At 40.0% G+C, this 62,362-nt stretch overlaps 2 protein-coding genes across 2 annotated transcripts; both read left to right on the top strand.

Moving 5' to 3' along the window:
• The first annotated feature begins 1,834 nt into the window (after positions 1–1,834).
• On the top strand, positions 1,835–11,711 carry GPR78 (G protein-coupled receptor 78). The gene is made up of 3 exons (XM_068679789.1): positions 1,835–5,111; positions 5,582–5,695; positions 9,737–11,711. The coding sequence occupies exons 1-3, from the start codon at positions 4,444–4,446 to the stop codon at positions 9,972–9,974; spliced, it is 1,020 nt and encodes a 339-aa protein (XP_068535890.1). The 5' UTR covers positions 1,835–4,443; the 3' UTR covers positions 9,975–11,711.
• A 14,728-nt stretch (positions 11,712–26,439) lies between these two features.
• Positions 26,440–59,783, top strand: CPZ (carboxypeptidase Z). Its single transcript, XM_068679788.1, has 11 exons — positions 26,440–26,719; positions 38,473–38,496; positions 39,755–40,129; positions 40,906–41,118; positions 43,166–43,362; positions 44,374–44,535; positions 49,522–49,680; positions 52,713–52,848; positions 53,902–54,041; positions 57,053–57,152; positions 59,002–59,783. Exons 1-11 carry the CDS (start codon positions 26,617–26,619, stop codon positions 59,355–59,357), a joined length of 1,965 nt encoding a protein of 654 aa, XP_068535889.1. The 5' UTR covers positions 26,440–26,616; the 3' UTR covers positions 59,358–59,783.
• Positions 59,784–62,362: the final 2,579 nt, after the last annotated feature.

Here is a 62,362-nt window from a genome sequence, read left to right as displayed (position 1 = left end):
ACATACCCATACATATCAATTTTTAGAATGATATCTCATCTGAAATTGATTTGAATTCTGTGAATATTTTGCTGTTTTTCTTTCATCCTTCAGGGCCTGTGTACTTCCATTTCCATTATGAAACATCAAGAATTGGTTATTCTTGTGGTATTTTTATGTTTTTCTTCAAATCTTGACTCCATCCTCAAAAATCAAATATTTTCTGCTTGAATTAGTTTGAGATCAGTTTTTGTAGACTCTAGGAATATGTCTGGAAGGTTTTTGCAAGCGTGTAGCTTTAATACAGCTGCAAGATTATCTGTTGAACTGTGAGATTCCTCGCTGTAATATTTAAGCAATTTTCAAGTAATTTCAGTCTGCAAAACTGCTTCATGGTTGAACCTCATATTTCTTTTGTTCTTCTCCCTTCCCAAGTAGTTATGATTTAAAAAAAAAAAAAAGGCTTTTTTATGCCTTTTTTTTTTTTTTTTTTTTTTTTTTTTCCTTTAGGAGGAATGTGAGGATCTTTCAGTTTGCTTTTATTCCATATTAGGAAGATCCTTATGACAAAGTTATTCCACAGGTAGTAAATGTGCCCACTGGAATTCTGCCATGGGAACAGAGTAACAGAATTGTATTAGAATGATGAGTCAGGCTTTGCATCTTTTCTGAAGAGACTAACAGCATGTCAGTTATTATATTACTACTATCTGCTTGCTTATATGTCTTATTGTTCCGTCAAGAATGAAAGCCGTGTTACTCGTGAAGATAATGATGCCCTCCCTGCTTGCTCAAAGACCCAATAGTTCAAATCATAATAATGCAAGACTCTGAAAACAAAGGAGGAATAAAAAAAAAAAAAAAAAAAAAAAAAAAAAAAAAAATGGAATAAGAAAGTAGAATATTAGTTTGCTGCTGTGTCTTGATAGATCAAAGGATGTTAGCATCACTAAAACTTCACTAACTAAAACTAACGTGGCAACAATGCTACTACTGTAACGATGAGAAGTATTTCCCTGTGCTTATTGGGAACTATGAATACCAAAACTGTTTACAGAACATATTGAAAAATCTCCTGGCTATTAACCAGTCTTGCTCACTTTTGAAATGGGTCACTTTTTAGTGAGTGGCCTACAAGGGAAAAGCCTTGGTCTTAAATCAGTTCTGTGAGTCGTTCCATTTCCCCCTGTATTGGTTAATATAATTTAATTTCCTTCTCTTCACCTGTCATAAGACAAGCGGGGGGAAGGAGTTGCTCCTCTCGGTACTTGCAAATTATTCAATGTAATTTTCTGAGATCTTCCATCATGGTGTTTTCTTAAAATTAGAACCAAATTAAATGTGTTCCTAGCCATTGCAGAATACATTGATTAGAACTGAATTATGCGCAGTTGTGATCTGCATTGGAATTTGCATGACACATCTCTCCTGGAGTGAAACTGAAAGGGAATTTGAATCATCCCCCATCCCTTTCCAATGAATACAGTCCATTAACCATTAAATCCAATAAGTTGTGGTCAATATTTAGAACAGATAAATGTGTAGATTTAATGAATGATGCAGCTATTAAAGTCTCAAGTACTCTACCTAATCTGTGCTAACTGAATAGACTATGTCTATTAAAGAATAATTAACTGCACAAAACTTATTTTTTTGTTTGTTTGTTTGCTTGTTTTTTTCCTTTTCTTATTTATATTATAACAGTCTCCAGAGTCCTCAGTTTCAATCAAGACAGCTTCCTTGATTATGTAAGTAAATACTGTAAGATCTTGGTTGGGAGAATATGTGTGTTCACATTGATCTACATGAGCATTTCCAGTGATTTAGGTTTACATATATCTGCTTATGTGCATAGAGGTAGCATGGATATATGTGTTTTCAGGGGCTAAGGTGGCAGATGCTTGCTTTCGCAAACCCACAGTGGGTTTGCAAACTTCTGGATTCACATGGTTGTCTATTTTCAGACTGAACGTTAGACTGAAAGGAAGCTCATGTGGTGTGTTTTTGGTTGCAAACACAGGCCCTGCATCCCACAAAAAGTCATGCATGTTTAACTATGCAGGTTGACAGAGGACCACTGGTAACAAAGGGAGAAATCTAACAGTGTAATCTCCTCTGGGTTATTTGAGCCCAGAATATTGTTAGAGGGGATTATACTACAAGCTGCTTCACTTTTATTTATTTATTTGTTTATTTATTTTCCTGGTTTTATGCTTCTTGGCACCATTATTTTTTTTTTCATATTTTGATGTGTTCTTTTTTCCATTTGTTTTCAGAAACAATTAACTCTAACTGAAAAGGATGCATTAGAGAAATTTTACATGTTTGTATATGTAGAAGGGAGAGAGAAAAAGAAAGAGAGAAGTTGCATTCTGTGGATCCAACAGGAAATAACTTCTCAGGTATCTATCACAGTAAGAGAACAACACATCTAGGTTGGCTCTGTGATGATATAAAATAACATCTACCCCACCTGACATCACTGCACAGGCAGCCTCTATTCCCATATGGCTAACATAAAAGCTCCATAACCTTATGATAGTATTAAATGAAAGGGGGGGCAGAGATGAGTTCTTACTAGTGGGACCCTTAAGAACTGCTGATATGGGAGAGGGATCGATTGCAAAACCACTGCATGGATATAGCCAGCTTCTACCATGATGGTTCAGTCCTTTCTTATCCTTTGTGTGGTGTTTGGCTCTGCAGTGTTGTTTCCCTGATGATAGAAATGAAACAGATGAACTCTGAGAGAACTATCGCGCTTTTATAGATTTTTTTCTGAAATGCTCACACAGATATATATTGGATTTTTGTTTGTCAAGCATAAGCACTCTCAATGTATCTGCTCTTTTGTAACTTTGGAAATGGTGGCTTTCTGATCAGAGAAAACATTCATTTTCTTTCCATCCTGAGGAATAATACAGTACTGGTTCTCTTCCAAATAACACATCTCATGTCTTGATGCTATGCTCTTTCATTAAGACATATAACTTACCATAGCAACCTTTTCAATTAGGGCCAGATCCAAAACTTATAACTGCTGTTGGAAAAAAGAACATACTGCCTGCAGGCTCTTTCAAGCAGTTTTGTGTACAGTTATTCACACAGTGGTCACACTTGCGTGACAAGATTACATTGTAGGGACAATATATACAATACAGCATTTCCTTAGGATATTAATAGTCATTTTGGATAGCGAGCGAGCTACCTTTTTTCATGCCAGTTCTGGCAATCAACTGTAAAATATGACAGTGATTGGATGTGGCAGCTTATATCTGCACCGGTGTTTTGATGCAACAAAACATTCTTTTGCTTTTATATGTAAGACAAAGACTTACAGTATCTGGGCATTAGCTATGCACCTTCCTGGCAGGTACAGAGGAAGAATTTCTAGACTCCTTCATGCCTCTCTTTTCAGCTTTTCCACAATCTGATAAAGCAGGTTTCTCACCATCTCACTGCCCTGTTAACATGTCATTGTAAATGGAAAACGGTAAGAGAAAGATGTTAGTTTTCCACAGGATGTGCCAGCACCACTCTAATGTAGGCACTTGTTCAGTCATTTGGGGCTTTAAGAGTGTGAGTTCGAGCTGCCAAAGGGAAGTCTCTAGCCAAGAAACTTCTTTCCTGGTGTTGCTGGCTGATGGGGAAAACGTGAATACCCGGAGGGTGACTGTAAATCCTCCAGACACTATGAAATAAAGGATAAAAAAGGACAGGGCAAGTAATCAGGTAGAAGGGGGGACGTTCCAAGGGGCACAGAGCCTAGCTTTGCCACAGGTTCCCGAACTGCCTGATCCAGCCGGTGCACCAGGGTGTGCTCGGCACAGCGCAGCGCTTCAACTCCTACCAACCCGTCTCCAGCTCCGACCCTTCCTGAGCTGCGCACTAGCGGAAAGTTGGGCTTCCTACTGCTCTCGCCTGCGGCCCGCGAGTGGCTCAGCCCGACTCCGCGATCCCTGGCTGAGCGCTCCTCCTCTGCGCATGAGTCGCGGCGGGAGGCTCCGCGCCTGGGCTATTTCAGGGGCTGGGCACCGGGGGAAGATGCTCAGTGCCTGAAGGGGGCCGGGCCGTGCCCAGGGGGGCTGCGGCGGCGGCTGGAAGCCAGGAGCCGTCGGGGCAGAGGCGGCTGCAGCACCGCGGACAGCGCACAGCGAGCTCCGCTCCGAGCCTCCGACTCCACCGCCCCGCCGCGCCCTGGCCCCGTTGCCCCGGCTCCGGCTCGACGCCGCCCCGGACCCCGGTGCCTCCCCTCCGGACCCCGGTGCCGCTGCCCCCGTGCCCCGGCCCCTTGCTAGCAGGGTCCCACCGGTTCTCTCCCCCTCTCCTCCGTCCCCGCTCGCTCCCCGTTTCCCCCCCGGCACCATGCGCGGACGGCTGCGGGCGGCGGCTTGCGAGGCTGCGGTGCCGGCTCGGATGCCCCCTTCCTCCTGCCCTCGCCCGCTGCAGGCGACCCGCTGAGAGATGGACTTGGCAGGCGTGCTGCTGGCGTTGCTCCTCGTGCTGGTGCTGGTCGTCTCCCTGCTCTCCAACCTCCTGGTGCTGCTATGCTTCGTCTACAGTACGGAGATCCGCAAGCAGGTCGCCGGGGTTTTCCTGGTGAACTTATCCTTTTGCAACCTGCTCCTCACCGTCCTGAACATGCCTTTCACCCTGCTGGGGATCCTGAGGAACCAGCAGCCCCTCGGGGGCTGCGTCTGCAAAGCGGTGGGTTTCCTGGAAACTTTCCTCACTTCCAACACGATGCTGAGCATGGCAGCGCTCAGCATCGACAAGTGGATTGCCGTGGTGTTCCCCTTGAGCTACACCAGCAAGATGCGGTATAAGGACGCTGTGATACTGATGGGCTACTCGTGGCTTCACTCCCTCACCTTCCCCTTGGTATCTTTGTTTTACTCGTGGGTAGATTACAGCAGCGTTTATGCCTCTTGCACCTTGCACCTGAAGGAAGAGACGGAGCGGAGACGCTTTACGGTGTTCACCATCGTCTTTCACTCCACCAGCTTCATGCTGTCGCTGGTGATCTTGTGTTTCACCTATTTAAAGGTGTTGAAAGTTGCTCGGTTCCATTGCAAGCGGATAGACATTATTACCATGCAGACTCTGGTTTTGCTGGTGGACATCCATCCCAGGTAAGGGGCGCGTGTTTGCATTCACAGCCTCGGGGCTCTTGTGGTGGGTACCCCAGGGCGGAGGGGATGCTCTGCCTCCCCGGCACCCCTTCGTGTTCTCCTGCCTACCTCGGCAGCCCGGTGAGACCCTCCTGCCTCCAGCTCCAGGCGCTGCTTACAGTGCCAGAAGTCGGTGCTTTGTGCCTTTGCAGCCTGCTTCCTTAAAACGCTAGTCCCAGCCTGCGGGTGGGCTCTCAGTGGCCTGAGGTCCCTGTACCAGGGAGCTGCTTTTGGGGTGAGGGCTGCGCTCCTCTCTCCCACGGGCTGCCCTCCTCCGGGGCTGGGGCCGGGGCTGCCCTGCCCTGCCCTGCACGGGACAGCGGCTCCCGGCCGGGGACGAGTCCCTTCCTCTCTCCATTGGCTAGGGAGATCTCCCCTCCTCGCCCCTTGCATTAACCCACCGACCTTCTTTTTCTTTTTTCCCTTTGCAGTGTGAAGCAGCGCTGTCTCAACGAGCAGAAACGGAGGAGACAGAGGGCTACCAAGAAAATCAGTATTTTTATAGGGTCGTTCGTGATCTGTTTTGGTCCTTACATTATCACCAGGTTAGTATCTCCTGCCTGATGGGGTGGGTTGGGGGACTTCCCGAGACACCCGTGTGCCCTCTGATGTGAGGATGCTGGTGCCGCGGAATGGGGGGGGGAGGGTTACGACTAATTTGGGGCTTGCAGAGCCCGACGGAGACTTGGGGCCGGTAGTGAGAGCACACACTCGCACGCTCTCACATGCACGCGCACACAGGCGCGCACACACAGGCGCGTACACGCGCGCACGCCCAGCCCGCTGAGCTGGGAGCCCCGGCGGGCTCTGGCTCTCCTCTCCTCCTTGCTGCCAGCTCTGGGAGCCTCTGCCAAGAGCAAGAGGCTTTTAGGACAAGTACCAGGAATTAATTACACGCCAGTGGGCGATGAAAGCAGTTTAAAACACTCGCCACCCCTCCTTATTAGCACAACCCAAGCAACAGAGGGGAAAGCAGACCGCTTTTTCTGATTAGCTTTTTTTTTTTTTTTTTTTTTTTCAAGGCATAAGGCCAAGCTTGCTGCTGTTGGAAGCTGAGGTGATATAATTTAAATTTATCCAGGCTGATAATTTGGCAGATAAGATTTGTGTCTGGAAACGTTAATGTCTGTGAATATATTGCTAATGGTGCAGCATGGACTTGTGATGAGGTGTGAGAGTTAGCTCCCAGCAAAACCAATAATTAGACTTTAAGAATGTATAACCGTGCTTCTAACCGTTCAGAATCATTTGCATCCACTCTGATGGTCTGTACCTTTTAAAAGAGTTATATATCATTCTTATTCTGTACTTGCATAGTCCTTATACAATATATGGTTATCATTTTTAAAGCTTGACTAAATCAGTGAGCCGGAAGCCAACATAACTATAGTGAATTGCAGCATTTCAGCCTTTTGTCTCTAAATTAAAATGGGCTAAAACTTTCACAAGTGATTTTTTTAATTTATTTTTTAATGGTCACCATTCAACAATGCTTTCAAATGCCTTTGGAGAGAACTGACTTCTGCTCAGGAAGGTGTACTAGTCTTTGTTATCTCTAAATTAAAATGGGCTACAGCTTTCACAAGTGATTTATTTAGTTATTTTTTTAGTGGTCACCGTTCAATAGTGCTTTCAAATGCCTTTGGAGAGAACCAACTTCTGCTCAGGAAGGTGTGCTAGTCTTTACAAAACCACCCTGGTGAAGGCTTTCCTGTTTGCTTCCAAGTTTGCCAGGGCCTGCAGCCACACCAGCTTATCAAAACTGGCCAGCTTTAGCCCAATGAACTTACACAGTCATATACACATAGGTCATTTACAACCATCATTATTACCCTTTTCTTACATGGGTAGTGGGACAGATTGAGGCCAGAGCACAAACATGACAATGTTTTTTAACCTTTAGGATGACATTTCTTTCAGTTCCCATTTAGATGTTAAGCAGGATTCCTGTCTGATTACCTGGATAACTGCATTTTTTTCTGCAGTTAAAAGGATTATTACAAATATTAACGTTATAGCACAGAGTTAAAAGGTTAATTGATCAGTGTTCAGTACATTCTGAGTCATTTTCTATTCACTTTAGCCATAATCAGGATATAATTGTATTGAACAAAGTGGATCTTGCCATCTTCTTTCTATTTGAATATTACCAGGCTCAGCAAATTCCAGCATCGTTTTTTTTGTTGTTTTTTTTTTTTTTTTTTTTTTTTAGGGTAGAGATATTTCTTACACACTTCTAAAATAATTTCTTATAAAGTTCTAAAATAAAAGTGTCTTCCTTCTTCAAACCTTGCATTTTGCAAAAGTGAGATGGTACATTTTCTATGTGTGACAAATGGGTACTGCATGTGTCAACAGGGAGAAGGCAGAGGATTGGTTTATATAAATGTGCATGGCAAGGTAAAGCTTCTGCCTCAGTCACAAGGACCAAGAGGGATCGGCGACTGCAAAATAGGAAGCATTTGGGGAGGACATCCTGGGGGCCCTTTGCCTCAAAGGCAAGACAGTGTCTAGGCAGCACTGAATAGAAGGTGGTAGAAGCAATAAAGTTGGAGGATTTGCTGTCTTTCCACTTCTCCATTCTTATTCCATTTTCAGTGCAGTTGTGTTGAAGCAATCTCTACGGAGGCCCTGCGAGAGATTTCATCCTCTCTTTTCTTGCTCTCTGGCCTGGTGACTCAGGTTGTGTTGTGAGCTCAGTGTTTTCTCCTCATTTCATAAATGTGAATGAGATTATGATCATTAGCAATATATTCATCTGTTCGCTAAAAGCCAACAGACGAATTTCATCTTTGCTGTAACATCACTGAAATCAAGAAAATTAAACTAAGATGCATCCAGGTGGATATTTATAAGGCTGAACCCTTCTGTCCAGGCCTTTTATCTTGTTAAAATCTGAGTGATTTTTATTTTTTTTTTCCCCTGTTGGCTTCAACGCAATTACATTTGGACCCATAATACATTAAAGTGGACACGTAGTAATACATCTATCTTCATAACTGAAAGATATCTTACTCTGCTTATTTAGTGTGTTTATAAAAATGTCAGTCATGTAAATATCAAGTGTATGTTTCCTGTATTATGATGATTTGCAGGAATGGATAAACTAAGAAACCATGTAGCAAATGTACTTTATTATACATTTATTTATTTCTTACATTCAGTGTCTGAAATATTCATTTATTCCTCATGTTTCCTTCATGTGCTCTCTGTTTTGAAATCACTGGAATTTTCCAAGCAGCTTCAAGCAGGAGTCATCTGATTCTTAAATGTACTTGCCATGGGAATTATTTTATTTTTATTAATTCAAATGAGAAATTTTCCTTATAAAGCTCAACTTCTTGTTGCAAAGTTCAGTTCTAGCATTGGTAAGTCAGCTTTTCTATGCAGAAAGATTGGAAGACTGGAACAGCTTCAAAATTCAACACCCTGCAAGTTGGGAGCTCTGCACATTGGAAAGAGGCCAAAAGTTTCTTCGAGCCTTGAGAAAGCTTCAGAGCTCACATTTTCAAACTGTGATGTTTTAGGGTACAGAAAAGGGATATTTTATCTCATGGTGATTTATTTTTTTTTCCCTTCTGGAATTAATATAACAAAATAACATATTCTTGCACTTGCAAAAGGTTTCACAAAAGGTGTAAAGATAATGAAAACTTCTTGCCCTGTTCCTCCCACCTTACTGTAGAGTTTGTCCAATCTAGATAAACTGCATGCCAGACACTTGCTGGAATAGTCTGAAGGATTTCTCTCACTTCTGTGGAAAAAACGTTTAACCTAGTTGCAGTTTCTCCACCCGTGATTAATGGACCAATCTCAATTGAGGTGCTGAGACCACTAATCATCCATGAAGCACAGGCCAGGAGACACAGGTCTGGAGACAGCTGGCTGGCCATATAATGATGATAAAAGTGTTGTCTCCTTGTTTTCTTTGGCCAAAATAGCAGCCAGCCAAATACACACAGAAACTTCCACAGGTAAGTCAATGCTGAAGCACATGCTACTTACCTAGTAGTATAAGTACTATACTGCTATAAGTAGTATAAGCACATGCTACTTACCTCTACATAGGTTGGTAGATATGACAGTATGTAAGGGAGACCCACAGCTTCCACAAGCAGCAAACTGATCCCACAGGTGTTATGTCCAATTGTTTCAAATGTCACTAGGCAGCTACATTTAGGCAACTGAGATGAGTGAGTCCAGATCCTCCAAGTTGCCTCAAGCTTGCTGAGGGAGAGGGGTAATGGATCACTTTGACCACTGTCACTTACCAGCACAACTCTATATATTCAGAAAATGTAGCAATAAACTGCAGTACTTTTTTTTCTCTAATGTATGGGAGCATTAACAATGAAAACACACTTTTTTCCCTCTTTCTATAGAGGTAATTATTATTGTTTCCTAGTGGCTTTGTTACAACAGTTCCCTTTATCTTTATTGAATTCAAGGAGGACCCTTCTCCTGCAGGGACCATGTACTGTATAAAAATAAGTGTTACTTTAATGTTTCATGAAGCATGAGTTGTGCACTGGACTCAGTGTGAACATAACACTCAAGTGTTTCCATCTCTCTTTAATGTTTAACAGGTTGATAGAGCTCCTTCCTTTTGTTACCATAAACTACTACTGGGGAATTATAAGCAAGTGCCTCACCTACAGTAAGGCTGCGTCAGATCCATTTGTTTACTCACTTTTACGTCAACAGTATAAAAAAGTTCTGATCAACATCGTCAATAGGATACTTAAGAGGGATCTGTATCCATCATCAGGGTACAACAGCTCTCTCGACACTGAAAATGATTACTGCTTGCACAGAACAAACTAACAACATGGTAAGCACTCCCCTTTGAGTGAGACAGGCCTTTGACACTGCTGGAAAGCTGCCTTTTCCCTCTCATGCTGACAGTGGTGACAGTGTCTACAGGGTATGGAAGCTGCATTAAAGAAACGTAATGTCTTTGTGGACTTTCCTGAAAGGCTCTTTCCTCATCTGCAGTCAGTGCGATATAAGGCAAGGCCTTGCTCCTGAGTGAATGGAGTAGGCTTGAGGGGTTTAAGAGAGCCTTTGGAGAAGCTTAGAGGGAGCTTTTAATATTTCGAGTCTGAAGACTTGGTATTTCTTGGAGCATCCTGCATCAGATGTAATAACCCACTGTCTTCTGGGACCACAGGAATCCCCAGCTTGGAAGAAGAGGTCCAGAGTCCTCCGTGCTGTGCATGTCCCTTGGCAGCCCTGGATCTGTCCTATTAGTTTTGAACATTAAAATTAAATCTCTTAATTGATTGATTAATTGTATTGGTGCCTCAAGTAAGTGATATGGGTCAGCACTTTGAATCTGAGATTGTTATTATTATTATTCTTTATTACTAGGCATCATGATTGTAACATAGCCTTTAGGAAGTGGTACATATATTTGATATGCCAGTATTCTATCAAGCATAACCAAAGTCCACATATCTGAGTTACTACTATTTAGCACTTCAATGGTATGTGATGATGATAACAATAATTGCAGCAACAGTAACAAAGGCATATATGGAGTTTAGTTAAATAGTACTGTAGTTCCATCACTGAGCTAGTCCTATTCAAATTAGCTTTTATTGAGGGAAAAGAACAGCAACAAAAACAACAAAAAGACCAGTTAGGCAGTAGAAGTAACAGACTCCACTGTGTTTAAGATATATTACTTCAGAAGCTATCTGGTTTCAAAACAGGCTAAAATATGTTAATTCTTTTTAAGGAATATACAATGTGTAAAATATTTCATGCATTGGCTATATTTGGTGGATTGTAATAATATTGTATTCTTTTATATTGATCAATTAATCTGATGATTTTAACAGATACCAAGAGATGTCTGAGAGATATTATAACAAACTTGCTGCCAAATGCCCAGAAACACAAAGCTGCTTTGTTATTATATGTATTTTTATTTATTTTTAAATTTAAAAAAGCTTTGGAAAAAAAAATGTAGGAATTATTTTTGAACAATGTTCTTTTGATTATATAAAACATGTTTCAAAATATTCTATGGCATTCAATAAGCTACTATTTTCTAATCTAGTATATAAAGGGAAAATTAAAGTAATTCTAAGATATATTTAAGAAAAGAGAAGACGTTAAAGAACAATTATTTTTTATGTAACAATGAATTTGACCCTATTAAGCACTAAGAAGACTCCTTCTGGTCAAACTAAGTATATAAGCATGTGATTAGGTACAAATATAATTTCCTTTGAAGTTAATAGTTCTGTTCCCATGCTGAAAATTAAGTAGATGCTTAACTGTTTTGTAAACTCAGTGTTTCAGTAGTCAGCACATGGAAAGAGGGTTGTTCCCACTATCCTCAACATAGAAAAAGGAGAGCACCTTATTGCAATCCCATTGAAGTCAAGGAAAGTTGATGCTGTGTAACAAATACTATGTTCTCTTATCTTCTGCTTTTAATCTCCGAGGCCTTTCTGAAGCTATTTATTTTTTATTTATTATTTAGCCTTGTGAGTACCTTAGGCTTCTGTGCTTTGCATCTATAGTTCTGCCTGTGTTTAAATTGAATGTATTATAATGGTTTTGTCTTCTTAGTAAAGTATTTGTACTCTCTCCAATTTTGTGTAAATACAATATTTCAGAAAAAAAAAATGTATATGGAATCTTTCCAGTTCTACTATCTTCCTGTCTGCCTCCACATGCCTCCCCACTCTGTCTTGCTGCAAGAAAAGCCTGATGCTCCTGTCTTTCACGTTAGCTTCAGCATAAGGACCAAACATCTCTGCAGGGGGCAAGGGGAATGCTAATTTTTCACTGAGAGTCAACTTTGATAATCTACAGCTCTGTGTGGAAACATGAGTTTGATGATACCCACAATTTTTTATCTGATCTTTAGTTTCCCAAAGAAAATGTTGCTCACTTTAAGAATGTTACATATAGTTAAATATATTAAACCATCACTTCCAACACACACAAATTAAACAAAAAAAAAATCTTTTTTAGTATCAACAAAATAGTAGATGAGAGAAAATATAATGATAATCTTCTGAAGCTATTACATCAATAAACCTCTAAAGCATAACCAAAGCCACATTTTAAAGGTATAAACCAGAACATAGTTAAACTGTAACATCTGCTGTTAAATTAATTAATGAAGCTGATTCATGCCAGTTGAGGGTGTTGCCATGCACACACTTCATAATACAACTCAATCTTGCAAAGCATTGAACATTTCTGGAGGTGCTTAGGTCTAGACAAAAAAAAAAAAATCTCAAGCCTGCTGCATGTTACAGAATGCCTTTTAGATTTAATTTCCATGAAAATTTAGGAAGCTGAAGTCTACAGTATGCTCCAAAAGAAGAGTAAAGACACCAGAAACTGTGGGAGGGTGAGGAGAGCTGTAATTCTTCTTTTTCTAATTTCCCCTCTCAATCTTGATTTGCAGTGAAGTTTAAGTGTATTGTTTTGCTGTAACAGAAGGTATCTTCTGCTAATTATGCAGAGCTAGCTCTGTAGGTAATCTTTTCTTTCTCCCTTCTTCTCACCATCCCCTCCTCACCCCATACCAGAGAAGTGCTTGTTCTACTTTCCTTACTGAGTAGGAAGTGTTCACTAAGAGGTCATGGTTTCATTCACCCAGTTTACTGATGCAGGAAAAACTCCTATTAGCTTGGTTCTTCATTCATTATGCCCTGGGTTATTCTGGGGTAGAAGGAGGTAGAGGGAAAATACACTCTGCCATCATCTTTTGAAATGCTGCAAAAAAGATCAGCGTATTTACTGCTGTAACAAAGATGAAAACATGCATCTTATGCAGTGGGAGCATTTACCAGAGGGGTCAATGTTGTGGATTCTCTTACCAATATTTTAGCTAAAATAATCATTGCATACACAATCCTGACAGTTGGATCTAGTATGGATCAGAAGATGTTCCAGAAAACCTGAAATGTGATATCCAAAACGGCATCTTGCCACTGACACACTTGCTAACATGAAGGTAGTGCTCCAGGAAAGTGGATCGGGATTTATCACCCAACAGCCTGGAGTGGGTTTTGCTAGAAAAGACAGGAGACTGGCAAATACTTGGCAGGTCTGCTCTTGAGCTGGAAATCATGATACTTGGTTCTGTAGTGGAGCTGTCATGCTTGCACTGACATCCTTGGTGTGAAGGAGCTGTGACCCAGCAATGGTTTGTTGTTAAAGAGTATGCAAGAGAAACATCGTTTTCTCACAGTAATAGTAGTAGGGCCCAAAATGTTTCTAGGCTGTGATTATTCAGCTTCTGATTGTAATCTATGTCAGCAAAAATAGTCCTCTTCCTTACTTCAAACTTTCATTTTGGCTGTAGACTGGAACTCAGAACTGTACCTTCCCTGAGTGACATCCTCATCCTAACGCAGTCAGAATAAAAACTCTACAGAACAATTTAATTAGTCTATGTAACTGAAGAGGCTTTCAACTTCAATTTGCTTTTCTTAACACACCTTCACCAAAGTATTTCCAAGCCTGAAGATTTGGAAATTTTCTGACAAGATTCAGGATGGAGTTTTGAATCTGCCATTATAGAAAAAGGAAGCCTTTTTACCTCATTCCCTAAGTTAGTGCTCTAACATTTATCAAAAAGAGTGGCCTCGTCCAAAGAAAATAGGATTTATTTTTATTATTATTATAATTGCTTAGCACCTATAACTGCAGGTAAACTCTGAGACTGTCAACCAGGCTGAGTTCCTGAGGCAAAAAACATGAGGCAGTACTTAGACTATGAATTCCCAAAAGGTTTAAGTATGACCTCTGTCCCAGCCTGCTCAGTCTTTGCAAGATGGAAGTACTTGAGTTCAAGTGTAAAATCAAAACTAGTACGCTTGGGTTGTGTGATCCTGAAAACTTATATGTCTCTCAGCTTAGATGGCAATGAAGACCTCAGGTCTTTAAATTTTCACTCCACAAATTCCTTATCCTCATTGAAGATCAGACGTGTCCTTCATCTGGATAAATTTACACCTATTATATATTTGCAAATAATCTACACTGCTCAAAAATTAATGAATACATGTTTACCCTATTTTAACATTAGTAATGGTGGTACCGAACTTAATTTTCAGAGCTATTTGCAATGTTAGGCTTATTGAGGTCATTAAGCATGTGGAAATCAGAGCTCTTTAACACAACTTCTAATGGACCAGCGAGTGTTTTAATTTTATTTATTTTTCTTACAATTTTGGATTAGAATTCAAACTCTGAGAAATTTATCTCTATTGAAAATTGTTGATGTTGAAACTCATCTAGATAAAACGCTTAAAAATACTGAAAAGAACAGTTCTACATGAGCTGGAAGGCTTGACTAGATCATATGGAAGGCATATTTTATGTTGTTTTTATTTTATGTTGTTTTTATTTTATTTTATTTTATTTTATTTTATTTTATTTTATTTTATTTTATTTTATTTTATTTTATTTTATTTTATTTTAATTTTATTTTATTTTATTTTATTTTATTTTATTTTTATTTTTTATTTTTCTCCAGAAGTAATTATGTGCAGTTGTGCATGCAAAATTGAACAAGTAACTGTGTGTCTGTGTCAAAAGCACATAGCATATTTCAGGATTGTGAATGGCTTTTTCGGTCTGGTTCAGGAGGACACCTGGTTTGTAGGAGGTGTTAATTACACAAGTAAATTAGAGATTCTGCTTTTTATTTTTGGAAAGCAGGTCCAATTAATATTTAATGGCTCAGTTGGAGACACAGCAGAGCTGACCTTAAGAAAGGTTGTAAATATATGAATACCTTTTTGGTGCCAGAAACTTTGAAGAGGAAAATGTCACCTGGCACGATGTATGCAAACAGCTCCTGCTTGGAGCTGGAGCTGCTTTTCTCTGTGGTTTACTGATGTCATGCAGGCCAAATAACTGGTCCCATTTATGTGTATCCTTGTTTCTTTTCTCTCTACAAGCCAGCTTGCCTTGCCAGGACATGTAGGTGCATGAAAGTATGAAAGGTCTCTAAGGATGCATGAGGGAAACTAGGTGCTTTCTGCTCTATTCTATCAGTGAGCAATGAATGAAACATGAGTCGCTCCCAGCCAGGTTTCTTGTACACTCTTTATGCAAATGAAACATATTGCAAAGCATGTATGTTAAATGTCACAGGGCCCATATGGTAAAGGGTATTTCTGAGTGATAAGAACTATGGATCTTTCCAGTCCATTCACTCAATGCCATTTTTTTTTAACCAGGTGCCTTCAGAAATACTATGAAGAATATCTGAAGTATCTTCACCTCTGAGTCCAATCTACTATCACATATTGCAAGCTGCTCAGCAGCCCAGTATGGACAGTAAGAGCTCTCCAAACAAAAAACAAAATACTCTTTGGGATATAACCTAAGGTTTTTGTTGTGAACTCTTCATCAGTTTCACCATGTCACATTTGCATGTGACATAAATAGATTTGTATCCAGCAAGTTTGGAGCAAACTGTTCAGCATGTTTATGTTTCCAATTTTCCTTCCTAAACCAAATAGATTGAAATCTTGTAACCCCTCCCAAGACCTCTGCTCCTCATGCCTAACCCTTTAGTAGCTTCAGTTAACACACTCTCAAATTTCATTTTTTTTCAACTCAAGGCTTAACACTCTAATTGTATTCCAACAAAGCCTGACCTTAAGTAGCAGATTCTTTACTATCTTCTTTTCACTTTTATAATTCCTGTCTTTACATATCCAACCACTCTGTTCTCCTTGCTTGCAGCTGTCAGCCCTGAGGCACATTTTCAGAGTATTTTACAGAAACCTAATAAATTGCTCAGTGCTCTTGCTCCATGGCATGGGACTAGAGATTGGGTTTGTGTGTTCATGTTCACAAGAATGTTTGAATGTGTTTTAGGTCTCATGTTTCACATTTGTCCTTATTCCAAGTAAAACAAAATATTGATTTACAATACATGACCTTCATTTTATGAATGGTTGCTGATCCCTAGGTCTATTGCTCAGAAAGACTTTCATCTCTAAATCTTACTTTTCAGGTAATCAAACTCTTTTTGTTGTTGCTGATGAAGACTGTGTTAGGCATTTAAAATAGCTCTTTGGGCTCCCCACAGTAGTCCAAATACTCCATTGCCTTTTTATTCTTACTACCTTGTTGAAAACCATAGAAGTACTAGAACTATATTTCTTAGGAGATCTGAAGCACAGACAGATGAACGACCAAGCAGCCAAAAAGTGCCTTGCTTTAAAGTACCTGAATCACATTTTAGAAGATATCTGTGAATATAGGATAAACACTTTCATCCTGAATTTGTTTGTTGGTACATTGAATTCTGAATCAGAGTTTCTCAGGCATTTAAAAACATGTTTCTCATTATGGACAGAGACATCTCAATGATGATAACAGAGATGAATTCACAGAATGCTCTTTAGAGTACAGGAAGAAGACAAGCCCCCTCCCTTCCTGAGGAGCTTGATCCACCAACACCACATAAAAATGGACTGACAGACAACCCTTTGTTGTAATACACAGCTGTAAGTGCTTAAACCTTTTCTGCTTTTCTAGGTGAAGCTTCAAGAATCTTCTTTGGGTGTGAGGGTTCAGGCTGAGATCTCTCATCTCCTTGGAGAATACCAGCTGGGCCAGGATGAAGGATGGGTAGAAAGGGGTTCTGAACTTCCTTTCTTGTGGAAGTGTTTTCAATGTACAAACAAGAATTTGAGACGATGTCTGTAAGACAGCATAGACTCTGTGTTTGATGCTGAAATTAAGTGGACGGGGCCTTTGATAGAAAGGGGGAGATGATATTCCTGCTCCTCTGGGGGCTGCTTAAATCCAATCTATGTACTATATCTGATGTCTTTTCTTACTGGGCAGGAGCATGATGGAAGGGGAAAACATGTTAAGGGTAAGATCCTTGTTTCACTGACTTCAAAGAGATGTAAACCAAAATTTTACTTGAAGTTCAGGTTTGAATTTGCATAAATCTTTGCAAAATACCATATAAGACCATGTCAGTAAAGACTAATTTAGTGAATAGACTCCTTAATTTAAAAATAAAAATATACGTTAAAAAAAATCCTTTGATTCTTGCATATCCTAACTAAATACATTAATGACACTGAATAGAAATACAATCTGTGAGGTATAGGTTTCTTTCAAACGATAAAATAAAGATATTAAACAGGCTCAAAATGCAGATAGCGTTGCTATAGGGCAATCAGCACTCCACAACTCTGATAGTTGCATGCACCTGTCTGGCTTTTTTTCCTAAGCTTTCTCACAGCTCCCTGGGTATCCTCTCTGATGAATACCTGGGCTTGTTGTTGAGAAGCCAGTCACTCCAGCCAACTGAATTTGACACTCATAAGCTCCCTTTTTTCTTTTTTTTTATTTTTATTTTTTATTTTCTAAGAACCAGAAGAGCACTGTGACAGTGGTGCTAAAAAGTAATTCAAACTCAGAAGTTTCTTTCCTTCCTTCTTAAAAATCTTGTTTATTTCTTGAAAGATATTTATCGCAAAGAACAAGGAATAAACTCTCTAACTGCACACTTTGCTCATATTTATTTTTTTTTTTTGTAAGTATTTATAAATTCCCTTCTGCTTAGTTACTTTCATCTCTGGGTTTAAAGAGATCTGAACAGACACAAGAACAGCAGCATTTTCTTTTTGTATCTCTGCTGGCCTGTGTTCCCTTTGCAAATGCTGAATGCTTGCTCAATCCCCACACTTCCTCCCCCTTTAACACATTTGAAAGTCTCTCTCTTCCTTCTGTTTTCTCATGACACCTGAAATGCAGACCACTTCTTTTCTTGATGTGTTCTCATGGACTATTATGTTGTTCTCACTGTTCTCACTTTTTTTTTTTTATTATTATTATTATGTTTATTTTCCCTGTGGTTTTAGTTTTCTGTGATCTTTTTGTTTGTTTGTTTGTTTGTTTTGTTTTGTTTTGTTTTGTTTTTAATTAGTTTTCCACTCACAGCCTTTTTTGTTTTAATTTTTTGCATCTGAGGAGGATTGTAACATGCAAATTGATTAAACTAGAAGGAAAGCTGTGGGGGGAAAAAAGGCAATCAAAGAAATCATACCAAAAGTCTTACCAAATCTATTTTGTCCTTTGGGTTTACAGTCTACAAATTGCTGTAGTCAGTAGCACACAACTGCTGTCATATCTAGCTGCATTTTCATTTTCACATAAAGTTACCAGATATTCATTTATGTCTGAATCAAGAAGCAAAAGGTGTTCAGCATGAATTCCTCAGAGAAATAATTTTATTTTTGGAGCTTCAAGAGAATTTTGAACCTACTGTCCCGATAAACCTTGTAAAGGGAAGGCTGGATTGAAATGCAACCTACCCAATGTGAGGACACACCCTGGTTTCCTCTGGACTTGTTCTGCAATGGTTAACTATCCGTTATTACACTGGCAGATTAATAGCCTCATTTCTAATGCTGATGCTCTCAGGTTCAGCCCTTAGTGTCAGTCACCTTTTGGTGTACAAGATATGAACCTGCAAAAAACAGAGAAATGGATCCCAGAACCTTTTGCTTTGTAACTTCACATACTGTTATTGCATTGTTTTGATGAATCTTGAGGGTAGCTGTTGCTTGGCAACTTGAAACTAAACAGGTCCAACTTAAATATATTATGTAAATGGCTTGTTCTTAGCTAGCAAGGTTTCTTGACATCTTGACATCTTGCTCATAGAGGAAAGCTGGAATTTGGACTTGCCTCCTGGTGAAAAGTAGTTTCTTTCAAGGAGACAGAAGTAGCTACTGAGAGCTGTGCTTAGCACAGTAATTTGTAGAAAAATCAAAAAACTTACTTCCTTCAGGTATTTATCTGGATATCTGTACTCCAAAAGTGTCCTGTTTATTAGTGATTTAAAGGAAGACCCTGACTAATCAAAGTTTTGATGAGTAAAATTAACTTTTTTGATGAATCAGTGGTTCTCTTTTGTTCCCTTATCACAGTAAAACACTACAGGATAACTTATTGAAATTAAAAATTTAGGAAAATCAGAAAAATACAGATTCTCAGCAGTCATAGAGAGCTCACTGTCAGAGTAATTCAGGGAGCTGATAGTATGGCTAGGACCACGGATGATGGCTTTTGAGCTGATATTGGTCATGTTCTGAATCCTTGTAGGCTGAAAAAACGGACAATGAACCTCTCCCATGGTGTTTAGTGTTCAGCCTGCAGAAGATAAGGCTCTGGGGAGACTTTATAGTGGACTTCCTGTACCTAAAGGGGGCCTACAGGAAATCTGGGGAGGGACTCTGTCAGGGAGTATAGAGATAAGATAAGGAGGAATGGTTTAAAACTAAAAAAAAAGGGTCATTTTAGATTAAATATAAGGAAGTTTTTTACACTGAGGGTGGTAAGGTCCTGGCCCAGGCTGCCCAGACAGAATCACTGAATCACAGAATTGTAGGGGTTGGAAGGGACCTCGAGAGATCATCAAGTTCAACCCCCACTTGTGAGTGACTTGAGAGCTTGTGGATGCCCCATCCCTGGAGGTGTTCAAGGCCAAGTTGGATGGGGCTTTGGGCAACCTGGTCTAGTGGGAGGTGTCCATGCCTATGGCAGGGAGATTGGAACTGGATGGTCTTTAAAGTCCCTTCCAACCCAAACCATTCTATGATTCTATATGTAGATGACACAGCATTTCTCATATCTACATAAATCTTAGCAGTTGCGGATTGGGTCTTTAACCAGAACAGCATCATGATATCAGTATCACTAGGTGAAATTACACTGACAGAGGTTTTAATCCAAAATATTAGCCTTTTTGAAAGGCTGGAAGGAGGGTTTCACTAACTGATGGTGCCATTCCCAGAATATAGACTATGACTGGTATTGTTCCCACAGTGTATCCCACTGGCTGGTGCTGCCCACACTATAGAGTCACATGAGGCAGACCTGAGCCAGTGAACCCCAGAGATACAGTAACGGACTACATCAGAAATAGATATCCATTTCCAGGAACCAATGAGTTTCTTACAAAAACCTTAGGGAACTAAGTAGCTGCATATAGGTCTGGCTAAAAAGCTTGTGGTTTAAGCCCAGTAGATATTGATGAACAGCTGGGAGAACAGCTTTGAGGTCTGCTTGTTTTCTGTGAGCAGGCAGTCTGTTTAGGATTTATCTGTGGGGCTGAGTGGCATGATACTGAATGTGTTGGCTGCATGAGGTGCTGCATGATCTCAGGAATGGTCTCCAACCTGGTTGCTCCACCTATTTTGCTATTTCTATCGAGCACCTTTAGTCTGAAGTCACCCACAAAAGACTATATGAACATAGCAAGTGGAGGTTAGAGGCAATCTCCTGCGAAAAGTGGAACTTACAATAGCAACTTTGCCCAGTGGCTCTCTGTAGTTTCCACTAATGATCTGTTATTTCTTGAATGTGGAAAATCAAAACTGGACTAAAGTTCTGGATCTGTTAAAAAGACTCTGCAGTTAGGGGAATTTTTTTCCGAGGGGGGGGCAGGGGTTGGGGGGGGGGGGGGGGGGCTGGTTTTGTTTGTTTGCTTTTTGCTTATTTGTTTTTACTTTTTATTTGACTCAGGAGCTTATTTCAAAATGTGAAGTTGAAATCCTCAACATTATCAGGCCAGACCTGAAATGACTACTGGTCCCTGCTGCTTGAGTTTAACACCCATTTACCCGGAGAATGTCAGCCTTAGAGGATGATATTTCTTTGGAAAGTGCTGAGGATCTGTCTTCAAGGAAACAGGGTCTGTTAAGTCTTTCTCCTGTTGGGTATCTGCAAAGAGAAGTAAGTATTCAAAGTCACTTTTTCAAAATCCTTCCCAGCACCTCTGAAAATGTGCAAAGCAAACCCTAGAGGACTTTTTTTTTTTTAATGTTTTGGCATTAATGTTCTGTGAGACAGGGAAGAGAGACAAAGTGAAATGAGTCTCAAAATAGGACTGTCAAGTTCTTTTCTGGTAGAGCTGATATTAATTTTTAATACTCCATCTGCGATCAGAAGAAAAGAAAGACCTTTAGCTCTCAGCACAGATCTTTTTTGAGCACACTTATTTTTTTCTTGTAGACATTATATATTCAGTTATGTGATTCATTGACTTATTTTTATTATTTTTCTTGCTTTGTGAGAGTCAGAGTCACCTCTGAGCTTCATCTTGATCTAAGACCACAAAAAGCAACCCTATAACAGTAATCCTTCTTTGCTACTTTGCATGTGGGAGTAATAAAAGGGAGCCTTTGAGAGGATAACAAGATCCTCATGTTAGTTCTATCTTTTTAATGACTATGTTTAAATAATGTTGTGCCCTGATGGTAGGGTTTGGTGATTGGTGCATGCTATTTCGCACATGTTTTCCTGCATATAGCATCATGTTTATTACTTTAGTTCCTTTGTGGTCTTGTTCTACCATCTGGTGCCAGGTTTCCTTCCAGTTTTTGTATCACTTGCACCTTTGATCATGGCTGAGTTTTAACTAGATATCATTTTTACCTGTCATCAAAAAAAAAAAAAAAGAAAAAAAGAAAAAAAAAAACTTCCTTAGTGGTTCCATTTCTTACTGATTAGCCCAAGCAAGCACAAAGATCACATGAATGGTGTGCTAAAATACAGGCACATATCCAGATGAATCTTTCTAAAATGGCAAGGCCTTCTCCTGCTTTAATTACATTCCTCTGCTTTAAGATAGGGTCAGTTCTTTGGATCACCTGGAAGAAGTACAAGGAACAAATTTTGTGGGTTACTGACTTAGTCAAACTGTGACAAGTCAGACAGAAGATGAAAACAAGCTTTAGTTATCACTGGCTGTACTTGTATTGAATTTAAACAAGTTGCATTTTTCTCAAGAGCGGTATTTTATTTTTCCTTTTACAATTATTATACTTAACTAGGAAGTAAAGAAATATCTGTTGGCTTGATATTAATAGGACAAAACCCACCCAGTCAATGCTTACTTTTTTCCAGCATGTAAAAAAAATCTGGGGGGAAGCAATTGGCAAAATATGCTAAATATAACAGGGAAGGGAAGGGAAGGGAAGGGAAGGGAAGGGAAGGGAAGGGAAGGGAAGGGAAGGGAAGGGAAGGGAAGGGAAGGGAAGGGAAGGGAAGGGAAGGGAAGGGAAGGGAAGGGAAGGGAAGGGAAGGGAAGGGAAGGGAAGGGAAGGGAAGGGAAGGGAAGGGAAGGGAAGGGAAGGGAAGGGAAGGGAAGGGAAGGGAAGGGAAGGGAAGGGAAGGGAAAGTTCAATTTTAGAGCCATTAAAGGGAGTTTAGCTTTTGGATCATGTCTAGGCTGGTTCACTCTGGGGTGGTCTACTGGAGTTCTACTCCTTCCCTAGTGTGCTGGTACAACTGTGGATGTGGTTGATAATGATCAAAAATAACTGCTGCAGGCTACAGGGAATTTGTGGAATATTTGAGACATGGAGAAAGTTTCAGTCCATGAACCATTCTTGATTAAACTCTTAGAGTGCAATGTAGGAAAAGAAGAAAATTCTTGTGTGGTCTTTTTCTCCTCTCTCTACTTTTAGTCTGTCCAACAAATTTCTGGCTCTGGATATTTGTGTGGTAGTTTCTAAAGTTGGTTTAATCTTGTGGGTCATAAGGGGAACAAATTGAAAGTTGAGATGAAAGGCATGGCTGAAAAAATTCTGTGAGAAAGTTAAAAGCTCCCCAAGTACAATGTAGATGGTCCCAGAAGACACAAAGAAAATCCCCAAATATATATTCTGCTTAATAAATGCAGAGCAGAATATCCTATCTATCCTTAGAGTAAAATAGTCATTTCTCTTAGCTAAAAGTTAACTCGCATCTGCGTAAAATATGTTTAAAGAACAAACATTACTCCTTCTTTTAACTTAGCTCTAGAAGCTGAAATAGAAGTCCTGGTGGACCTTTCTCAGATCTCTGCTAGAGCATTAAGCACAGCCAGGACATAGGGGGATAAGGTCTGAGCAGAAAACAGGTAGTCCCCAATAAGATCTCGTAAAAATATTTAAATTAACACTTAACGATATTGTAATGCTTCAAATAAAAATGATTAAACCCAGATGATGCTGTTACATCTGCCTGTAACTCTGGGATTTCTTTGTTCATTATTATTATTATTATTATTATTAAAGATTGTTTTAGAATCAGGATGAATATATTGTAAGCCATAACGCAATGTCAGCTCCCTGGAAAGCCTACAAGGTTGATAAAACGCAGAAGTGATATGACAGAGATGGGTAAGTACATTCACATATTCTCAACCATCTTTTCCCTACCTGTTTTTAATATTTTTAGGTTTCAACTGTATACCTAAACTATACATGTTAGTAATGCCATTTGATATACTCAGTGTTGTCACAAAACAAACATATGAGAAGGACGAGTGTTCTATACATAGCCCTAATTAATAGGGTTTAATTAGTGGATTTTCATTAATGAGGCTGAAAAATAACTAAACAAGGTAGAAATGCTGACTGGCTGGAAATACTGAATGGATAGGGGCAGCAGTAGCTGAACTACCATCCACCTCAGAAAGATGCAAGTCTAAAGGAGGACCCAGAGGATGTGACTGTGCCCACTGGAATGGACAAAACTTCACAGATAGACATTATAAAGATTGGGATCAAATTCCTTGAAAAGGAGGAAAAGAACAGATAACATTGTAACAGTAAACAAAATAACATTTTTTTTTTTGTTTTTTTCTGTTCTCTATACTTTATTTACCGTATTCAAACATGGAAAAAAAAATGATAATGGTGACAAACTAATAAATTTACCTGTGTTGCTAGCTACGTTGATGTCATGCTTGGGCCCCATCTACCCTACTTAACGTAATATATTTTTTTTATCTTGGTACCAAATGGAATTACTGTTTTAATATAAAAGGTCCATGAAAGCTGCAAAACAAAGAAATTCAAAACTTTTTTATGTCAGCAGCTGAGGGTTTTGTTTAGTTGGTGCAGTGGAGTTTGTTCATGATGTGATACACCAGGATGCAGGTGCCAGGTCCAGGTTTTTGGGAGACATGGGTGTTGTTACCCAGATGCATTCTGATATCCATGGGTCTTTCTGTGCCAGGCTCATGACTGCTGCTGCTGTTCCCAATTGCAGGCTCAGCCAGCAGCAAAGCTGAGCACATCTCCCACAGCGGCTTGCATACATACATGCATGCTGCCAGACAAAGCCCTGCAGCAACAGTGCTCAGAAATTTAAGTGCAGAGAGCCCAGTCCTCTTCCCCCTCTGGTTCACTAGTGAAAACACAGGTGCTTGCATCCCCTGGCTTGCCACCAACATTCACAGATCCCTCACTTATCAGCACAAGCTCTCAGTCCATACCACAGGTCACTCATCCAGGCACTGATTCAGATCTTGAGTCTTTCCAGATGTGGGTCTTCTCCTTCTTGCCTGCTAATCCAGACTGACATTTGCTAACAAACTATTCATACACATACATGGCCGGATGTTTATATTCACTTGGGAAATACAAACACGTCTCTCCAGTTGCTGATGCCCAGACCTTGCAGACTATACCTTGGTCTCTCTGTTTGCAGGCACTTTGACCTTTCAGCACTCATGTCTAGGATAGGAAGGGAGACTGCACAAGAAAAAGAGTAGCTAAGGCAGGATTTAATATGATAGTAGACAAGACTGCAGTGACATACAGGGCTCAGTCACCTAAGTGCACAGGCTGGCAGCCTGCTTTCATGAAGCTGCCCCATTTATTCCCTTCCTCTTTGTCTTGTTGCACTGATACACTCTGGTTCTTCCCCTGCACTGCTTTTGACCCTTCACCTAAGCATGCCATAATAATTTTTGCATGGCCTCTGAAGTCCCTTCAGGCATCCCATAATACTAATGACAGCCCAGGTGCACAACAAGGGCTCACATGCATCCTGAGCATGTCAAGCATGAACGTAGCAGATTGGTATTCTGAGCAGCTTGACTGCAGGGTGCTGGGGAGCTGGACAGGAGGTGGAACACATCCTGCCCTTGGAGACCCTTCAGGACTGTGCTTGTGACAGCCCAGGTGCACTGCTGTATGGTCAGGGTAGCCAAATTCTATTCTCCTCCTTAGAAGTTGGTTCTTTGAGCCCTGATGGGCTTTGGTGCTGTTTTCTCCCAGGCCAGGCTCTGCAGTCTCCAGATGCAGTAGGAAATACTGGAGATAAGAAAAGTCACCCTCCCCTGCAGAACTCATCAGCAGAGGACTTCCTTTACCGCTGAGCTCCCAAATCCTTCTTTCAGCATAACCCCCCAAACATGATGAGGCATCAATTACTTTTAGAGGCATACAGCATTCTCCTGCCCTGTCAGCCTGTTTTGTGTTTTCCCCTGCAGGGTGGTTCATTTGATTACATTATCATGCAGCACCGTAACTCCCTACCGATCCCTCTGATAGCAATCACGGTGAGTTGGTGTACTCTAACTGCAAGGTGAGGATTTCTGCTCTTATGTGTAAGCAGGTATCCTTCCTCAGGGGAACATTCACTGCCTGGAAAGACAGGATACTTTAGTTTATTTTAGTCCACAGTTTTGAAGAAAAAATCCTCGGAAATCCATGGGAAAAAAAAAAAAAAGATTTTTTTTCATGTGTAGGTAAAAAAAAAATAAGGAAGGAATTCACATCCTACCTATGGCAAGCTTTGCCACTATACCTGTAAAAATTCTTCTGTTTAAAAAAATAAATAACAAAAAAGAAATAATCAATTTAAAATACATTTAATATAGAACAACTATCCAGTTAAAGTACATATTGTTTAGTTTTTACATTCCCCAGATTTTTGTGATTTTTTTTTCTTTCATTTTGTTTTAATAGGAATAGACAGAAAAGATTTATAACCCTCCAAGTTTACTCATGTAAACTGGGTCTTATCTTAAGCAACTGGCAAGCCCAGGAGGAGCCTGTGGAGGAGGATCCCACTTCCTGGGTTCCCACTCTTGCTGTGCTGGAGGACATGCAGCCTGGATTCCCTATGCTGTCATGCTGCATTTTAAACTCACAGTTTAAGCTGCTTATGAAACACTGTTCTTTGGGAAGAAAGTTACTTTTGTTTGTCTCCTTTTCTCTCTCTTTCTGCCTCTTCCCTGTGTTTTCTTCAGGCAGTCACTCTTGGCTGCAGTGTCACAGGCTTTAATGCAGCTCCCCTCTCCCTTGGGAGAACCACTGCCCAAAGACCAGTGTGTGGGACCCTGAGCCAAAGCAGCACATCCCCACAAGGACTCCCCTTTGCTCACACCACTAATGAAATTACAAACCAGGCTGCAACCGGGAGGCTATGGTGAGGCAGAGGGGAGGGAGAGCTCATTCCTCCTCCCTCTCTGCCTCAAAGCCTTTTGCTTTCCAAGCTCAAATGCTAGCTGAAATCTGACGCCTGGACTGCATATGCTGTGAGACGTGGGCATGCCCTCGTGGTGCACTGATTTCCTCCGCGGCTTGGAGAGCCAGAGCCGTGCTGAGGCTCAAAGTGGAGGAGCCACTCCATCAGGCAGCGAGTGCCACATCACTGTGCTGCCTGCATGAGGGGTTCCAGCATGGTCCTGAGGCTCCTGCTCTTCCTCACCGGGCTGCTTAGGGCCACCGAGCCAGCGCCCCGCTGCGAAACCGGCCAGGAGACCCTAGGTAAGGATAACCACCCCAAAAGCTGCCTTTCCCTTCTCCTTCCTTCTTCTGCTGATGAACAGAGAAAAAAGCTCAGGTTTCAAGACAAGAGAGGCAGGAGATGTCACCCTCACCTAGAGATGGGGGGATCAGCTCTTTGGGAATCTGCACCCCCCTCCCCAGTGATGAAATTGGGGTTGTGCCTGGGAAGCATGGATGGGAAAGAAAGCAGCAGTGTGGCTCTGAAACAGAAAAGCAAGCTTGAAAAGTACGGGAATGTAAAGTTTTCCCATCACTGTCTTAAGGCCACGTGCAGATATGTCTTTCTGTCAACTTACAGAGTCTCCTGTCAGTAGGGTCCCTCTTTGTGTCTGGGGAATGCCGTGGGTTCTCCTCATCTCTGGCCTTGCCTTCTAGGAATGTGGCAGTCAGATTACAGGAAGGTGAACTTTCGACCTCGTGTGTGTTTTTCTGCTTAAAAAAAATCTTCTTATATTCAGATTTAGGTCACTTTTTTTCAAGTCCAAAGTATGAGAAGATTTATTAGGATGTGACAGCTGGAGGGTGTGTTGTAGCTTGCTATAAGCAACATGGAATTTGTATGAATCGATTGGCTGGAAGGACAGATTTGCCCATTAGAGTAGAGGTGAGATAGGAACATGCTGCTAAATGAATTGAAAGTGCTTCAGCTTTCAATTCAGGAACCACTTGACTAATAAAGAAAAAAATCGAATAACTTTTAGAAATATGTGGTGGCTTTTTTAACAAGTTGGCTTAATTCAGATTTCTTTTATGTGGGGACAGTGAGGAGGTGAGTGCGGAGTAATTCCTGTGTAGTGACAAGGTCAGTTCCAGGAAAACTATAAGGGAGGGGAAAACTGTTTTCAGCGGGTTCAAATTCAAAATGATTCAGAAAAAGACTCAGTTTACAGGAATACAGGAAAGTCAGTGCAAGTGACCTTTTTGTTACCCAAGGAAGTTCAGCTATGCTTCAGTTCTTAAATATAAGCCACAGACTGCCACTAACACTGAACTGCTACACAATGCAACCCATGTGCCATGTATTGCATATAATTTGAGAGTGCTGTTCCCATGAACATCAAAGTAAGGTCTACCGCAGCCTGAAGGGATTTTATTTCTGGATAAAGCTGCACAAAGAGAAGCGCTGTTGACTATTTACAGCCAATTACAGGAAGAGGCTGTGTGGTTTGCAGCATGCCCTTTCTCAGAGCGCTCTGATTCTGCTCCAGCTCCAGCTGATCAAAGTTGTGCTCTGGGGTATTATTAATCCTGGTGACTGCAAAAGCAGGGAGCATCAAGGGGTAACTCCGTGGCAGGTTGTTTTCTGTGTGTCTGCAACTGTGCTGTCTGTAGGGGAGGGTGTTAGGAGAGGCAGGAGATGGAAACACAGCTTGCACGTGAACACGTGAAAGGGCTGGACTGCTGAATACAACTCTAGAGCATGGCTAATGGCAGGGAAAGTGAGCTGACAGCATCTTTACAGGGTGTGCAATGTGAGGATGGGGGACACTTTGTGATAAGGATTGTTGGACCAGGAATGAAGTATCAACCTGGACACCCAGAGACCTGCCAGCTTTCCTCTTCCTTTTCCAAAGGGAAGGTAATGTCATGTATGGCCACATGAAAACAGATGGGGCTGCAGTGCTGAACCCATTTCCAACACCCAGCAGCAGTAGGTTATGTCTTCAGCTGCAGTGCTGTGAGTGTCTCCCTTCTTTAGGGATCCCTCATGTCAGGTGTGGATCTTGATGGACCTCAGTTCCCAGAGTCACAGTGCCCTGCAGCAGCAGTAAAGCCCTGAGCTGCTTGTGCAGGAGCGGGGGCAGAGGGAAGCAGTGCTCATGCCTGGCTCACAGCAAGCCTGAAGCTGCTTTTCCAGGCTTCTCAATGATATTTGCTCTGCTGTGTGCTGTGACTCTTTCTTTCTTTCTTTTTTTTTTTTTTTTTTTTTTTTTTTAAATAAGAAATCAATCCCAAATTAGGCTAACAATACCAAGATCCTCTCAAAATGCTTTGTGCCCTCCTGCTTAGTAAAATAACAAGATGACTGTTGTCATCCAGCCCTACAACAGGGCACTCACTAATGTGTGTCACAGGCATCATACAGTGTGTGGAGAGCACTTTAAGTAACACCTGGGGACCACGGCACTGAGAGAGGAGAGATCCCATCTCAGCTCTGTGTTGTGTCCCTGGGGAGGCAGCACTTCCAGACTCCAGTGAGTTTTACTCGCCTTTTAGCCTGTAGTTCGGGTAAGAAAAGCACAGCCTGGCATGTTGCCCTAAAGATAGCCAGCATTTGGCAGGGGGGGCTAAATGCACAGGTTCCTGCTTTGTCTGAGCGTCACGCACCTCTCTGAACATTGATGTATTCCGGCAGGGATGAGTTAAATGCAGCAGGGAGAGCAAAAACCAAAACAAAGCAGAAGCGGGCTGAGGTCACATGCCTCGAAACCCAAAAGGCAGCTGGTTTAGCTCGGCAGGGTGATGGGAACACCCGCGAGCTGGCCCCGGGGTGCCACCGTGTGGGCTTTGGGCAGGCACAGCCGCTCTGGAGGCAAACAGGATGCCTGAGCAGCTGTCTTGAAGTAAAATCCATCCCCTGCTCCATAATTCTTTTTTTTTTTTTTTTTTTTTGGGGGGGGGATAGATGGGACTGCTCATTGGAAGTCACTTATGAGGCTGTCACCAGCGCTGCTGAGGTGGAAGAGCAGCTTGGCACCAGAGTACCACCTCCTCTCCCACCCCCTGGTGTTTCCCACCGCTGTGCTCTTGCCCCCCTCCCAAGGTCTCTGAGTTTAACCAAGGTCTCTGAGTTTAACCAACCCCCCTCCTCCCTAAACTTCAGCAGCGAGTAAGATCTTCTGCAAAGCCAAACTGACTGAAAAAGCAGCTTCACATGCAGGCACTATGCTTTTCCCCTCCCAGTGTTCCAATCTCCATAGTATGCCCTGCTTCACTGCAAAGTGACAAAGAGAAACGCCATTGCCTTTCACGAGCTTCAGGCTGGCCCCAGCCTCATGGGACCTGAGCGTTTTAGTTCATCTGCTGTGCCTTCCCCCCCTCCCCCCCCCCCCCCTTTATTTATTTATTTAACTTTTTTTTTTTTTCCTCCCTTGCTGAAACCATGCCTGTGTCCTCACACAGACAGAGCTTCTCCAGCTGCTCATGTGCTGCTCCTTGACACCAGGGCTAGTGGTACCACCTGGGTCCCTTACCCCACTATGCCTGGCATGGGCAGAAATGGTTCAGAAGTGTAGCCATGACACCCGTGTGGGGAAGCCCAAGCTGTGAGAGCCTTGCCTACTTAGACATATTGAGAAAGATGCGTCCAAGTCTTGTCAAAACAAAAAAATGCAGAACTACATCATGCATGCTCACAAGACAAGAAATTCCAGCTCTCGTAAACCCAGATTTTATCATCAAGTCATGCGAGCTGCTTGGATTCCCACCAGTGGCTCTAGTATTTTTTACACTAATATTTCAACAACACTGATCTCTGGCTACATTTAACACAGGAAATGGGATCAGAAACCACTGCTTACATGGGGAAAGTAAGCTTATATTGAAAAATAATATGTGGGTATAACTTTTTACTGCTGAAATAGTTTATGCGTGAATTTAATCTGAAGATGAAGTTTTCTGCAGAATACTTTCTTAGATGTTTTTAAAGTATGGGTGTGTAAACACACAGAAATCAAAACCTCAGGAAAAAAATCTAGTGCTGTGAGACACAACTAGGCTGTTAGAAAGACTCCATAGCACTAATCATTAATCCTCTTTAGCATTTCTTGACATCATCTTTCCTGTCACACAGCTAGTTTGGGATTATCCAGGGCTAACAACTACCATGCTCCCTTTTGGGCTGCTCAGGCCATTTGAGAGCCATCCCCTCATCGAAACAGGACCTAATATTGGATAAATGTTGCGGATGTCACTGTGCAAGGAGGTGCTGAGCATGCAGATGTGCCAGGAAGTCAACTATCTTTCTGTGAATATGGTGTTTGAGGCTGGTGGGCCGTGTCCTTGTCTGTCTATAAGGCTTCTGCCCCTTCTCATGACTGCTAAATCTCATTTGGACAATGATCATCACACTTGGACACAACAGTCACATGTCAATGGAGTTTAATGATTTAGGGTTGGTCTGTCCATTGCAATTTCAATCCCTGAAATTTCAATCCCTTTGTTTATCCTGTTGTAACTCCATTGATTTAGTTGGCACTATTTCAGTTTTACAGGGTTATCAGAGGACACAACAATTTGGGAGACAATACGAAGCTAAGCCATGGCTTAAAAATTCAAGCGTTATTAAGATTTTAGTTGCCTGTTGAAGTAACTAGCAATCTTTTGTAACATTAAAAATACCACATTCAACCAAAACTCATCTACTTGCAGCAAAAACAGGTTGGATGTCAGTTACAATCTCACATGCCTAACCTAATGAAAAGATAGGGCTGTGCTAGGGAGCTGTAGAGACTGCCTAAAGAAGGTGGAATGATATTTTGGCAAATGTTTTGGAAAGATTGTGGAATCAAAGATAAAAACTTCAATTTATTAGATGCAAGCCTCTGTCCTGTGGCATTCAACAGAGTTGAATTTACTTAAAGGTAACCTCTAAGGTAAGCTTTTGGTCAAAGCACTTAGAAAGGGGGAACTGAACTCTAGACTATATACAATCACAAAGTAAAGCTATGAAAGTATCACAGCTCCCCATTAACAACCTCATAGGTGGTTTCACCTTTCTCCCATCACCCTGCCAAAACCCTGATCCTCTGGCAGATTATTGTAAATATTTCCTGACTTCTTCAGCCTGCTCACTGTAATAGTTGTTTTAACACTTGCACAGTGTGACCAGCAGGGCTAGGGAGGTGATCGTCCCCCTGTACTCGGCTCTGGTGAGGCCGCACCTCGAGTACTGCGTTCAGTTTTGGGCCCCTCACTACAAGAAGGACATCGAGGTGCTTGAGCAGGTCCAAAGAAGGGCGAAGAAGCTGGTGAGGGGCCTGGAGAACAAGTCCTACGAGGAGCGGCTGAAGGAGCTGGGCTTGTTCAGCCTGGAGAAGAGGAGGCTCAGGGGTGACCTTATTGCTCTCTACAGGTACCTTAAAGGAGGCTGTAGCGAGGTGGGGGTTGGCCTGTTCTCCCACGTGCCTGGTGACAGGACGAGGGGGAATGGGCTAAAGTTGCACCAGGGGAGTTTTAGGTTAGATGTTAGGAAGAGCTTCTTTACTGAAAGGGTTGTTAGGCACTGGAACGGGCTGCCCAGGGAGGTGGTGGAGTCACCATCCCTGGAAGTCTTCAACAGACGTTTAGATGTAGAGCTTAGGGATATGGTTTAGTGGGGACTGTTAGGGTTAGGTCAGAGGTTGGACTTGATGATCTTGAGGTCTCTTCCAACCTAGAAATTCTGTGATTCTGTGATTCCCCATATCTGAACTGATTTATCTTTCTTTTACTAGCCAGACACCAAGAGATGATTCCTATACATGGCCAGCTCATCTTGGTTCACAGTAAATATGTATTCAATGGCAGTCCCATCATGTGTGCAGCCCAGCAAGGCTTCAGCCAATGTGGCAGCTTCTGGGTGTTTTTGGTATTGTTTTTTTCTTCTTGTGTTTTTGTTTCTCAACTGGTAGGTTTCCCTCACAACTGGGAAAGCATCTCAGCTGAGGGGAAGAAAAAACAAATAAACAACAGCAACAACAACAACAAAAAACACCCACCACATTTAGTGGGTTTTGTCTGGGGGGTTTTGATTCCCTGGAGCAGCACTTACCAGACAGACACAGCTGAGCTAGCACTAGAAATCCCATTACTAAAGGCACCAAGACAGTCTGTTGGGACAGGCAGTAGTGCTCTTCCTCAGTTTGTTTAAGGTTCCTGTATCTGCAGCTCTATTTGAGTTTCATCTGGATAACCAGAAACAGCAGAGAATTGCAGGCCACTGTTGAGGCTGGCTTAGAGCTGTTGCCAAGGGGCAGGTCCCTGAGCAGCTTCACAGATTTGGGGTTGAGGTCTGCAGATTACATGAGCTCCTGTCACCTGTGGGAAGCCACAGCCCTGTGATAGAGACAAGCCTGGAAGCATCATCAATGCGGGAACACCTTCACCTCAATAAAAATAGGTGCTTAACTGAATGCCAAGGTGCAGGTGGATTAGAAAGAAGGGTGATTAATAATGAACATCGGCTTGTCTTTTCCTGCAGTGATTTTGCTCTGCAAAGTGAAGGCAGATTAGGCATTAATCTCTTTCAGGTGCTTTCAGGCCTCTTCATGTGAGGGAACAGGGTTGAAAAGAGGTTTGTATTACCACCCACATGTTGGGATCTTGCAAACCACTTACTGTCCGTTTGCAGAAGCGTCACTCTCCTGGGGCAGTTACAATAATTACCAGAGCAGAAGATTAATATCAGGAATATAGTCCTCTTCTCACAAAGGCTCTGATGTATCCAGAAAAATAAGTTAATCACATGGTCTGCTTTATTATTCTATCTCCTCCAAGTTTGCTGGAAATCCTTTTTTTGTGGCTGGAGATCTTGTCCGCTTCTGCCCCTGCATATGTGCCTTAGCCAGGAGTGAGCTCTGGAGGCCAGCTGTAGTTTGCTGTTTGCAGGTGCTGTTGCAAACTTTTACAAAATGATGCAGCCCCTCGGTGTTCACACCTTGCAGCTGGTAGTAAGTTTGGCCTCTTTAGTGTTACAACATAGAGGGACTCCGTGAACCATGTAGAACCACAGAGACAGCAATACTAACATGATTAGAAATTGAAACATTTTGTTTGGAAAAGCAGGGGCTTTGACTATAAACAGGCTAAAATGAATACATATGTCTTCCACTTTAAAATAATGTTAGAAAACCAGAAACGTGGTAGGGGGTTACTGGTCTGTACAAGATAAATCATCTAATCTTGTTCAATCTGTCAGTCATAACAATGCAATTGTGTAAGCCTTACTGAATGATTTAGATACTTTGAATTTAAGATTGACCCTTGGGCTTATTCCATATCCTTAAGCACATGAGTCTCCTGTTGGCATTGCTCTTGAAAAGGCAAACAGCCAAGACATGGCACTGGAAGTAGCAGCTGAGCTCTATTGTCTGGGTTAGGGTTAATCACAGCAGCTTTCTGCTTTCCGTGCTGAATCATCAAGGGGAAAAAATGTAAGCTTGGCAGTAAAATACGTATGTGCTGCATTGTAGATTTTCAGGCTTGCTTTTGCAAATTAAAACCAGAAGCGTATATTATAGAGAAGGCTCAGAAAGCTTGAAATGGCTTTTCTCCTCTTCAGTAAGTGACTTTGTCCATAATCTTAAATAGAAGCTGTGCTACTGAAAGGGTTTTTGTACCTCTGGTGGAAAAGCTAAAGTAGAAAAGTAAACATAAAAAATTGAAAAGGCTGTTCTAGGTCAGGAAGAAAAAGGTCTCTCTGTAGCAACCTGCCCACAAATGGGACTATGAGAGGAGGTAGCACTGTCTTCCTCTGAGCCCAGAGAAGCCTCTGCTCAAAAAATGGAAGAGCAAGAGCTTTAGGCTCTTTCAAGCACACAAGAAACAGCAGCTGAAGCCTGCCAAGTTAATCCAGAGGCCTGAGAAATTCTTTGTATATCATTGCTTGTCATTCTTCTTATAAAAAAGAGAAAGGGGGAGGCTGAACTCTCCTAACTGTCTTTGCTGAAGCAAGCTGCGACAAGTAGGGATGGGGATTTGTCATTTCTATGCCCAGGGACCTAGAGCCCATGGATGCAGGGCTCCAGGAGGAGAGTATGCAGCTGCAGCTCTGGGGCTGGCCTCTGAGAGACACGCGGGGAGGCTCTGGCCCAGCTACGTGCATCCACACTTATTTATATAAGTACAGGCACTGGAGAATTATCTTTGGCCCTCACAGAGCCACACCCTCCCAAACATATGCAAGCATTGGCATTAGAAAACATAGGAAATGTCCAAACACCACATCAGCACACATACACATTTAAGGCTTGCTTTGTGCCAGACCTTTTCTCTCTTGCTTGTATATATATTAACTCCTGATAACCTGGAAGCTCAAGCTGTTTCACTCATGGGTGTTTACATGACAGAGATGTGGCTGATGTTTAGATTATATAGCAGCCTGTGTGGGGTTGTGGTAGAGAGAAGGCTGGGCAGAGCTGGCTTCTGAGATGGCAGAAGTTGCATAGACATCTTTGGCAGAGGCAGACAGTGAGAAAATGGCATTGTATGCTGAAAATATGTGGGGCTTATTCTAAGTTTAGGACCTAGGAAGAAAGTGTCAGTTTTGCTGCTAGTCAGTCAGTGAGGCTCAGTAGCTCCAAGTTTGTGAGAAACATCTCAGGCCAAAAAGTAGCTGAAAACACAGAATCTAAACATAGGTTTATCCTAAAAAGCTTTATCCTTTATTGAAAGGTTGCCCCTGCTTATCACATCCTGAGGTGAACAACTTCAGTTGCCACAGGAAAAGTATCTGTTTATGTGGATTTGTGTTTCTCACCTGCAAAATAAATCTATCATCTTAAAGCAGTGTCTTTCCTAATGAGTAATATTGCCTCTCCTAATAAATATGATAAAAACTACAAAGTGTAGAAACTAAGCAGCAGAAAATCTGGAACAAGAGCTGTCTGTCTCTCCTGTATTAACTTATTTTCCTGCTCACAAAGTGATCCAGACCTCTTGTGAACCCAACTACAGGATATGACTTAGCAAAGTTTCACGTCTCCCATCAGCTATCCATTGCTTCCCAGCACTTTTCCTTCTGGCCAGCTGGGCAGAAAGAAGCATCTGCTAAAAGCAGTCAGACTGCTGCTGGAGAGCCAGAGCAGGGGGAAGCACCATGCCCAGACCCTGCCTGCTGCATTTTCCCTTTGGTTCTCTCTGCTTGTTCCAGCTTGTTGCCAGAATACCTTTCTGCTCCAGCTGAATAAGCAGAATACTGGGACACCATTGAAAATAGGTTTGTGCAACGTGTCAAACTAACTGATGGGTATAGCACTCCTGCACAACAAGTGGTATGGAAAACTGTGTATGCCTCAGTTTCATTATTTGATCATTGTATGTCAGTGAGACAAACAAAAAGGATATTTGTAGTGGGTCACAGACATGGCAAAGGGGAAATGGCTCTTATCTGTCAGAAAACATGAGGGCATGCAGAAAGACCATTCATACTCCCCAAATGAACCCATGAAGAACTGCACTCACAGCACACAACCTTGCAGTCTAACATAAGGGTAGCAACAATACAGTCTTTTTCTTAGCTACCCTTCAATGTAATGAAGGGTGCTAATTGCTAATGACTGGCTATAACCAGAGGTAGCATCACTTTTCTTACTGGGACCTGGCTGAACTCCAGCTGATCCCATCCACACCAAATTTTTCCCTCTGTGGAACATTTGGCTGACTCCAGACTTGTGTCCAAGGCCCCATGAGTAGCTTTATGTGTGATGGCATTAGGATATAAACTAACCAGATTCCAGGAGGAAGTGACATACAATTTTATAAGCAGGGAGAATAGCTGGAGCTCACACTAAGAAGTGATCACTCCTTTCTCCTTCCCAACTAACACTGCACAAAATTATCTCCTTTGATTATCCCCAGGTGTAACACTACATACATGATCTGGATGAGCTGAGGCTGTTTTACAAATGCCTTGACCTTAGTAGGTAACTCACTGAAGGATCATTCCAAAGTAAGGGAAACATACTCAAATTCTATGACAGAAGGCACTGTTAAAGAACCAGGTATTGTTTATTGCTATTAGCATAATGAAACAATCCAGGAAATGACTTTTTTTGGCTATAACTTTTTTTTTCTAGCTTGCTGATTATCAGAACTTGCTGGTGTTGGAGATAGGTTGCTTCTGCTAGGTCTGATCCTTCATTTCTTTTATGAGATAATGTGGATCAATGACAATTCATAATATAGAACTAGACTCATTTCCAATTAAATGTCTGCCTCCAAGATAAAATTCCAAGTTTTAATTTTATTCTCATTATAATGATTCTATTTTGGCTAAAGAATGATCAGCAGATTAGCAACACATAATGCAGATTATTACATTTAAACAAATATGCTGGGAGGAGAAGTTTAAACTTTCTGTAGTAGGAAAAAAAGAAAATATTTTTTTTTTAAATAAAAAATGTCTTGTGAGGACAAATGTTCAATTCACTGAGCAAAGAGCTAGATGCCTGTACTCTCAGTGAGAGTTAGAAGAAAGAGCAACATAGCTAGATTCCCCAATACATCACAAGGCCCTTCAATGTTTAAAAAGTTTAAACATAATGGCTTAGCTCCTATGAGGCACTGATGAAAGCAACTTTAGTAACAGTATTTTCTTTTGTTGCCAGAATCAGAGAAGGGTAATATAGAATTGTTGGCTACATGAGCAAAAAAAGACTCTCCTTTGTCATCAAATCAAGTTCCTTAAAGTCAGAAGAGCTTGGTTTATGTGACCTAGTAAATAGAAGGCTAAAGGGATCTAACTGCTCTCCATAAACACGTGGAGACAGCATGCACCAGGGATTGCAGAGAGCTATTTAGGCTGAAGGACAATGCTGGCACAACAACACATGGATATGAACTGGCCATGAATACTTTTAGGCAGGAAATTAAAAGGCAATTTCTAGCTATTAGATGAGTGAGCTTTTGGAAAAGCTTTCCTGTGAGAGTAGTTGGAAAGGCAAATAATTAGTTTCAAGATGTTATTAAATGGATTATAAAATGCAGTTGCTAGAGAGAGGATGAAGTAGTATGGGGAAGAAACATGTCCCCCTCACATCCAACAGAGGCTTTATTTCTTTACAAGAAATTTACACACACAACATTATGTGGGACCAATGGATTTTTTAGGCAAAAATATGTGAAGCATCTTGATATGTACAAGTGGACTCCTGTGGTCTTTTGGACTAAACCATGTTCCTGAATTTCCATGAGTGAAATTTGCTAGGCACATAACTTATAGTTTTTAAATATGTCTAGAAATGTCAGGGTTGCACAGCACAATGCTTATTTCAAACATAGGCCACATTTCTTATACAACTACACCTTATATATATATATTATCGAGTCCTTCTTTTTTTTAAATTGAGCCAAAGACCAGCTGGTCAGTGAGCTTGTGTGATCGTGCTCTGTGCCTGATCACTGCAGTATGTCCTGTCTTCTTATTAAACTACATTTCCAAGTCTTTGCCTGGATGAGGGTCCTCTTTTCTGCATGGTTGTGGGTGAATGGGGCTCCTCTTGCCAGCAGCATGCCTGGGACCACAGGTCAGAGTGCCTCCTGTGCCTGGATGTGCAGCAATTGGAGGGACCAGAGTGTGGGCGTATTTTGTGTGTATGTCAGTGTGTATAATTACTAGTAAACATCCAGCTGGATTAGCAGGACAACAGAACAAGAGGTATGTGAATAACTGTTATCCTGGGGACACTGGAGGGTCTCAAAGTTGGCAACTGAGGGACCTGGAGGTCCAAGCTAGCTAGAGAGGAGACCATGGAGCCTGGGTCTTGGCTAGCAGTGAGGCCCTAGGTCTGAGCCAGCTACCAGTGAGACCAGTGTGAGTGTCAATGCTTGAGCCAAGTGGTTCACCAGTGGATCCAGGGGCCTGCTACTGGGTAGACTGAGCCTAGCTACTGGGGGATCATATATGTGTTTGTGTGTATGTCTGTGTGTATGTGAAGTTGCAGCAGCCCCAGTGAGACTGGGCAACTCCTAACATAAAGTACCATGGATGCTGCTGTCCCATAATGCTTTTTTTTTTTTTTCTTTATTTGCAGGTCAATGCCAAACTGTACAGAAAGGTATGATGTGACTTTTCTTTTTCTCCTTGGAAAATCTCAAAACCTTAAGTATTTTTTTCATTGTTTTCTGACAAGATTTCTGATGTTGATGATATAGTAGTTCTAGTTCCAAGAGAGAATGATCTCTCTCACACTGGGGAGGATTTAGCTGTTATGACAGTGGTATCATTTGTTACAAGCCAGAGACATTAGCAAGAGAAGGAAGCTGAAATACAGGCCCACTACTGTAATATCCAGTAATTTTATCAGACATCTATTACTTCCTTTTTACCTCTGAGTTGGCTGTAAATATTAAGAGCATTTTTGCTTCTTAACACCCCTTAACCTGATTTCTTAAAGTATATTAGATTTATGAGAATATAAATGTAAACACATTTATGGGGTTGCATGTCTGAGTCAATACCCAGAATGACTTTTGAATGCTTTGGGGAATGTCAATCAAGCTTCACAGAGGGGCTGAAGTTTCAGAGATTTTCAACTCACAGATTTGATGTGGCTAAGCAAAGAAGAGAGATATCTTACTAATGCCTTCACCACTAAAGAAAAAGTCTATGTGATCTCACAAGTTATTAGTGAATCCATACTCAAAGGTAAGAACAGGGGAGAGACTGATATCATAAATACATTTTTTTTTTTTTTTTTCCCCAGAAATCTGAGTTTTCACCTTATTGGACACCAGAAAATTAACACCACCGAAAGGGATTTTTTCTTATATGGATTTTTGAATATTTTATAAACTCATTATGTACTCTTAATTTAAATATGATAAGATTTAATTGAATATAAGACAACCTTTCATTTGGAAACCAGGCTTTGTTAATTTTGCTGTTTTCCAATCTACTTGTTAAATTAAATCCCATGTGGGCCAGGTACTCCAGTGTTTTCTGGCCAAGGATTTGCCCTTTCAGTGGTGATTAGGTATTGAATTATCCAAATAAATCTTATCTTAAGAGCTGTGGTTATTGATCAGACAACCCTGATGCCCCAGCAAATTATCAGATGCCATTTGAATTCTGAATGACATCTACTTGCATCAAATTGTTCACAATCAATCTCCAGACTAAGCATATTTTCCATCATTTTTTTGTACAAGTGGTGTTAAACGTCAAATTCATTTGAGTGAATTGCAAACTGCCTCCAGTCTACCTGTGAATAATAATGACTTTAAAAGCTTATTAAATATGTTGTTATTTTGTCATTTACCTATTTAGTGTTGTTGAAGCAAGTCATTTTTCATATGTTTACCTCCTTTTCATAGCAAAATGCGTGGACATCTCTTTAAGTTCTTGTACTGATGTTGCCTATACTCAAACGATGTATCCTAATTTCCTGGATCAGAAGTCTCGAGAAGTGATTGAGTACAGCTCTGAGTACATTCTCATAAGTGTTCTGCACAACTTGCTGCAGGGAGAATGCAATCCAGATCTGAGGCTCCTGGGGTGCTCGGTGCTGGCCCCACAGTGCGAAAAGGACAAAGTTATAAAGCCCTGCAGGCATGTCTGTGAAAACCTGAAAAAAAATTGCCTCCCGGCTTTTGATGCAATTGACATGGCTTGGCCCTACTTCTTAGACTGTGATCGCTTTTTTGCTGGGGAAGAGGAAGGATGTTTTGACCCACTGGCAAAGCTGCGAGGTAAGGAAGCAGGGAAGCTCTGCTGACACATCTTACATCATCTCACTGAGGTTGACATGTCTACAGCACAAAACCTCTGAGGCTGTCATCTTTATAAACACCTGTAAGTTGTGATTCATTTTGTGCCACTTATTTTAAACAATTAAATAAATTGTGCTCAAGAACCATCAATTTCTCTCTCATATACAAAGATTGACAGATCAGCAGTAGATGTCTGGACTGCTGCTTTGCATTTAGATAAATCCTGCCCTCTGTGACAGCAGTTTTGACAGCTGTCTATATATTTGAAATACTTTGTTTAAAAACTGAACCTTTAATGCACTCATAAATTCATGACTACTTGACAAGCTCATTAAAATTATCTCATTGGTGATTGTACAGATTTTTGTTTAGATGAAGAAGATCCAAATAACTCAAGACATTTTGAATCACATCAGATATGAATTTGATCCACCAGATTCAAAGGAAAAAATCTGTACATTTGTCACTAAAATGTGCTAAGCATGACAAAGAACAAATTATAACCAGAGATTGTGCAAAATATGTGTCAGTGTACATATGCATTAGTATGTTTTTTTTTGTCTTTTTTTTTTTTCTTTTGCCAGCCAGCAAATTATGCCAAAATAAACAGCGTAGGATGAACTACATAGATTTAAGATTTTGACTTCAGATGTATTTTCTAAAATTCTACTACTGAAAAAGACATTTTGTGGAAAAGTATAGGCATTCATAAAATCCTTTGTTTTTAAACACTGATTTACAATTTCTCTTTTCAGGAGAAGTAGAAATTGAAGAAGATTTGCCTTCAGACTTGCCAGCAACATTTATTCAGTTTAAACACCATTCATATGCCCAAATGGTGAGCACATTGAAGAAGACTGCTTCTAGATGCTCCCACATTGCAACAACTTACAGCATAGGTCGCAGTTTTGAAGGAAAGGACCTTTTTGTGATTGAGTTTTCAACCAAGCCTGGACATCATGAACTACGTGAGTTATATCAATGTTGATTGCATTGCTTGAGGGAAATGCAGGAGATTATCACACTGAGTGAAAACAGGTTCTTTGAACAGGATATCACTTAAACTGTAAAAAAGGTTGACTCAAAAATATTTGTCATCCATTGTGTTCCTGAATTACAGTGATGGCTGATGAGTCATTGCAGCAATTACTGCACAGTTGCAATGTCCTAACTTTATAAACTAACTTTATGACCAGGGTTGACATTCCTTGATCACCCACAGATATGTGATCATATATGTGGGTACAGTGGTGTGACTATTATTTATTTGTGCGCAGCTTATGAAGAAGCTTGGAGATCTTTTGGCTGCTGACCTGCCCTCCCCATCATTTACCACTTCCCCAGTCACCTTTTGGTCATTCCATCAAACCCTACATACTTCTGAAACTCATGTCTGTTTCTAGTCTAAATGTAACCCTTCACATACTAAAAAAAAAAAAAAAAAAAAAAAAAAAAAACAACTAGAACTTGCAAGAAAGCCTCAGGTACAATAGAATGTTTAAATAAAAATAAATAAATATATACATACATACATGCATAAAGGAAAAGGCAATTCAGCACAGAAAACAATCCTCTGGACAGAGCTTCTGGTCAGTGTTATACCTGTCAGTATAGAGAGGAATAATCTCATTCTCATTCTCTGATTTTGTAGATTCATCACTGAGACAGCAGAGATCAGATTTTAAAACATATATAATCTTTCAAAAATGTAGATCTTTTTCTTAGGGGGTATTAGATGTTATTTTCCAGTTAACAGATCCCAGCTCAAATACAGAATCCAATTAAATCTGGGTAGACTACTGCGGCCACTGCTGTATGGCAATAGCCTCTGGTTCCTTCTCATCAAACTAGCTCCAGTATCAAAGTAGCCTCAGCAGTGTAGCAGAATGGAAGTACATCTGACTTAATATATTTCAGGCTTATTACCTGAGGTAAAGCTTTTGTATCCTCTGTACACTATGCCACTGGGGAGGCAGAGAGGGCAACTGAGCCTGGTGTTAGCTCTCTTTACTCTCTCCCATGCTGACTTACATAGTATAGATATATTCTGACCAAGATCCCAGATGTCTTTAACAGACCAAAGATCTAAACTCCTACCTCCTGGCCCATTGTCCTTCCTCTCTTGTGTAAAGAATAGAAGTTTCAGGTGTCTTTTCTAGTTGATACTCCATTTGCCATGATAACACAAAGCCTGTGAACCAGGCTTTTAAATTAAAACTGTGATATGGCATGATAAAAGATGGTAGTTTAACACATTACCTAACATTTCCTTCTAAATCTATTGCTTCATGCTGCTCAGGACAGCTGAGATTTTGCAAGACTGAGTTAGCTGGCATAATAGCTTTGTGCCAGCTCCCCTCCTGGGTCTAGTGTGGGAGGGTGGCCAGAATCAGAGATGAAGATGAAGGGCTAGACAAGAAAGGGTGTCTCCAAAGGGCATTTATTTTCCACTTTCCATTAGTCTCTAAGGAAGGATGGAAACTGAGAGAATAACTGCAGGGAATCATGAGGCTATGTTTCTAATAGTCTTATTCCAAGTCTATTTAGCCTAAAAGCCACTTTTTTATGCACGACCTAATTTCTGTTCCAAACACATGGATAATATATTACAGATCTGCAGGTCATTTCTAGGATGTGTGACAATACAAGGCACTGAAGCTGCCCAAGGTAAGTGAGAGTGCCAGGGGTGTATTTTGTTCCTTCCCAACCAGCTTGACATTTCTGTTTGCAGCATTTTCTCCTCGCAATTAACAATGAGTCCAGCAAAAGCTTAGAGCAATGATTACCACTTAAGGTTTGGGATTCTGAAGATATGGATTTTTTTTTTTTTATTTTTTCGCACATCCAGAAAGCTGTTCAAATTGTTGCTGAACTGGTGTTGTACTGTTTACAGCAGCGTATGCATTAAATTAGTGTAAATAAAACTTTCATCAGTAATCTGTCTGTGTTACTCTGCTTTTGGAAACCATCCAGGCATAATCAAATTAAAGCATCTCAGTACTTTATATTCCACAGTCAAGCCAGAATTTAAGTACATTGGCAATATGCATGGAAATGAAGTCGTGGGGAAAGAGCTGCTGATATACCTTGCACAGTATCTATGTTCAGAATATCTTCTTGGGAATCCTCGCATTCAGACCTTGATTAATAACACCAGAATTCATCTCCTGCCTTCACTCAATCCAGATGGATATGAACTGGCTGCAGAAGAGGTAAAAGACTTTTTATAAAGAAAAAGTTCAGTGTTTCCTGTTTCTAAAATTACCCTTTGGAAAAGACAAACTGGGAGTGAAGTGTCATGTATGGGAGGCAGCTAGGCTCCCAGGCTGCTTTGGCAGTAGGTTGCTCTCTGAAGACAACGTGAACAGACCTAGAAATCAACCAGAGCTATGTTTGTCATTCCTGCTCCCTGCATGCATTGACGTGGGAATGACTGCTACTTTTTCACACATTTAGCACTCTCTGCTATCAGCTCTAGAACAGAATGCCCACTGACTCACTTTAATGACTTTTAAATTAATTTGCAAGGAAATGTAATTTAATACTGTGGAATAGATATTATTCCTCTTGTAGAAAAGCAGGTGTAATAAAATGGGAATATTTTCTGTACTATCTAGCTTTCATAAGGATGGCAAGTTTTCAGAGATCAGCTGGTGTCTGAAGGAGACATACAAAAGCAGCACTTTTATTATATACCTGCCATTCTTTTCACCTCACTTCTATCATTAACATCATTAACATGAAAATAGGACCTTTTTCTGAGCTTCTTGTGCAGTGAGCTCTATTAGAATGATATTTGGGGTTTTACATTCTGCCTGATCTTTTCTTGGAGTGAGAGCTGTAATTTTTTTTATTATTATTATTTTTATTTTTATTTTTCTTCTCTTCTAACCCACTCTGCATGCTGCTCTGAGTTGAGTAAGAAACTGCTGTGTTCCTCTCATGAGTCAAATCACTGGTGAGTGAAATGATTCCTGTATGCTAGTAAGTGTAATCATGGAAATAAAAATGAGTAATAAGTATGTTTTGCATTTTTTTCTTTTTCCCTGTTGTTGTTGCTGTTTGTTTGTTTATTTTTTAATTGTATAGACATTTCTGACTTGTCTCTTATGTCTTTTAATACTTGCTGATTATAAAATGACATTTTAAACACTCCCTTTTTCCACAAAGTGACATTTTGAGATGAGAAGTTATACTGAACTTGTTTCTGTATTCCAAATTAGGGAGCTGGTTACAATGGATGGGTCATTGGCCGACAGACAGCTCAGAACTTGGACCTGAATAGAAATTTCCCTGATCTGACATCAGAGGCTTACAGAAGAGCCGGAATTCGTGGAGCACGCCTCGACCACATCCCCATTCCACAATCCTATTGGTGGGGTAAGGTATGAATTACAAATTTTATAAATCACATTTATTACAGAACAGTTCAGAAATTAAGATCTTGAGATTTTTCTGTCTGAAGTTATTCTCTGGTAATAAAATTTTATATGTAGGACTAAACTGGACAGACTAGGAATTGACATGAAAAAAAATGGTATACATCTGGCCAAAGAGGCAAGTGTCACAAATCACTGGGAAAATTTGTTGATAAAAAAGAAAATTTGTGATTCTGCTATTTTAAATTAAGGACAATAACAGGAGAGGTCAGAAGTGTGTAATGATTCAATGTTAATGATTTCAGCACTATGTTGAAAGGCCTTTTTTGGGGACTTGGATCTCATTCCATTAAGTTCTGCACAGGTTTGATGCAACAGTGATTTCTGCCTTGGAAACCATAAAAAGGCTTCATGTGAAGTCATGTGGCATGAGATTTCCACAAAAACAGTGGTTTCAAATGACAATAAACAGCTAGGGCAATGGAAAAATCTAGATGGATCGCAATGGTTTTGGAAGGAAGAGTCATTGCCACCTCCAATCTCAGGGAGCAAGATGGAGGCAGCACTGCAGGACCTCATTCTTACCATCACTAAGCTTTACGTTGCATAATGTCCAGGGTTCCTATAGGGAAAAACTATTTCAGTAGCTGTATTCAGTACTAGCAGATTTGAGAGACCATACTGCAACTTTCTAGTGTTCTGCAGGTGATCTCATATAAGGGCTGTTCTAAACCCCATATTACATTGGTGGTAGGGGGATGGTTGAACCAGATGATCTTGGAGGTCTTTTCCAACCTTAAGGATTCTGTGATTCTACAGTTCTATGAACCTGCTGCCACTAACTTCAGTTCTTGTCAATATTTGTGTGGCTCAGCCATCAAGTACTACCTTTATGCCTGTGCATAAAGTTATAGATGATGAGTTAAACTGTGTCTGTAACATCTTACCAGACTAAGTCCCTTCTTTGAATGACCCTTTGCAGATTCAGTAATGAGAGTGCCAGTCTCCTGGGAGCTCTTTCATGGGCTGTAGTCTCCCCTGAGGTATGTGCAGACAGGATACAGACGTGCCTAGCACACCTGAAAAATTAATTGAAAATGCATTTGCTTTTCCATAGAGGTGTCCAAGAAGTCTGCTTTTGCCCTTTAAGTTTGGATGTAGTGGCTGGGCAGCAGACTTTGAGGTATGAAGGAAGGGATGGAGATCTCCCTCCAGACATAGGCTGTCTCACTGCAACCAGCGTTTGAAGGCCCAAGTGAAGGCCCAAGAACTACCAAGAAGAGATAACAGTTTCCTTTACCCCTCTTTGTGCCAGTACCCAGTGCAAGCTGTGAGCTTGTCCCATTCTGTGCAGCCCAGAGTCCCCATAACTCTCTGGATTTTATAGCTCTGACCTCTCTCTTCTCTACTCTGAGTTCTTCACTCAGAGGTTGGTGAGGCACTGACACAGGCTGCCCAGAGAGGATGTGGATGCCCCATCCCTGGAGGTGTTCAGGACCATGTTGGATGACAAATGTAAGAAGCTCTCACTTAAGTAGCTTCAGTTTCAGGCAGACAAACCCATGTCTCTTACACAAGTTGGCTTTCTGCATACAAAAGCATTAGATTGTGCATTTCAACACCAGGCTCTCAGCTTTCATTTACTTAATAGTGTTTATTACCTGCCTTATTAAAGTAATTATGTGTGTATTGCAGGGCATTGTATAAAGATCAGAAAATGGAGAGTGAGGTCCCAGCCAATCCCATAAAGTCAGGAGATGTCTGACCTCCCCATAATCCTTGCTGTACAGTGCTTTTTGTTCCCTGCTATTATGAATTATTGTAATAAGTGGTCTGAGAGTTAAGACTGAGAGACTTCAGGTTTCATTTGAGATGAGTTCAGTTAAATTGGTTTGATTTGGGATTTGGAGGTTTGTGCCAGTGGAGGCTGGAATAGTGTTTAGAAAACTGAGTCTGGTTGTTTATAAAAGGGAGAAAATAAATCTTTGAAAGTCATGGAGACAGTAACTAATTGCACTGTAATTGGCATAAGTGAGATTCAGGTTTAAAAAGGGTAGTGACCATTCACTGTACTCGTGCCCAAATAATTTAGCTATTTTCTAATTCTAATTGTGTTCCAAATTGTTCTTGTGAGATGAATACCTTAAGACTGATCTCCTCTGACTGAGAAGCAAGAACCCTGGTGAAAAAAAAAAAAAAAAAAGAGAGAGAGAAAAAGAAAAACAAACACAGGAAGCACAGTAAAATAAAAGTTTATAAATTGTCAAAAGCCAGAGTGACACAGATAGTATCTGACATCATCTGATGGATCTGAACCAAGATAAAAAAGGATATGCACATTTCAAAGCTTTAATCATGGTACACAAAGTCACTGAAATGCTATTAGGATAAAAATAGTGGCATTGAGATTACTGTTTTTCCACAACATTTGCTTCAACAAGACGTTTGCTTTGTGACACAGCAGTGTCTTGCAGCTTACGCAGGTACCTAGCAAGCAAGTTGGCTAATCAGGGGGAGGGACTGAATGTTGGAACTCTTTGAGTCAAACTTTTTATTTCACCCTTGCCCACTGAATTGCAGAAACAGCTTAAAAAATCTTACTGAGATCTGACAGCACTGAAAGCAGGTCTGTTTCTGGCTTCAAGCATGACCTCTCTGGCCAGGCTGCTGCAGGTGGTGCAGGGAGACACTGAGATTTTGGGGCAGCAGCCTCTGGGAGATCCCTGGTGTTGTGGGGCTGGGAGAACATGGGCACAGAGCCAGCTCTCAGCCACCCCACAAGCCCCCATGCAGAACCCACAGGGAAGGCAGTGAGTGCTGCTTGCAACCCCTCACAAGCCAGCTGGGATCTTCTGTTCTTCAGAAGAGATGAACTCAAAGGATGAGCACAGTGCTTTCAGGGTTCAGGTGGGAGTGGCATGTTCAGTCCTATATTCCCTCATGATAAAGATCATTATTGGACTATCTCAAGGCACTGTGCAATACTTAGATCAGCAAGTAGCATTTCTGAGACACTGTCAAGTTCATTGTCATGAAGCCTGGTGGGCTGTGTCCTTCTCCCACGTCTGATTGTTCCAGCAGGTGTGCAGGACTTCAAAAAGTGCAGAGGATTACCGTTTTCTGTTGGAGTGCCTTTTATCTGACTTTTCAAAATGTTTTTTCAGGTTATGCCCTTCCTGGAAACACTGTCTAATCTTCACAATTATACAAAATGACTTATTTTTAGGGTTCTGAAATGAAGAATGTAGTTGTTATGAACCCAACCCAATTCTCTGTGTTCTTCAGTTGGTGGTTACAGCTCATCTCAAGTTTAAGTTGCCTCTTTATAGTACCGAGTTTGAAAGGGTTGTGACACAGATTCAGAGGCTGCCGTGAGGTTGATAGATAAAATGGATCTGGTCTGATTTGCCTGAGAACAAGTGGCATAACCTGGCTTGTGTACATATGCTGACCATGAGCTACTCATTTCTTAATGATTCACCTTGATCAGTGTACCTCAAGTTCTTATACAAGTTCCTACTTCCAATACAAAGTATAGCCTCATCAAATAGCACAGCTAATGCACTCAAATCACATGCAGATGAACATGAAGTTACAAATGGCTGAATAAAGTAAATGGCTATAGAAAGGTGTGATTTCCTGCCGTGGCTATAATTATACTGATATATGTAAAACCGCATTTAGATATGACTTGTCCCTGAGATCCTTTGCTTTTGAACTCATACGGGGAGCTGTAATACGTCTTCAGTGAACCATTGCTTCACAGTGGTGTTTCTGCTCTTCTCCTAAGTTTGTGTGTTACCCATTGCATTCCCAAAGCTGTGATCTGCCTGTGGAGCAGAAGAGGGACTGATACAAAGAAAACAGAAATTGCTGCTGTTGTAGCCCTAATCTTTAGCTCTTTAGGTTTTGTTTGCTTACTTTTCCAGGCCTGTTGTTGTTTGGAGTATATGGCACAAACTTTAGAGGCACTTGCTTCACCGACTCTAGTTATTAGCCATGCCAGGATGCTGTCTGACAGATTTCCTAATGAAATCTTGAATAAAAGTAAAGGGTGATGTGCATTGCTAGCAGCCCTATAGAAACGCTGGAGTAAATCCACCATAACAAACCTTGCTCGTTTATTTATTTACTTATTCAAACTTGCCTGTCGGCACTTGTGCAAAGCAGAGTCTGGATTGGCAACGTGCTTTTTCCCTGCTATCTTCCCAAGTGGCAAAGAAAAGAGTTTCACCTCCTCCAAAGGCACTGGCCTGCGGGCTTGCAGGGGCTGGCCACCAGATGACACTGTTACCCCTAAGAATGATCTGACTCCGGAGCAGGTCCGGGAAACCCCACCTAGGAAGCAGGCAGGATGGGCAAGTGGGAGCCCCAGTGTCCCCGGGGTCCCGTTCCCACAAATTTTGTGACCTATTTGCAGCAGTTCTCTGCGAGTAAAGTGCAATTGTTGCTGTGCTTGATATCCATTAGTTTTCATTTATTTGCTGATAAACCTGGACCAAAGGATGTTAAATGAGACAATGTTTTTCCAACAAGTGCTGAGCATTGCAAATCTCCATACCCTATTTTATCCATCCAATGTCAATCCTGCTGATTCAGAAACAAAATTAGAAAAGGGGTCTGGCTTGCAAATAATGGTACACCACCAGGATTTTTCAGGTCTAACATAATTCTGTCATCATTTTGAACTGCTGAAAATGTCTCTGTAATAAAAAAGTTATTCTCCCATCAAAATTTCTATGTCTTTTCTCAGCTTTTCCAGTGATCGCCTCTGGTTATTGGGGAGGTAGGAGCAGAATGTCTCATCTGTTTTCTGGAGCAAACTGCTGCTCTTCCCCCATTAAGTTTTGGGATGGTAGAGCTGAAGAGTCACATCTTTCCCCTTCCTGATATACTACCTTCTCCACTGGGCTTCATCCTGCTCAGGACCAACTTCCTTCAGAGCTGAATGTTCAGTCACACTTTTTTTTTTTTTTTTTTCCTGGATTTCAGGTAGCACCTGAGACTAAGGCAGTCATGAAGTGGTTGAGGTCTATCCCCTTTGTGCTCTCTGCCAGCCTCCATGGGGGTGAGCTGGTTGTTACCTACCCTTATGACTATTCAAGGCACCCCCTGGAAGAAAAAGAGTTCTCCCCTACACCTGATGAGAAGGTAAGATTGTTTTGTAGGGTAGGTATATGATATAATTTTCATATGTGGAACTGTAGGAATATTTTCTTCTAACAAGTAACAAACAGATTTATTGTGTTTATACATATGTATACAGTTATGTATGTATTAAATATACAATAAAACATATGTTTACATATTGATACGCATGTATATATGCATATGTATAATATGATTTATACAGTTACTTCATTAGCTTTAAAATATATGTTACCAGTTTGATTGGTAAAGATTTACCCATTTTTTGTGAGGCCAAACATGATTTCACAAGGCACAGTTTAGGAAAAGTCAGGATTTTACTATTTAAAGTGTGAAGGTTCAGCTATTTTTACCACTGATTCCAGGAGAGAAGAAACAAACCTCATCAGAATTCATATTTTCTGATGAAATCTGTAGAAATAAAAAGGCTGGCTGCCATATGGTGGCAGCCTTGTAATATTTATTCCAGGTCAGATGAACGGCAACGGTTTTCCTCTCTCAGGTTCCCCAGTTGGGATTCAGTGTTAATCTTCTGTGAAATTTTTTGCCACCTTTCCTATTTCACTTTGATTTCCTCAATCTAGTATTCATTGCTGACATGCCCACTAGGAGAACAGCCGGCTTTTTAGATTTCTAGCATATGTTAAAATTGTCCCTGACCTCTTAAGGGAAAGTGGTTACTCATATAGTGAAAAGCAGTTGAAAATCATCAGAAATTGATCTTTGACTTGAAGTATCCATTTCTTTGAGCACATCTCTGGGTTGAAGCTCTCCTAAAGTGACAGTCTTCACCAGCATTTATTCAATATTTAAATATTTGTCACTATTAAACATTTTCTATATCAATTCATTTGTTCTGAGCTGTACAATATCTACTGACTAGTGAGTAGCTAAAAATCCTAGAAAGTAGCGCAAATTTTGAAATTTAAAACATACAGGGGAGGGCTGGGAGTGTCCTCAATTAAAACCAACTTTTCAAGGGAGTCAGCATCGGAACCTTAACAACACTAGCAGTATCACTTTAACATTTGTCTAGAAAGTTACAAAATGTTTTCCTGTGAAAGGACCTGTATTTAAGTAACATCATCATCATCATCTGCTGCTGGGGAATTGGCATCCTGAAATATTGCAGTTTGTCTTAACTGCCATATATTAGCTGTAATCCTTGCTCTCTGTGCTGATCTGCGAAATTCACAATGCAAGGGGAAAAAAGGAAAGTTTGTACACTTGGCTGCAGCCCAGGGTGAAATGCTGCAATGCAGATAATGGCCAGAAATTCAAAAGTCAAATTCTGCAAAGTACATTCAAACCAGATTGCCCAGCTTGCAAAGGCTCCTGGATGCTGCCACCTCCACTGTGGCAGTCTCTCTTGATGAATGTGTGGTAGCATGGGGATCTTCTTAGCAGCAGCAGATTTCAAGCCTCTTTAAGCTTTATCACAGCCTGGTCTGGTAACTGCTGGGACCACGGAGTCTCAAAACTGTTCCATGTCCTTCCTCTCACATTCCTGCATCTGGTTCACCTCCTAATACAGAACTTTCAAATTTTTTGGGGGGTTTTGTAGAGATGGAATTTTCTAGCAGGCTTTTGTTGCTTTGTGTTACACAAAAAATTACATTGAAGTTTGTGTTCATGGGGGCAGAAAGATACACACCAATTAAACCTTACTACCCTTGGCAAAAGGAAACACTTCCTTCCCTCTGTCCCCCAAAAAACAAATTGTGAGAGTCAGTGGAGTCAGAGTGCTAGCCAACATAACAATATGTACACATTTTATCAAATGAACATCACACTTTCAAAGTCACAAGGATTCCTCTGTTTTCTCCTTTGCGTTCATCTATGTAATGCCTAAACATTTGAGTTTTTTGAAGTCATAATGTGTCTGTTCATCAGGGGAAAGAGAAAATAGAGAAAAAAAAAAAAAAAGAAAACTGTCTTTACACTTACATAACACTGTTTCCACCTTTTCTTACTTAGCTACCTGATCCCATAATTGGTCCAACTTTGTGATTATTGAATAATTCCTCAATATTACACCAAAATTATATGTCTAGTCATTTTGGTCTCCAGCTTCAAGCATAAAATCTTAAGCCACTTGCAAAAATAGGATTTTAGCCACCCAACATCTTGCACGTGTTATCTTAAGAAATGTGCAATGAAACCTATGACGCTGAGCTGATCTAGTAGCACCTGACAATTGCTGTCATTTTAATATTGAAATCTGGAGTGATAGGTTTTGTAGATGAGATTTGAATAAAATAAAAAAAGGAGATCATTTCTGTTCAAATTTGTAACAAACACATTTGTAATAAAATGGCACAAAACAGATCCAAAGATATGGTTTCCTCATATCACTGCTCTTTCTTCTGTCTTCACTTCATGTACCCATCAGTTTTCCTTTCTGGGTCGTGACTCATCTGCTCTTCATCATTATTAACACTCTTAGGAAATCAGTGGTGACATCCTCCATCACCACATCCTATCCTTCACTTTTTGGGGGATGGCTTCTGCCTCACAAAGAAGTGACTGTCATTGAGATCAAACTGGCAGGTTGTCCTGCGAGAGAGATAAGTGCAAAGCAAATCAACGCCGTCTATTTTAAACACCAGCAGCTAATGCAAAGATCTGGTGGGGCTGAGGCTGATGTAGGTGTTTCTGAAAACCCAACAGCTAGGACATAATGGGAGAGCTAATTTTGGCTTTGAAACCCATGACTTTAAGTACAACAAAACAAGCCCTCTACTTCTGCTCCAGATACACTGCAGCCAAGTATCACAAAATCAAGAAGTATTCAGTGTTATTTCTGGCTAAATACATTGGATTACAAAGAAGCACCTTGGAGAATAAGGCATGTGAAACCTTCCTGGTGGAATATCCTTGCACAGAGGTTCTCCCCCTTCATCAGCCTCAGGGACACAGGGTGGCTCATTGTCTGGGCTCACAACAGCAAGACTTACTGGCAGCAACATCAGTGACTGAAGGCTAACATATTTACTGTTTCAAAACCAAATGTATTTCAACCTCTTCTGTTACAGATGTTTAAAATGCTGGCAAAAGCCTATGCAGATGCACATCCAGTCATCTCAGACCGATCAGAACTTCGCTGTGGTGGAAATTTTGTAAAACGCGGAGGTATTATAAATGGTGCTGAGTGGTACAGCTTTACTGGAGGTAAAACCACTTTACCATCATATCAAGTGAGGTAAAACCTCTATATGACCTTTCTGAGACACAAGGGTTTGGCAGGATAATTTTATTCATATCAATTCATTTTAGGTCAAATACTTACAAAAAGTAACCTGTTAGGGATTTAAGTAGCAAATGTATGTTGGTAGCAGTTATATTCAGACATCAAGGGACTTATTCAGCCTTGATAAGATCTTATAGAAGTTATGCTATCCAATGGTCAAATACATTATTGCATATACAAGATTCTTCTAGTTTTAAAATCAGAAAAAGTTTAAATAAATACTTAATGCATTGCTATCATTCCTTAGCAGCATGAGTTTGATTCCATCTTTCAGACTTGCATTCTGCTTCATGCAAGTTGTGTGTTTTTTTTCAAGTTGTTCAAATATATTTATTTATTTATTTTTAAGTATAAAAACCAAGAAAGATTAACATCCCATTAATTTGTGCTTACGTTGCTAATTTGATTTCCTTAATAATAGTATTTGTTTTTATTCAGGATTTCATGGATGAACTACTAATGTTCATAAAAATTTCAGAAGTGTTTCAATCATATTTTCCAGTTAGACTCAAGCAGCTCCCCAAATTATTCTGTTGAAACTGGGCATTTAGGAAGCTTTGGGGCATGAGGGACAATCAGGCTTAAATATCTTAGGCTTACATTCTTCTGAAAATTATATCCAATGTCTTTTGTGTAGAAACAGTTTTGAACGTACTAGTGGCAAAAGGTCATCTCTCTGCTTGTGACCTTTGGCAATCACCTCTGATACAGCTGATTATCCAATTACTGTGATTAGCCAATCCTTATCTTTCTATTGCTGTTTCTTGGTCAGGTGAATAATAACTTAAAATGATGCTTTTTCACCTGAAAGAAGTGTCACAGTCATTAGTTAATTCACAGATGAAACAAGTAATATTCTGAATTTGTAGAATAATTTATATGCATAGGCCATTACATTGAACTAACTGCAACAGCAAAATTCCAGTTAGGGTTTAAATGGGTTTTCCATGATCTCTTTCTTTTTAAACCTGTAGGTATGGCAGATTTTAATTACCTTCATACAAATTGCTTTGAAGTTACTGTGGAGGTAGGATGCGAAAAGTTTCCTTTGGAAGAAGAACTGTTTACAATCTGGCATGAAAACAGAGACGCCCTTCTGAACTATATGGAGATGGTATGGCTCTGCTTTTGCAGACCTTAGTGCTTATGGATTTTCTTTTTTGGAATAAAATCTTTTTGTTTTTGTTGATATTCCTTTCTTTGCTGTTTCACCTATTAGTTATCACTGAGATAGCACTGAATCAGTCATCACATTTCACCTGCAGCTCTGGGGTCTCTGCTTGTCTGACAGGACACACAGATAATGTTTTTGTTGTCTTGCAGGAATGATTGAACTTAGGACTTGTAAAGGACTCAGAAACTTGTAAATGATTTAGAAACAATTCAAAAGGAAATTGTTTGTAAATACTTTGTGCAATATTACAAATCAACTGTATGAAATTTAATGCTAAGAAAAAAAATATATATTCAGAAAATTAAAAATCATCCTTTCTCTTGGAGAGTAAACCAAGAGATACTTTCCAGAAAGCCTCTGGGAATTTTTCCATTTTCATTTTCCATGTTCCTGGACTTAAACCCACTGTACAAGAGCAGGAGATGAAGATTTGGTTGCAATGGGGAGGATATAGTTATCTTACTAGAAATGTTGTTTACTCACTTTCCACCTCAATTTCTTGATATTTAAAATGATTTGAGGTCTTATCTTCTAAAGAGACAACTGTATGCCTGTAAGCATTAAACCAACCTATTTTATAGTAATATTATTTTAATAATAAATTTGAGCTCAGCAAAAGCAAATACCTCACTGACAATAAGTAAGTGAACACAGAAGCAGAAGTTGCTCATCTTTCTCTCAGCCATTAGTAGATTAGCTTTCTGCCATGCCTTATTTTGATAGAGTATGCAGTAATTTAAAATTGTTAGGAGTGTTTTTATGGCCTTTCTAAGCAACCTCTTGCTACTTGTGGTAAGTATCATCATTCAATAAAGTCTACAGTACAGACCACCAAACTCATTTCATTTTACAGCTGTCTGATGAAAATGAGTTTTAGAGAATCCAAATGGAGCTGGGTTAAATCCATATATATTGCACTTGAAGTCTTCAAGATGTAAAGATTTTTATAGTGTGAGATACTGGAGAAGTCTGTGCTGGAAAAGCTTTTTGAGTAAATGCAGGACAGTAAGCAAAACAACTTTGTAGATAAGGATGACTGAATTACTCCCGATAAGGATTAAGTCTGCCATAACCAATTCAAACTTTTCTTATTCTGATATATACCAGGCTGCTTGGTGTGTGTACAAATCTACTTGGCTTAACACGCAGAAGTAGTATTCATTTTCATAAACGTTGATCTCTTCTCCCTATTGCTAGTGGTACCAAAACAATCTCCCAAACTTATGTGGCGCAGGTTTGAGACAAAAACAAAAATAGTGTATTTAAAGCAAAACAAATCAACAACATTAAAGAAATTTCAGTTTTGTCATTTTTATCCCCTCATGTTCTAATTGTGAAATTATTATTGAAGTTGGATGAGGTCATACTACTTTGAGTATGTCTACACTGTAAATTAAATTTGTCTCTGAGATGACTCTTCTGACCAGATATACCCACTATCCATATGATAAATCCTCAAGTGCAATGCTGAAAAGCAAATTGCAGTGCTTCATCATAATAGTTCTTAAGGGACAGTTTTGAAGTCCTTAGACTGAGTTGTTCCTAAATCCTCCAATGAATAGCTCCACTCAATACAGAATAGCTATTTAACAAGAGCAATGACAACACAGTCTCACCTTGAATAAAAACCTGACGTCATTGGATCATACTGAATAATTTTAAAGCTTTATATTAAGAATTACTGTAAAGTTAGATATTTTACTGCTTACTTTTAAACATCTGTATTTTCCACCATTTTTTTTCCATTGTTTTCATTCTTTGTTCTTCTTTTGCAATCTTCTGTGACAAAGGAAATGGAGAAGGCAAAATAAGAGGAAGAGAAAAAAAAACCTTAGTAGTTCATGGGAAAAACTGAAATGGAATTACTTTTCATTTAAAAAGTTCACATAAAACTTCCAATATAAAATATTTTCATTTTGGAAAGCTGAAAAAAAAAATCTTTAAGTATTCTAATGTTTTGTTTTGATTTGTTTTTCTGGTTTTGTTTTGTTGAGCTTCAAATAGAATGAGCTGTTTGTGCACCTCTTTGTTTGACAGAATTCACATTAGTTTGTCACCAAACACATTTCTCATTGGCTAAAACAACTGAGTTTTGTGCATGTAGACAAGAGAAAAAGGATATTATACATGTACATATTTCTATCATGACATTCTGACATGTAGTGATGTGTAGGCAACATGGAGTTGATGAGTAGCTAAAGATTTCTCTGAACTATTCATATTCACTGATATTAAATAAGAATATGAACAGATTCATAACTATATTGTTATATATCGATTTGTGTTCATAAATGTTTATTGAAAGTGATTTAAAATATGGCATTAAGGATTGTATGTAAGTATAGTATTGTCTGAAAGCTAATAATTATGCATGATTTTGATTTATTTCACACAAATTTTAATGCTGCACTTTGAGTAAATGGCCATGTACTCAAAAATGGCCATTTACTTCATCCTGATTTGACTCTGCTCATAGCACCAATGATATCTTTTCACTGTGTGCATCAGATTGTTTTTACAGACTTAACTTTTCATTTCTTTCTGGTTCTGGATCTATGGCAGGCAATTAGAAACAGTCTTTAGGTATTGTTACTGTTCTGTTACTGTTACTGTTAGGTGATGTGTTAGGTACAGAAGAATGAGATGCTACTGATTTGTGCAAAAGGACCCTCAATGCAATGCACGACCACATACCCAGCCCAAGAAAGCACTCATTCAGTTAGCTATTTTCCTCAGTTACCTCAGAGATGTTACTGTTACTATGTAGTGCCCAAAACAGAGAATGTTATCTGAAGGGATGTTAGCACCCAAGAACCTCTGTAGGTTCCAAATCTCTTGCACCAAATCTGTTGAAAGTTTTTTCCTCTCTACATGGTTTTCTTGTAGAATATTAGGAGGTAGTAATATAACAAATGGCTCCCATCTAACTTTGCTTTGCTTTGCCTTGCCAGGTTCATCGGGGAATAAAAGGAATTGTGTCTGATAAATTTGGAAATCCAATTAAAAATGCTCGCATTTCAGTCAGGGGCATCCAGCATGATGTCACCACAGGTAATATTTTTTGTTCCAGCTTTTTCCTGCTGCAGAGTGAAAGTGTTGAGAAGTGAACCCACAAAGTCTTGTCATATGTGATGGAAATTTCACCTTAATGGAGAATTCAGGGCTCATCTGTGGGTTTATTTCTAGAAAAGCAGGAGAGAAGACATCAAACTGGTTGTTAAGCCTGTGATGTCTCTGGGATGACTCAGTCCTTGCAGTTAAAAAAAAATCACCTGAAGCTGTCAGCCAGCCATCAAAGACCACATGTATTAGAAAAATTCAGAAATCCACCTTGACATACATATTTCATGCTTGGGGGAATAGATCAATAGCCCTTCTGGGGGGAAAAGTCTACTCTGTCCATCTTGTACTCACAGAGCAGATTAAATTACTTAGTAGAAATATTGTGAACTTGAGGTGTAAAACACTGATCTTAACAACTGGAATGACTGTAGTGATTGAAGGGCAAGCAACCTCTTTTGTTCATGAAAGCAAACAAACATTAAAAAAAAAAAAACTATAAATATATGCAATTTGTGAACAATATTTATACCAAAACCAAAAACCAACCAACCAAAAGGCCAGCTAGAATGTTGAATTATGGTCACTGTCACCAGCTGAAAAACATGTATTGAGCCATGTGCAGCTGCAAAGTTCTGAGCTCTCACTAGAACCAATGCTCTCATTTTATTACTGACTTTAGTGAGAATATGGTAGGCCATAGTAGCACAAAACAGAAGACGTGAATGGTAACATTTTACTCTAATGGTAGTTGTTGAATCAATTTGGAAAGCCAGAATAACTTATAATGTAGTGAATGCTTTCCAGCTTTTTTTTTTTTTTTTTTTTTTTTTTTTTTTCTTTCTTTTTTTTTTAACTTAACATTAGAGGGGATACAATACTGGAGATGATGCAGATTTTTGAGGCTGGTGGGAGACTCTGGCATGAATTAAGGTCTCTTTCAAACTTCTTCCCAGACAATGGCTTTCCATTGGACATTGTCCATGGCAATCGACATTTAAAGAATTAAGAATTGAATAAAAAATGTGTTTACATTGAAGGAAAAAGGAGAATTTGTTCTTGTGTTAGGTGGGGTTAAGAATGTCATATGATTAAAATGTCTTTTAACTTCAGTGTCAAAAAAAGACTGAGAAGTTCCATGATGGAAAAAATAAAATAAAATAAAATAAACATTAATACAACATTAACTAAGTTAAGAAAATTAACATTCAAAATAAAGGAAATATAAAATGGAGAATAAATATTGTGTTTTAAAACTCCTTGCTTTTTGCCTGCAGGCTCTAACCTTCAGCTGGAGGAAATTTACACCCATTTTACACTAATGGAAATTTATACCAGCTGCAGCTTTGACTCCACAGTCTTATGTGCTATAATGTCTGCAAAGTAATAGAATGTAATATAATAAAAAAAGGGATTTCTTAGCTCTTTAGACATGCTATATATATATATATATATATATATATATATATATATATATATTGCAGCTTGGATTCTGCTTTCACTTTCTTAAGTTTCACGTAGTTTTTCATTCATTTGATTTCTTTGGAGTTATTCCTTGTGCCCCTGGGAAAGCAGTAAGAAGGAAAGCTTCACTTCCTTTTTATACAGGCAGAGCAGTTGCTGAAAGTTTGTACACGAGTTTTACTCCTTTAGCTCCAATGGTCAGATTTTCACAGGCTGAGTCTTTTTCAAAGTTTGAGTTGACCTGATTCTAAGACTCTTTTAAAAACCTGTCCCCTAAATGTTTGTGTTGTCCTTGGATGCATGTATACATGAGTATGCATCTATACAGAAAGAAAGACCAACTAAACTGTCTTCTTGTGAATTTGCCTTTCCAAAGCTGCCGACGGTGACTACTGGCGACTCTTGCCTCCAGGAACATACATAATCAGTGCCCAAGCTGCGGGATACAGCAAGGTGATGAAGAGGGTCACCCTTCCCACCAAGATGAAACGGGCTGGGAGAGTTGACTTTGTCTTGCGACCTGTTGAGGTTTGGCCTAACAAGCTTCTCCGCCGGCCCATGGAGGACATGCACGACCAATACGACCCACTGGAACTGTTTGATCCTCATGCCCAGCATGCACAGCCTGGGACTCGGGGAGGGTCACCACAGCCCAGGGAGAAGCCCTGGTGGTGGTCCTATTTCAGCTCTCTAGACCTGCACAAACCTCTCTGGCTGCTTAAACAGCATTGAATGGTGCCATTGTGCTCTGCTCACCTTGTTCTGCTGTCCTTCCACCTGGCAATATCTAAACGTTTCATGTGAAAATACAATGTTAATTCAAGTCCTCTTACTTTTGTTTTCTCTTCACATACAACTGAGTCTGTTCAAGTGTTTTTATATATTAAAAACAATGGTGCACACCCATCCAAAGGCTGGGTTGTATGTAGCCTTTTTCATAGCAATGTGCTGTACTTCTGCCCATGTAGTTAATCATTGCATTCATTATTTATTAGGTTCTAAGTACCTGCAGGAATATAGTCCTGATCCTTTAATGTATTTTTGTACATGCCTTAACACATTAATGACTGTATACTAAAAACAACTTTCAGAAGCATTCAGAAAACTCTTCTCTTTTTATGTTATTTTAGCACATTAAATTCAGTTCATTAACTCTTCTGACAGAGCTCACAATGATTTCTTAAGTCCATCATGTGATATAAGTGTTGATTGGGGGCAGTAAAAGAAATCATTAAGAGTACAGAAATAAATCTTTGTCCAAATAAGTAACATGTTCAGTAGCATGGGGTACTCACAGACAGGTAAGAAACAATGAAAGATCATTAAATAATACCATATTTTCCCAAGTGCTCTTTTAGAAATTATGCTTTGAAGTCATAAGTAACAAAAGTGATAAATACTTTTTATTCCTCTCTTGAACTCTTTTGCATCACTAGGCAAAATCAAGAAAAATGTTTGGAAAGTAGAGTCTGTTCCAAGCAGTGTGAATATCCAATCTTTATGAAATATAAATATTAATATAATTTGAAGGTTTTAAAGTTCTTAAACAAAGCAAAATACTGAAATACATATTTACTGCTGGAAATGTGCACAACTTATGACATAGAAAAATATGTGAGATAATATGAGAGGAATTTAGGTTCAAATGTGACATAGTTTGCTAAAGATGTTAACATCTTGTTATCCAGATGTTAACGTGGAGTGTCTTTAGTTCAGATGATTGTTAATGGAATTAGTAAATATCAAAGAATTCATTATGTTCTTTTCAAGATAGTTCATTAGGTAAATAGTGGTCTTGAAAGATGGCAGTCTCAGAAATCCTTAATACCTTTGGATACCCTTAATTTTGATGAAGCGTAGTTTCATCTACAAGGTGCTTGTTTGGAGCTGATAAACTTCCTGCAGGAACTGCTGCATTAGCTGTTAGATTGCCCTCTGATTTCTAAAAATTTGTTTCCTTATCTTAGGTTAAAAAAACAAACAAACAAAAAAAAACATATTGCATGAATCCTATAGTCCATATGCATGTGTCCAACCTATAATTGCCTAGGAAGACCCAGGAGATGAATGACTTTAATTCTGCAAACAGATGTTGCACATGCCTGAATACCTTATTCCCTGTTGTAACTTGATTGAAGTTAGGAGTCTGTTGTTCATGTGCTTGAATGTTTGCAGGACTGAAGACTATATAAAAAATTAAACAAAACAAATTCATAGCATTAACAAAAAGTAATTATATCAGACCAAATGTACTGCAAGCACACTGATGTGTTCCTTTCCCAGGCTTGCTAACTTAAAGAAACACCAAATCCTACATTTGTCACAGAGAAGCAAGCAGGAGAAATACCTTCAGACTGTATTTCTGGTAACAGGTATTCCTACTGTTTACTATGGTAATGCTTTCAAAGCCAGTATCCTGTGAAAACAGTGGTAAAGCTAGCAAAATCAGAACAATATGCTAAATTGCTGGCTATTAGCTGTTCTTTTTATGCATATAATCTCTTGCACACTTAGAAAGATGCTTTCTATAAGTATATCCCAGATTCTCACAGGGCTATTTGGAATTTTTTCAAGTAACCAGAGTAAAACCAATCCAATTGAAACACAAAATAGAATGACTGTGCAGAAAATCCATTCCTTTCCCTGAGTCCCATGATGAAATAGTAGATGGCAGTCAAGACTGTGGAAAGATGATTTCCTGGGAAGATTGTAAAGATATGTTAAGTTTGAGAGAGTGTGAGAAGAAGCTATTCTAGACTACTATTCCTCATGTGAAATTGGTACAATAGAAAAAGAGGTGCCTTTTGACCTCCCTGCATCTCTCTACATCATCCATAAACGGAGGTGTCCAGCAGACAGAAGGTTAAGAGCAGACTTCTGCTGGTTTGTACACAGAAACCCGTATAGATGGGATGTATAAAAGTGCATTGAAACCACTATGAGGCTCCTGGGGAAAGGTATGCCTCAGTCTTCTGGAACTACTTAATTTTTCTGTAAGATAAAATCTTCCATTTTCAGCTCCTTAGAAGTGGGAAAGACTGCCAGAATTCTCTGGGTGGCTCTCAAAAATCCATTTGAGTTTAGATTAGATTTAAGATGTATTTATTGGTGTTTTGAGGCTACAAAAAGAAAAAAAAAGCATTGGTCAAAACGAGCTGAAAACAATGCAGCCAAAATTAGTATCACCTTTCAAATTTTATTTGAGATTAGATATAGATATCGATTCAGTTCTACATCTATCTGGGAGAGAAAGAACTGGATTGCATTTCTACCCTGGGCTGGATTACAAAAATCTTCTTTAATTCTCATTTCAATCAGGAAATGTGTGGTTAATATCAGATAGGGCACATAAAGAAAAAAAATTAAAAACTAAAATATGCTTTAAAAGATTGTAGTAATGAAATCCAAGCATCATAGAAGCTATAAGCAGAAGATCTGTAACAAATGCATGTAAATGAACACAATGATCAGCTTTTTTGTGCACTTCTCAGGAAGATGATTATGTGGAGCAGTTCATGCAATATAAAGTTAGGGGCATATTAAATACTTTCTGACTAGGAAATGCTTCATTGCATTTCACTGAAATGCTTCAGTGAAACATGGGCTCCAACAGCTGAAGTACAAGTATTATAGGAAAGAAGTAAAAAACAATTAAAGTACCCCAACAGTCTCCACCATGCTTAAACCATGCCTTACAGACTTGGCTTGGCCTTTTTCCAGAGGGAGACATGTTCAGC

The sequence above is a fragment of the Anas acuta genome, chromosome 4 (genome assembly GCF_963932015.1).
Source record: "Anas acuta chromosome 4, bAnaAcu1.1, whole genome shotgun sequence".
Classification (NCBI taxonomy): Eukaryota; Metazoa; Chordata; class Aves; order Anseriformes; family Anatidae; genus Anas; species Anas acuta.
Note: the sequence above shows the minus strand (reverse complement) of the source record. Positions and strands in the feature narration are given on the sequence as shown.

Bases quoted from the DNA above. Each gene is read 5' to 3' on its own strand.
- CPZ (XM_068679788.1), top strand. From the start codon at position 26,617: ATGAGGGGTTCCAGCATGGTCCTGAGGCTCCTGCTCTTCCTCACCGGG. The intron at 41,119-43,165 runs GTGAGTTATATC...TATATTCCACAG, and splicing joins GCCTGGACATCATGAACTAC to TCAAGCCAGAATTTAAGTAC. The intron at 54,042-57,052 runs GTATGGCTCTGC...TTGCCTTGCCAG, and splicing joins TTCTGAACTATATGGAGATG to GTTCATCGGGGAATAAAAGG.
- GPR78 (XM_068679789.1), top strand. From the start codon at position 4,444: ATGGACTTGGCAGGCGTGCTGCTGGCGTTGCTCCTCGTGCTGGTGCTG. The intron at 5,112-5,581 runs GTAAGGGGCGCG...TTCCCTTTGCAG, and splicing joins CTGGTGGACATCCATCCCAG to TGTGAAGCAGCGCTGTCTCA. The intron at 5,696-9,736 runs GTTAGTATCTCC...AATGTTTAACAG, and splicing joins GGTCCTTACATTATCACCAG to GTTGATAGAGCTCCTTCCTT.